Source organism: Polypterus senegalus, chromosome 2 (assembly GCF_016835505.1).
Source record: "Polypterus senegalus isolate Bchr_013 chromosome 2, ASM1683550v1, whole genome shotgun sequence".
Taxonomy (NCBI): domain Eukaryota; kingdom Metazoa; phylum Chordata; class Cladistia; order Polypteriformes; family Polypteridae; genus Polypterus; species Polypterus senegalus.
The window spans coordinates 279,256,405-279,328,493 of record NC_053155.1 but is presented as its reverse complement, the minus strand read 5'-3'; the positions used below and the strand labels follow the sequence as shown (position 1 = coordinate 279,328,493).

The window sequence follows — 72,089 nt, the reverse complement described above, 5'->3', positions numbered from 1 at the left end:
CCTTTTATCAAAGACATAGCCATGAGTGTGCAAGAATATAGTTGTGATTGGAAAGTCTCTTGGCCTTACTGCTGACTATCACCCTCCACCTCTTGACACTGATTAGCAATTTGATTTTAATTTATTATTGTCTCGATTAATGTATGCTAGTGGAAAGAAAAACAATGTACTCCAAGCAGACTGAAAATAAAATGTAATGAGTTTGCTTTACTTCTATTTAAGGCATATTCAATGTGTGATATAATGAAAATGAATTAAATTTCAATACACCTTTGTACCAAATTTCATATTGGCATAGATATTGCATGACATATCAAAAAGCAGTGAATCATTTGATTAATTTCTTTTCAATGACGGCAAAAATATCAAGCCACAATTAAACGCATAACAAAAAATGCATTTTGTTTAAATGTATTTTACATATTTTAATTAATTATTATTTATTTTTTTGATTTTATTGAATTTATTGTAATCATTCCATATGAATAGATCAATTTTTTATAAAAAATAGGATTGAAAACAAATCAACCCCCAACCCTGAGAAAGAGAGCATGGCCAACGGAGTAAAACTTAAAGCTAGTAAAAACAAATAAACTGATGAGTTTAATTGGCGGATAAAGATGAATGGAGAAGAAAAAGAAATGGGAAGAGAATCTGCTTCCTCAGTGCTTTAAGAGCTTATTCTTATTGATTAGATCCTGCCGGGTTTTGAAAAAGTGAGAATTTAACTTTTTCCAATTTCACATAATATAAAACATCAGTTATCCACTGACTTAAAAGAGGAGAGTTAAAGTAAGTCTGCGTGCCAACAGTGTAGTGAAGGCAATCACAGTTTGTTTGTCCTTCTCCACTTTAAGCCCATCAGATAGAACACCAAACACAGCTGGTAATAGGGAATCCATTTTAGGGAGCCTGGGATTCCCGGACATTTTTCATTCCCGCATTCCCTAGAATGAAACTGCTGTAATTTCCAGGAAACCGGGAATGGCCAAGCTCACATATATAGCATGTAAAAGTGTAAAAATTGATCAAGAAATAACAGTTATAGTTGAAAATAATTAAGTGGCACGGTTTTTTGGCCCACGGTGTAGTGTGTTGCCGATTAATTCAGTCAACAAAAGACCAGCAGCAGTCAGTCCCCTGGCTCCGACTAAGACTGAGCACAGTGGACTGGGAGGAGTCTGCACTCGGCAGCTCCCAAATGCCGAGATGGGGCAGACTTCATTGACGTCTGTCAGACAACAGCTTTGAACAGCAACTTGAAATTGCAATGCGTCAGTCTGTTGCATCCACATTATCTGTGCCAAGAATCTTGCCATCACAGAATGATGACAAGAAACTGGATGCATCAGTAAAAGCTGAAATGGCGGTGTTTCAGAGCAACGGCAAGCGCGGGCATTGTTTAGAACAAGTGTGTATCAGTATCTGATGACTGTGCCGCCTATTTCAGTGGAGGCAGAGCATGCTTTCTCAGCGGCTGGCGTACTCTGCACGATGGTGCACTCTTACCTGGACGACCGCACGCTGGACACGTTGTGCTTTCTATGCTCTTATTACCACAACTAAATAGATCAGGGGTGCCCACGCTTTTTCACCTTGTGAGCTACTTTTAAAATGACCAGGTCGAAATGATCTACCTACATTAAAAATGATGTATACAGTATATATATATATCCATCCATTTTCTAACCCGCTGAATCCGAATAGGGTCACGGGGGTCTGCTGGAGCCAATCCCAGCCAACACAGGGCACAAGGCAGGAACCAATCCTGGGCAGGGTGCCAACCTACCACAGGACACACACAAACACACCAAGGCCAATTTTAGAATCGCCAATCCACCTAACCTGCATGTCTTTGGATTGCGGGAGGAAACCGGCGCCCGGAGGAAACCCACGCAGACACGGGGAGAACATGCAAACTCCACGCAGGGAGGACCCGGGAAGCTACCACTGCGCCACCGTGCCGCCATATATATATATATATATATATATATATATATATATATAATGAGTATACTTTATACATAAAATATATGTTCTCGTACCTTGCATAACTGAATAACCCTTATGGCACAATAACAATTCAATACATTTATGGTCACTACAGTATTTGGATTTAATAATCTTCATGTGGGAAAAGGCTGACTTGCATAAATAAGTAGAGCCAAATAATGCAGTCAAGGAGGTATCACATTTCCTCATATTTGGGTACTTTTCCTCTGTGAGCAAGTTCCAAAACGGTCCATGATCCCCATACTTCAGCTGAGTGTCATCCTGTAATATCAAAATCTTATCCTCCACTGTAGACAAGTTTTAGGTGAAACAGTGTTGCAATTTCTGATGCAAATTAATCACCCTCAACATGTTCCCTAAATGGATAGCACTTAAATGTAGCGATTGGCTCAAGTAAAGCTGAGTCTTGAAACCATCTGTCAAAGTCTGACTGGCAATTTTCAATCTGCTCTTTGTAGCGTATGCTGTCAAATTGCGCACACACCTTCCATTGCGTCTCCAATTCTGGCGCGAGGTTTTGGATATTCCCCAAATCAAGGTGCTGAAAAATGACGGCTGTCCGATTAACTGCGATTTTAGTTCCCTCTCCATTCTCTTTCTCAGATTGCTTTTCGGAAGGAAGTCAGTATCGCATTTTTTATGAACAGTTCGAAAGTGCCTTTCCACATTTTCCTTCTTTCGAATAGCAATGATAGATTGACAGATCAGACAAACGCACTTCGACTGTGACATTGTGAGAAAAAAAATCCTCTTCCAATTCCACATCCAGCCCATACCCTCCCCAAACAATTTTTTTTTAAAATCCCTTCTTTAGTCAATATAAATTGGAAGGCTAACTAGATCATAGCCAGAGTTTAGCAGTAGCACGTGTGTTTGATCGTGCGTGCGGGATGACCAGTGTGTTAGAAGAAATGAGATCTCAGACTGGCCGTCCTGTATGTCAATCAAGTGGCAAATGCCATAGGGAGGATATATGATAGACTAACGTTTTGAATGCAATGCGATCTACCTGCACTACCTTTGCGATCTACCAGTCGATCGCGATCGACGCATTGGGCACCCCTGAACTAGATACATGTACTTATATGACAGCATGAACTGCTTGTAGATAAGGTTAGTCTTTTATTAGTGTCAATATATTCCAGTAGTTTTATTAAAAATAGGTGTTGGTCGTTCTAAAACCATTCACATGTGAGATGCCTGTGCACTGTGTCATCCCCGGGAGCCCAGGATTCCCTGGAATGACATGCGGGATTCCCAAATTCCAAGGAATGGATAAATCCATCTGGGAATTGATTCCCTAGCTGTTAATGGGTTAGGAGGGATTGTGACTCCGAGGCTGTCTGAAAGGCACTTAAAAATTTTTTGTCCAAAATTATGTTAATTTGGTGCAGGCCCAAAACATGTGACCCAGTGAGGCTGGAACTTGATTGCACCGTTCACAGGTTGGATCTTGCCCAACAAACATTTTGGACAGTTTTAAGCGAGACAGATGTGCCTGATATATAATTTTGAGTTAAATAATTGGATGCTTTGCGCATATGGAGCTCGAATGAATTATCTGCATTGCTACCTTCCACTTCTTTTCTGATATGTTGAATGAGAGATCCTTTTCCCTTTTGGATCTTTGAAAGGGAGGGACAGTACAATAATTATATATATTGCAGAAATGCTGTCTGAGTCCTCGAAAGTGAACAATATTTTTTCTAGCATAGAGGAAGGTGAGAGATGAGGAAAAATGGGCAGGTTCTGTTTAACAAAGTTTCTAATTTGAAGATAGAGAAAGAAATGCATTGATGGAAAGTTAAATTTGAAATGTAATTGTTCATAGGATGCAAATATGTCTATGTACAGATCTCCAAGTGATTTAATCCCAAATATTTTCCAGATATTAAAAACTGCATATGTTTGCGAGGGTTGAAAAAGATGGTCCCCATGCAGAGGTGATTCTCCATCTACATTGGTTCCATATTCTGAGTGAGTGAAGCACAATTGGGTTATTAGTATATCAGCAAAAACTTGTATTAATAGGGGCACAAAGCAGGGAATACAAAGAAGTACTGCAGGATTTTATTTCTATTGCGCACCAAGCCTGTGTATGTTCATCTATTTGTGTCCAGGTTTTTATAGCTCGTATGTTTGCTGCCCAGTAATAAAACTGAAAGTTGGGTAGAGCCACGCCACCTTCTGCCTTAGGTCTTTGTAGGGTCGCTCTTTGAATACGTGGATGTTTTAAGTTCCAAATAAATGAGGTTATGGTTGAATTTAATTGCTTAAAAATTATTTATTGATGTATATTAGAATGTTTTGAAATAAAAAGAGAAGCTTAGGAAGGATATTCATCTTAACAACGTCAGTTCTTTCAGCTAGAGTGAAGGGTTGACCATCTAAGCAAGTCTTGCTTAATTTTTTCCATACAGAAATTTTGATTTTGTTGATATAGAGCTTTTTGTTTACTTGTGATGTTTACCCCTAGGCATTTAAACTGATCTTCAATTAATTAAAATTTTCCACAGATAATCCTTTATAATAAGGTACAATCTCCAAAGGTTACTTAGTATATTCATAAGAGAAAAGTAAAAAAAAATCCACTGGGAATATCAACTTTTATAAATAACTGTTTTTACAATGTACTTAGCTGTTGTGCATCACACTCTTTACTGGTAAGGCAAGAATACAATTTGTTTAATAAGAACAGTTTCCATTTCAGGTTTATTGCAGCGAAAAGAATCAACAAATTTGTTAGTTGATAGCAAATAACAATACTGTGGTAAATTTCAACATGCTGCAACTGAGAATTTAAAATAAACAGAAAATGTAATATTTTAGAATATAAATGACACATTCTTATTGGTATTATGAAGCAAAGATGTGCATGATTTTTTTTTATCTTGCATTGCTGTGTTCACCATTAATCCATAATTATTGTTTTTATTTAGACAGAAAAACAACCAGCATGTCTGCTCTGAATACCTCTTATTTACGTCCAAAAGAATTTATTCTGAGTGGATTCACAGGAATGGAAAGCTACCAGGCGTGGATTTCTATTCCATTTTGTGCCATGTATGTTTTAGCTCTTGTAGCTAATTTCTTGATCATTTATACGGTAAAGGTTAATCACAGCCTACATACTCCTATGTATATTTTACTTGCAACTTTGTCAATTGTGGATCTTGCTATGAGCAGTTTAACCATACAGATTTTAAAGATATTTTGGTTTAATCAGAGAGCTATTGCTTTTGAAGCTTGCTTGTTTCAGTTATTCTGTGTTCACTTTTTTTCATCACTTGAGTCATCAATTCTTGCTGTTATGGCTTATGACAGATATGTTGCTATTTACAACCCCTTGCGCTATATGTCAATTTTGACACACAGATTTTTAGCTCAAGTGCTTTTATCTCATTTTCTGAGAGATATTATCTTGATATGTTTGCTACCAATCTTAACCTCCAGATTGCCATTCTGTTCGTCTAATGTCATACCACATTGTTACTGTGATCATATTGGTGTTGCAAAATTAGCATGTACTGATATATCTATGAATAGTTACCTAGGCCTTTTTGCAATATCTTCTATTTTTGGCTTGGATATCATATTCATTACATTTAGTTATGTACTGATTCTGAGATCTGTTCTAAAGGTTGGCTCCAAGGAGGCATTTCGTAAAGCATTGAACACGTGTGGTTCTCATTTCTTTGTAATGTTGTATTTTTATACAACTTTACTATTTAGTGGTTTAGTGTATCGGACTGGCCAGAAGGTTCTCCCTGAAATTCACATTATGTTTGCTGCTTTATACCTTCTTGTACCACCAGTCTTGAATCCTCTTGTTTATGCCATCAGAACCAAGGAAATCCGTCATGCATTTTTAAAAAGTGTTTTGAATAAAAGTAGTAACTCCATAAAGCAGTAATCAAGGTGGTGAAATATGTATTAGTAACGCAAACTTTTAAATCTCTCTCACCCTGTGACTATTACATCTCAGGTAGTCATAGATTACCCGTATTCAGTAGTGGAAATGACAGTTAATGAATGAATCAACCTATAAATTTAACTTATATTCTTTATTTTTGATTGCTTATCTTGCTTAAAAATGTTTATCCAACAGTAATTATGGTTGGTTCCACCATAACTACACCAATCCACACTTATATTTTTAATTGTTTAAGTGTGATTACTATCAGAACCAGTGAATGCCATTCTGCCACTCTAGAGTTAACAATTGACAATTAGCAACTTCAGAATCAACAGACAATAACATATAAAGAGGAAATATTGTGGTACTTTAAACACTACTAAAGTGTGCTCTAGGACAGCTTAAGTCTGACAATCTCCAGGATTAATAAGAGTTGTAACTGACATTCTGCACTGACCAATGCTGTCTCTCAATAATGCATGGTCTCTCTCTCTGTCTCTGCAATCAACAGCCACAAACTGGCTGTCCATGGGGAAATATTTACACAAAAACCACCTGGCAGAATACCTAAGTTAAAAAATATAAATAAATTAATGATATTATTACATTTATTAATATTTCATTTCAGAAGTGTGTGCTCTGTATGGTGGCAAAGGTTGTAGCTACAGCCTCTGTTTAAATTTTCTGCTGCAGTTTATAACCTATGGAAATTACAGCCAGTCCAAGAAAACAGGTTTATGTCACTGTACTGAGATATTTTTTATTTGTCTTGGCCATGAGCATTTACATTTTCCCAAGCCAGTAAGATGAGAATGCTTAGAAACCCTCTTAATATTATTGTCTGATATAATATATTTGAAGATTATTCAAATGTTTCTGGAGTGACAGCTGTTTTAAATCTCTCCGTGTTATTCAGATGTGCATCCAGATTCCACCATTTTAATATGCTATATTTCACTGTTGATTGGCAACCTCTGTCCAAACTGATCAGAATTGGCACCACAGCCATACAGTCGGGGCAGGGCAGCTTGATTTGGGATTGGCACAAGATTTAGCCATTCAGCCTGAAAGGAGAGAGCTTAGTAGGATGACAGGCTCTGCTATCAAGTTTATAATAGGCTGCATAATTATTAAAGGACTATTTTGTCAGTGCCACCTTTTCTTTTTTTCAAGTTTGTTTAGAGCTGATAGAGAAAATGTGGTCACTTTTAAAGATCTCTCCATCCATCCTAGGCAGAAACAATCACAGGAAAGGAGGCCAGCCTATCACAGACTCCATACAAACACACACACACACATGCATATCAGATGTCATTTTAGCATCACCAGTCCTCCTAACCTGAAAGTCTTTGGATTGTAGGAGGAAGTAGAGCACCCAGAGGAAACCTATGGGACACAGGGGGGAACATGCACCCAGGACTTAAATGCTAGTCTCCTTATTGCAGGCAGCAGCACCGCTATGTCATATGTAAAAAAATCATATGCTGCATTGTAAAATTAGTATGGGAGTAAAGAGAAACCTTTCATTAACTATTCTCTTAACTAAAGAATGAAGAATGTGTATTATTGTAAATAAGTTCTTTATAGTCCATGTGAATATGGATACAACATTTTTAACCCAAAATAAAGATATGTGTAAAAAGCATGTTTCTTCTATTTACTACTTATCTATACTAATAAAAGGCAAAGCCCTCACTGACTCACTCACTGACTGACTGACTGACTGACTCATCACTAATTCTCCAACTTCCCGTGTGGGTGGAAGGCTGAAATTTGGCAGGCTCATTCCTTACAGCTTCCTTACAAAAGTTGGGCAGGTTTCATTTCAAAATTCTACGCGTAATGGTCATAACTGGAAGGTATTTTTCTCCATTTACTGTAATGGAGTTCAGCCAGTTCCATGGGGGGCGGAGTTTCGTGTGACATCATCACGCCTCTCACATAATCACGTGAACTGACTGTCAACGCACTACGTAGAAAACCAGGAAGAGCTCCAAAACGCGCTGAAGAAAACATGCATTATATAATTGAGAAGGCAGCGAAACAATAAGAAGCGAGCGAGTGACATATACTACCATATTAATGAGTGCTGCTACTTCGGAAAGAAAGGTGTAAACCTAAACTTTAAATTAAGTTAATAGACAGGGTGCCGCTGGTGTTTCTCATGCCCACGGGTAATGCGGGATACAAGTTTAATGAGAGGACGCAGGATATAAACAAGAGTTTTGATCACTTTGTAACTAAGTTAAAATTGTAGGTGAAGGGGTGTGCTTATGCAAATTCCGAGAGACTGTGTTTGTGGGGGATTGACAGTTAACGCGGTTGGGGGAGTCACGTCATCATATCCCCTCACATTTACATCATTTCGCTCTGAGCTGAGCTCCGTGGCTAACGGCGTCTTCCGAAGCAACTTCATCACACTCCCACCAAATACTCACAGAAAAATCCACAAGTTAATACACACGCTGTCTCTAGAGTTTCTCCACACTCAATGTATTCCTCGCGCCCCCTTTATACCCTCTAATCTCCCATTTCAATTCAGATACCTCCAATTTCCAGTAAAGCTCAGCTGCGCGATGACAATTAATAAGTCTCAAAGACAGACCCTACAAAACGATGCCATTGATTTCAGGCAAGATTGCTTTTCTCCTGGACAACTATACTTGCATTCTCAAAAGTGAGCTCGCGCAGCTTCGTCATATTACAACCGGAGTGCAGCCAGAAACTTTTAAGTACCGGGTCTTAGATAACATTAAATTAAGCCGTAGACATCACAACATCACACAAGATAGCAGCTTACGAGAACTTACTGAACGCAGTATGCAGTGATCACTTCCATGCATCAAACCTGTTCAAAAACGCATTACACAATTTACAAGGTGATGGCTTTCTATGGCGTTCGTTTATAAAGCAGCAGAGAGGCTGTGTGAAGGCAGCTACACAGAAAAAGCAGAGCGCCACACTTTGAATGTATTGCTTGCATCACCGTTATACCCTCTGATCTCCCATTTGAATTGAAATGCCTCATATTTCCAGTAAGGCTCTGCTTCGCGATGACAATTAATAAGTCTCAGGGACACACCCTACAAAAGGTTGCCATTGATTTGAGGCAACATTGCTTTCCTCCTGGATAAAACTATACGTTGCATTCTGAAAAGTTATATATATATATATATATATATATATATATATATATATATATATATATATATACCCGATCTACAATACTGTCAAATAAGCGACCCACACACCATAGCGCAACATGAGAGGCTTCACCTTTAGCGCTGGCGTCTTAGGTTCGATTCGAGAGTGGGTGCAGTGCGTGTGGACTGCCTGATGAGCCCAGAATTAGGGCAAGCGCGTGCAGCGTACTGTTTGCATTATTTGATAGTAAAACTATTTCAATATATTCAATATATATATATCAGCGCTTAATGATTCATTTTACTCTCGCAACCCCTGTTTGGGAAGAAGTATGAAAAATATGAGGTTAGCAGAAAACCAGATCACCAATTTAAGCTTTAGGAATCATAGATACTTTATTCGACATCAATGATTGTTTTGGTAAAGCCATACTCGGTGTAATCCTCCTTCCATGTTATAATATTTCGCGACTAGCCAAGATTAAATGAGCGGAAAAAAGTAAGAGCGAAGCGAGGTGACGAGGCAGGCAGGCGACAGCTCAATAGCTCAATTTGGATATACTACAGTAGGTTCTATTTAGTCGCCAGAAATATCTTTGGTAGGAATGGAAGTTGGATTTAGTCTTTAAATTTCTATGGTGAAGAAAAATTTATGCAATGATGATTAAATTTAACTTTCATTCCTACTAAACATATTTCTGTCGACCAAATAAAAATTACTTATATTTAAAATTTAAATAGAACTTGAACAAATACGATAGTTCATAATACCCACGTAACACTAAGTGCACGTAAGATTACGAGTCATCCGTTTTAACAAGCAGCATATTGCACTGATACGAAATAGCCTGCCCATTTAATTATTTAGGAATGGATAGATAAATTAAGATTTTGTACAAATAATGTTTTAAATTTTTCTTCCTCAGTGGATTCTGGCACCCCCAGCAACAGCTCCTCGCACCCCAAAGGAGATATGTGTGTATATATATATATATAGATATAGATAGATATAGAAGATATAGATATACATATATAGATAGATAGATATAGATATATAGATTATATAGATAGATGGATATATACATGTAGATAGATATATAAGATAGATATAGGTGTATGTAAATGTGTGTCTGTATATATGTAGATATGTGTGTATATATATATATATATATATATATATATATATATATATATATATATATATGCCAGCAACACTCATGACAATGACAAAACAATTACATTGTCAATCATGTTACATTATTATTAAAATGTTTCCTTTTCTTTTTCATTACTTCTTTAACACACTACTTCTCTGCTGCAAAGCGCGGGTATTTTGCTATATATGCATATGTATATATGTGTATATGTATATATATATGTATATGTATATATATGCATATATATTTATATGTATATATACTGTATATATATGTATGTGTGTGTGTCTGTGTATGTGTGTGTGTCTGTGTCTATATATATATATATGACAGCAACACTCATATCAGTGACAAAACAGTTACATTAACAATCATCTTACGTTATTTTTAAAATGTTTCCTTTTCTTTTTTCATAACTTCTTTAACACACTACTTCTCCGCTGCGAAGCGCGGGTATTCTGCTCTAAGTAAAAAACAGACATGAAAATAATTAACTTTAAATACAAAATGCATCTGAAAAACGCAGATCCTATTACACTATAAATTGAATCAAAAATGCACTGAAATGGGTAAATCAGAAAGACCAAATAAGTGCAGATCCATCATGTTGATCCATCATATTGCCAATGGCTTTTGTAAAATTAACCTGTTTAATGAATGAAAAAAATTGAAACCTTTTCGGTATTTGTAAAAAAATGGTGCAGGAGTTAAAAATACTAGCATTTCTTAAAGTGCTGGAAAAAAGGATAGTCGCTTTTCTCTTTTGCCAGAAAAGTTCTGTACAGTGGAACCTCGGTTCACGACCATAATTTGTTCCAAAACTCTGGTCCTGAACCGATTTGTTCGTGAACCAAAGCAATTTCCCAATAGGATTGTATGTAAATACAATTAATTCATTCCAGACCGTACAAACTGTATCTATACTAATAAAAGGCAAAGCCCTCACTGACTGACTGACTGACTGACTCACTCACTCACTCACTCACTGACTGACTCATCACTAATTCTCCAACTTCCCATGTAGGTAGAAAGCTGAAATTTGGCAGGCTTATTCCTTACAGCTTACTTACAAAAGTTAAGCAGGTTTCATTTCGAAATTCTACACGTAATGGTCATAACGGTCGATAACGGTCGACAATGTCTGCCATGTTGAACTTTCTTATTTATGGCCCCATCTTCACGAAATTTGGTAGGCGGCTTCCCTGCGCTAACCGAAACCGATGTACTAACTTATTTCGATGGTATGACGCCACTGTCGGCCGCCATGTTGAACTTTTAACGGAAACCGATGTACGTACTTATTTTGTTGGTATGAAACCACTGTCGGCCGCCATATTGAACTTTCCAACATCACTAATTCTCCAACTTCCCGTGTAGGTAGAAGGCTGAAATTTGGCAGGCTCATTCCTTTCAGCTTACTTACAAAAGTTTAGCAGGTTTCATTTCGAAATTTTACGCATAACGGTCATAACGGTCAACAACGTCCGCCATGTTGAACTTTCTTATTTACGGCCCCATCTTCACGAAATTTGGTAGGTGGCTTCCCTGAGCTAACCGAAACCAATGTACGTACTTATTTCAGTGGTATGACGCCACTGTCAGCCGCCATATTGAACTTTCCAACGTCACTAATTCTCCAACTTCCCGTGTAGGTAGAAGGCTGAAATTTGGCAGGCTCATTCCTTACAGCTTACTTACAAAAGTTAAGCAGGTTTCATTTCCAAATTCTACGCGTAACGGTCATAACGGTCAACAACGTCCGCCATGTTGAACTTTCTTATTTATGGCCCCATCTTCGAAATTAGGTAGGCGGCTTCCTGCACTAACCGAAACCAATGTACGTACTTATTTCGGTGGTATGATGCCACTGTTGGCCGCCATATTGAACTTTTCAACAGACTTTGTTACTTATGGGCCCATCTTCAAGAAATTTAGTACACGGGTTCCCAACGCTAACTGAATCCTACTTACGTACATATACTCATCCATAGCCTGCAGCTCGGCCACCGTGTGAGGTGACGTTGGGTCCCCCATCCCAACGCCTCCCACGTTGTTGGCTGCCTACCTATATAAGACCGTCCATCGCTCCAGTCTCTACATTCCCTTCCTTGCTTCGCCACGGGATTCACGTCTCCCTACTGATAACTACAGCCTTTTTGTTTAATCCACGGCTTCTCCGCTGTTTTATTTTTTTTATTACAATTATAGTTATTGTATAGGTATTTTAGACTTACTTTACATTTCTCAGGTACCCATTTTCCTTTATCATTCCAACCCCCATTGACATGTCTATCAAGGTGATCACTATCGATCAAAGAACTGTCACTTACCGAGTGGTTTCCATGCCCGGAGATGGCACCTACCTTTTCCATTCTCTTTGTTACATATTGCACGGCCATATCAGGCTCACTCTTGATATCCGGAGGAACATTGTGTCTTATGTATTGAATGACTGGGACAGGTTCAAGGTGTGGACTGATGATGGTACAGGAGATAATTATACTACACAGGAGCACTAGAAGAGTGAAATGCTTAAGCCTTTCACCTATGGTTCTGCATGTGAGTTGATGGCTGCCGCTGAATTGTTCAGTTGTCGCTTTCAAGTGTACCGAAATGGCCAAATATTTTACACCTTTCGACAAGCGCCAATGCCTCTTGAACATCTTAGATTCACAGGTGACGATTTCAGTAGTGGACACTTTGATGTTTATGAATGTTTAAACTCTCAAAAGCTGGATGTGATTTTATCGATGAAACCGGTTGTGTGCTTACAATGCTTGACAGATGCCGAATGTCACTTCAACACAACAAATCCTGCAAATACCGTCGTAATTGAAACAAACCATGAAACTGAAGCTGATTAAAGAGTAGGCTCAGCGCACACCTTGGTCATGTTACAACCGGAGGGCCGAACTGACAACATGGTATACAAAGATATCCTTAACAAATAATTATTGGCATATTTTCCCTCAATTTAAAAAGGTTTAATTTTCTTCCTAATAAAAATTTTAATGCAGTACTTCGCTGCTGCGAAGCGCGGGTATTTTGATAGTGTAAATATATTTTTTTAAACATTTTTAAGCACAAATATAGTTAATAACACCATAGAATGCACATCATAATATTAAACTAAATGTAAAAACATTGAATAACACTGAGAAAACCTTGAACAACAGAGAAAGCTAACATTGCAAGAGTTCGTGCTATAGCCTTACGACCCGATCACTGTAAACACTATCTTTAAATGAGTTTTAAGCACAGGTGGAAAAAAAGGAACATTTGAACAAATCCGAACTTTATTTAAAAACCAACCATAAGCAACCAAGAAAGTAACATTGCAGGAGTTCATGTTAATAGCCTTACAACCCGATCGCTGTAAACACTTTTTTTAAAATGAGTTTTAAGCACAGGGAAAAAAAATTAACATTTGAAAAATCTGTAATACAACCACCAAGAAAACTAACCTTGCATGATTCGAGTTCTGGCATGAAGTGAGGAGGAACTGGGTGGAGAGGAGGTTACAGTGCTTAGAAGCCATGGTTAACTGCAAAAGCACACAAAATACTGTAGAGCACAAAGAGTTCACAGGTAAAGCATGCACGTCTGAACAGGGAGAGGCTGAACACATTCTTAAATACAGTAATCGGCACGTACAAACCGATAAGGAAATGAAATAGAGCACAAAGAGTTCACAGCGAAAGCACGCACGCATGTGCAAGCAGGCACATCTGACCGAGAACAATGCAACACATGCGGAAATCATTGGCACACACAAACTGAAAGGGAAACTGGCTTGTTCTTATACCGAGTGTGTGGTCGTGAACCGAGGCAAAAGTTTGGCAAACTTTTTGGTCGTAAACTGAGTTGTACGTGTACCGAGACGTTCGTGAACTGAGGTTCCACTGTATTTATTTAAATATGTTTCCTTTCACAAATCTAAAATTGGAGATGGATTAGAGTTAATCACCTATGTAATAATTACTGTTTACATGGCACATTTGTAAATGTTGCAACACTAAACGATTAAAATAAAATAATGTTGAAAAATTTCCTATTGTTCTGCTTTTTCTTACAATGCTGACATTCTAATATGTCACTGGCCAATAAAATGCACTTATTGGCCACAATGGTCTGAATTAATGCAGCTTGAATAACGTCCATGCACATGAGGTAGTAGGCATAAAATAACATAATTAAAATTATATTATAGCACACATGTATTTAAACTGTGGCTAGTAGTATTTGTGAAATATCCATCTCTTTTCACAGATATTTTGTCCCTTGTTCTCTAGGCTCACCTATTGATGCCCCTATTTTACTTTGACTTTCTTTAACCAGAAGAAGACTCCAACTTTAAATTCTTTCTTAATACTGTGGTCATTATGGACTTTTGTGTGACTACTTGCATGGGTAGACAGAACTGAATGAGCTCTTATTGTGTTAAAATAACATTTAAAAGTGCACAAATGGGCGAACTGTAAGTTTAGCTTGGCAGATTTTGCCATATCCTTTTCTAAGCTTGCTTAATCCTGAGCATGGTGGCTGGAGCAAGCAGAGTACAAGGCAGGAATGATCTTCAAGACAGGGCAGAAGTCCATCGCAGTGGAACAGACACACACACACAAGCAATCGCCACACAGGGAGGACCCAGGCATGCCAACCCTGCTCTCCTTAATGCAAGGCTGCAGTGCTACCACTCCCTGTTTAAGAGATTTTGGTTTTACAAAAAGGCAGCTGATCCACCTGGGGTCTCTGTAATTAGTTACACTGATTAATTATATATTGTTTTGTTTTGCAAGTATGTAAATTTATTTACATGATTATATATATATAGTGGACTATGTCCCGGACACAGACAGGCAGACACGTTTGAATCATCCCACAAACATTTATTATACATTCTATTTACACTTCAGTGCTCACAAACCTCTAGAGTCCCCAAAGTCCTGGCCAACACCACACAATGCCTTCACTCTTCAGGCCGCCTCCACATCTCCTTCCAGACCTTGTCCTTCCTTCTCTCCCGACTCCAGCCATCGAATGAAGGGAGGCGGCCCCTTTTATCCACACCCGGATGTGCTCCAGGTGCTTCCTGGCAATCTCCCGCCGACATGCCCCCGTGTGGCGGAAGTGCCGGCTGTATCCCCGGAAGCACTCTGGGTGTATCTGCTCCTCATCCCCCCGGCACTTCCTGGTGTGGCGGAACTGCTGAGGTCCAGGGCTCTCCAAGGCATCCCGGCCGGGTCGCCCCCTCCAGCTATCTGCGACAATATATATATAATTATGTGAATATATAATTCACATTGGAAATTAGAATGTATAATATGATAATACACTTATTTTAATTAAGCTCTTGGTTTACTATATGATTCTGTACCGTATAAGATGTCATTATTTTTAAAGTATATTGTAATCTCACCAATATGGTTTAAGTACTGTTATGTGCTGAATTGCACTGAGCCTTAAATAGTTAAAACACTGGAATGCACTGATAAGCACCAAGTCTAACATGCAACCACTCCACTAATGTAAAATGACGCCCTGAAAGCTGATACCAAAGATTTGGTGGAAAATTATCGATAAGAAGTTGTAATCAAAAAGGATACTGAAGAAAGACATCACAATGCAAAACAGATGTCGACTATTAGCATAATGAATAATGGATTATGAATGGGCATAACCTAATAAAATGGGTATGACTGAAAGGCAGTTACACAAAGGGAAAAATACCATTAGATAGATAGATAGATACTTTATTAATCCCAAGGGGAAATTCACATAATCCAGCAGCAGTATACTGATACAAAAAAAATATTAAATTAAATAGTAATAAAAATGCATGTAAAATCAGACAATAATTTTGAGTAATGTTAACATTTACTCCCCCGGATGGAATTGAAGAGTTGCATAGTGTGGGGGAAGAACGATCTCCTCAGTCTGTCAGTGGAGCAAGACAGAGACAAAAGTCTGTCACTGAAGCTACTCCTCTGCCTGGAAATGACACTGTTCAGTGGATGCAGTGGATTCTCAATGATTGACAGGAGTTTGCTTAATGCCCGTTGTTGTTAAACTGTCCAACTTTATTCCTACAACAGAGCCTGCCTTTTTAACAAGTTTGTCCAAGCGTGAGGCATCTTTCATCTTTATGCTGCCTCCCCAGCACACCACCGCGTAGAAGAGGGCGCTCGCCACAACCATCTGGTAGAACATCTGCACCATCTTATTGCAGATGTTGAAGGACACCACGCTTCTAAGAAAGTATAGTCAGCTCTGACTTTTCTTACATAGAGCATCAGTATTGGCAGTCCAGTCCAATTTGTCATCCAGCTGCACTCCCAGGTATTTAAAGGTCTGCACCCTCTGCACACAGTCACCTCTGATGATCACAGGGTCCATGAGGGGCCTGGGCCTCCTAAAATCCACCACCAGCTCCTTGGTCTTGCTGGTGTTAAGGTGTAAGTGGTTTGAGTTGCACCATTTAACAAAGTCTTTGATTAGCTTCCTGTACTCCTCCTCCTGCCCACTCCTGATGCAGCCCACAATAGCAGTGTCATCAGCGAACTTTTGCACATGGCAGGACTCCGAGTCATATTGGAAGTCTGATGTATATAGATTGAACAGGACCGGAGAAAGTACAGTCCCCTGCGGTGCCCCTGTGTTGCTGACCACAATGTCAGACCTGCAGTTCCCAAGACGCACATATTGAGGTCTGTCTGTAAGATAGTCCACGATCCATGCCACCAGGTGTCTACTCCCATCTCAGTCAGCTTGTCTCTAACGAGCAGAGGTTGGATGGTGTTGAAGGCGCTAGAGAAGTCCAAAAACATAATTCTTACAGCACCAATGCCTCTGTCCAAGTGGGAGAGGGATCGGTGTAGCATATAGATGATAGAATCCTCTGCTCCCACCTTCTCCTGGTATGTGAACTGCAGAGGGTCGAGGGGGTGGTGGACCTGTGGCCTTAGGTGGTGAAGCAGCAGCCGCTCCATGGTCTTCATCAGATGTGACGTCAGAGCAGCAGGCCGGAAGTCATTCAGCTCACTAGGATGTGATACCTTTGGGACTGGGGTGATACAAGATGTTTTCCAAAGCCTTGGGACTCTCCCCTTTCCAGCTCAGATTGAAGATGCGCTGTAGAGGACTCCCCAGTTCCAACGCACAGGCCTTCAGCAGTCATGGCGATACTCCATCTGGACCTGCTGCTTTGCTGGCACGAAGTCTTCTCAGCTCTCTGCTCACATGGGCTGCTGTAATTGTGGGTGGGGATGTCTCACCTATGCTGGTATCAGCAGAAGGATGGTTGGAGGATGCAGTACTCCGAGGTGAGAGTGGGTTACTGTGATCAAACCTATTAAAGAAGTTGTTCATTTGGTTTGCTCTCTCCACGTCTGTCTTGATGGTGGCACCCTGCTTCGAGCTCCAGCCAGTGATAATCTTCATCCCATTCCACAGTTCCTTCATGCTGTTGTTCTGCAACTTCTGCTCCAGCTTTCTCCTGTACTGCTCTTTCGCCGCCCTGAGCTGGATTCGGAGTTCCTTCTGCACGTGCTTGAGCTCATGCTGATCATCATCTTTAAAAGCCCTTTTCTTCTGGTTCAAAAGGCCTTTGATGTCACTTGTAATCCATGGCTTGTTGTTAGCATAGGAGCGTACTGTTCTTACTGGAACTACAATGTCCATACAGAAGTTGATGTAATCAGTTGTGCATTCAACAGCTTCTTCAATGTTTTCACTATGTGACCCCAGCAGTATATCCCAGTCTGTAGTTCCAAAGCAGTCTCTCAGAGCCTGCTCTGTCTCAGGGGACCACTTCCTGAATGATCGTGTGGTTGTAGGTAGCGCCTTCACTCTTTATTTGTAGTGAGGCTGAAGCAGAACCAGGTTATGATCTGCTTTCCCAAGCGCAGGCAGCGGGGTGGCGCTGTATGAGTCTTTAATGTTTGCATACAGTAGAGATTAGCACAAGTGCCTCAGGGTGCTGCGTTTGTAACTTAGCAACTGTGGAATGGATGATGTCATTCGCTATCTCCTCGTTCACTTGAGGGGGGATGTAAACAATAACAAAAATCACATGTCCAAACTCTCTGGGCAAGTAATAGGGATGCAGACTTACGGCCAACAGTTCGATGTCCCTGCAGCAATTGTAGATTTTAACGTTTACATGTCCTGAGTTGAACCACTTTGTATTGACATAGACAGCGAGTCCTCCTCCTTTCTTCTCTCTGTCCGCTCTAACTGTGCTAAACCCGGGTAGCTCCACGTTAGCATCTGGGATGGTAGTTGTTAGCCACGTTTCACTAAAACACAGCAAGCTGCATTCTTTGTAGGTTCTGACATTTTTCACAAGCACAGCCAGTTCATCGATCTTATTTGGTAGTGAGTTTACATTTCCCAGGATCACAGAAGGCACCGACGGTTTATAACACCTTTTTCTCTAAAGTTGACACCTTTTTCTCTCAAGTTGCCTGGCTTTTATCTTATCTTTTATCTTTGCACCGGCTCGGGCTGCCCCGATATTGTCTTCTTACCTAGTCAGGTAAATAAGGAACCACACCAGCATGAGCATTTCTTCTCAGTGCTTTAAGCTGACTACTTGAATAGGCGAGTCTCGGAGTGTAAAAATCCATGTCAAGTAGTAAAAACAGTAAAAAGTGTCCAGGGAGCGATTCTACATAAAAGAAAGTGGTAGAAGTGATCAGTGAATAGAGAAAAAAAAATAGAAAAAAAAGTAAAAAGATAAAGTCATACACGGAGCTGCTGGAAAGGCTGCCACTCGGATGCGGCGCCAAAAATAAGGCCATTAGGTGTTGCCCATTAGAATAGCAGGAGTGTCAAAGTTTCTTATCTATGTTAAGCTATTTATAAAGGTGTCTTAGTACTCAGGAACAGCAGCTTTCTCAATGGAAAGAGCACATTATAATCCTCTTTAATAAAACCGCTGTGTGCGTCCAGGTGTCCGTGTGTGTGTGTCTTCTGGTGAAGTGCACATGTGCGGGGCTCGGTGCGATGCGCACGGCACCGTGGACGCACACACACTGGAACAATATACAGAACAGATTGATTGAAGAAAAAGAAAATGAGCGTCAGAATATTCCCTGTATTGATTTGGCTCTATCCTCTACTAATTTACCCTTTACCTTAAGAAGGTGACAATTCCCAGTTACATTAGCCTTTGCCATAACAATCAATAAAGCTCAAAGGCAAACCTTAGAAAAAGTTGGCATTTACTTGCCAGAAACAGTATTCAGCCACGGTTAGTTATATGTTGCATTATCAAGAGTTAGAAGTTTTACAGATGTTGTTGTCAACGTTGTAGATGGTCCTGAACAAGGCAAACTGTTGCCAAACTCAGACATTTAAAAAAAATGTTGTCTATAATGAAATTTTATTGAAAAATTTCATGAGGTAAAAAAATAAAAACTTTTTCCTAAATATCTTCTTCAGATATTGTGTATTACAGATTGTTACAAAGTTTTACACTAAGGCACTATTAATTATACTTACTGTATTGTCATATATGTTTCTATTTTATTTTTAATATTATTTTACTTTAGGCTTCTTGCAAAAATATTTTTAACAAAAAAAATTAAGACAACAAACAGAATGAGGTCAAGGTCCTTGCCATTTAATATAGACTGTTCCTACTAATGTTTATGCAACACTGTTCTAGCGCCCGTTGTTGTAACGGGTTTAATGTCTAGTATATTTAATAAACACCTAAATTGAAATCAGAACGTTTTTGGACCCTGCATAATATCCTGGCTTTGGATATTATTGTCTCGGGATTTAAATCTGCAACACAAGATATTTAAATTATTCTGAAAATATATAGAAAGGGATTATAAATCCACATAGAGTACATATCAAAACTGAAACAGAATTATTTGACCACAACTGCTAAAATAATGAAAGACCAAGACTTTCATCAAGATGCTACAGATTTGTACAAAATGACAGAAAGTGCAATGTACTTAAGTAAGTATTCTGCATAAATTACTTCAATGACCCTATAAACCTGTAAATCCCAAAATTGTTATTAAGTGGTTCTATGCAGTTCTATGCAGAATCAGCATTTTTTTTTCTCTGGAAGTCATACTCCTTATAAAAAGTAATATTTATTAAAAGAATATGCAAGTTGACACTGCTCCTACCTGACAACATAAGTTTAAATATAAACTACATATGAGGTCATATAAAAGTGTTACTCAGGTAAACTGCTCATTCATTTTATAGAGATCAATAGTTCAGTTATGACAAATACCAATATATGCATTGAGCTATAGGGATCTGACTTCTTCACTTCACAGATTCTGCAGATGTGTCCAAAAAACACAGAATAAGTTTTTCTATTTTGTTGCTAGAAACTAGTATTTCATCAAGGGGAGGTTTCTGTTTAGCATTCATTACATCTGAGATACAGTCTGCCTCCCCCCTACATGTTTCATGGTGATCAGTCCCAAGATATGGGCTTTTTGGAAAAAGAGAAGTACCACTAACAAGGCAAATAAGGATCAGGAGTAATGGGAGGTCCATGGTAAATCACCTGAATAGCAGAGTGTCATGCTCTCTTACTTTGCCTCAAGTCACAGAAGAGAAATTATCAATACTGTGGGGTCTTCTGAAAACAGGTGGTATTTCAATATGTGGTCTTTGGTCTAAATGCCTAAATCTTGAGATAGAATTCTCACTCTGAGGGTGAGGGGATATTGAAGGAGACCTAGACATACTTTCCAAGTACATAAGTCACAGCTGGATGCACCGAGAGTAGCTAAGAAACCTCACTGCATGCTGGTAAGGACAATCAGTCATGTTTAACCATGGGCTGAGAAACCAATGTCTTCAACACAACACTATAACACTGGTCCCACAACTAGCTTTAAAGAGGGATGTCCCTAAGCCTGTAGGATACTCTGACAAGGCTCCAGAAATGAACCCCAGATAGGATTTATAATAGCTACTAGTCCTAGAGAGGGAACCAACAGTGATCTGGCATGAATAATTGGCATTCAGACATTAAAATCAAAACCATTCAAAAAGTAAGAAGATTGGAAACATAAAGGACAAGCATAATAGGTGCTACTTTACTCAGTTGGATATTTAGCACATGTTTAGACAGCTTGGTTGCACATTACCCTATGTAAAAGTTAAAGGAATGCATTGAATGCTTACATATGTCTTGATCTTTTTGTCCATGTCAGATTCAAATTACATTTGATATGAGCCAATTGGTGGAGGCTTGGATATATGGGAGGGTTTCTTAAAAATTGCTGAAATAATATTCTTAATTTAAGAAACAATTTTCTTAAACATTATATATACTACCAATACTATTGCTCTGTGCAAGAGAGGACAGAGCCGACTATACTTCCTTAGAAGGCTGGTGTCCTTCAACATCTGCAATAAGATGCTGCAGATGTTCTATCAGACGGTTGTGGTGATTGCCCTCTTCTTCGCGGTGGTGTGCTGGGGAGGCAGCATAAAGAAGAGGGATGCCTCACGCCTGAACAAACTGGTGAGGAAGGCAAGCTCTATTGTAGGCACAGAGCTGGACAGTTTGACATCTGTGGCAGAGCGACGGGCACTGAGCAGTCTCCTGTGAATCATGAAGAATTCACTGCATCCACTGAACAGTATCATCTTCAGACAGAGGAGCAGCTTCAGCGATAGATTACTGTCACTGTCCTGCTCCACTGACAGACTGAGGAGATCATTCCTCCCCTACACTATTCTACTCTTCAATTCCACCTGGGGGGGTAAACATTAACACTATACAAGATTATAGACTGTTATACCTGCCTCGCACACTCCACCTTGCATTTTTTAACTTGTACTGTGCTTTTATTGCTTCTTAATTAATATTGTTTTTATCAGTATGCTGCTGCTGGAGTATGTGGATTTCCCCTTGGGGATTAATAAAGTATCTATCTATCTATCTATCTATCTATCTATCTATCTATCTATCTATCTATCTATCTATCTATCTATCTATCTATCTATCTATCTATCTATCTATCTACAAGATTAAGATAAAATAATAGGGTGAATAACAGATTTTCTCAGATTGGCAATAATTTTTTGTCCAATCAAGTCAAAAGTCCTCCATCATTTAACATCAAGAAAATATTTCTACTCTTAGGAGCACACCACATTTTATTTCTAATTGAAATCAATGCAATAAACATTGAAGACTTACTGTTTTGCCGGCACGGTGGTGCAGTGGTAGCGCTGCTGACTCGTAGTAAGGAGACCTGGGTTGGCTTCCCAGGTCCTCCTTGGGTGGAGTTTCCGTGTTCTCCCCATGTCTGCACAGGTTTCCTCTCACAGTCCAAAGACATTGGGAGGTGCATTGGTGTTTCTAAATTGTTCCTCAGTGTGAGCTTGGTGTGTCTGTGTGTGTGCCCTGTGGTGGGCTGACGCCCTGCCTAGGATTTGTTTCTGCCTTGTGCCCTGTGTTGGCTGAGATTGGCTCCAACAGACCCCTGTGTTAGGATATAGTGGGTTGGAAAATGACTGACTGACTTACTGTTCATCTCAAGCATACAGAGAAGATCCAGTGACTGACAATGAGATTGCATGCTTTTAAAACAGTCATACAAATGATTTAAGAAGAGAAGATACATAAAATCTGCTTCTGTTTCACGGTAATGCACACATAAACATCCTTAGCTGTTGAAATGTCTAAGTAGTAGTAAATAGTAAGGTCTCATCCTTTTAATATAATTCTTCAGCCACTGTAGAAGAGTTTCATAGTCAATAAAATAACTTCAATTTCATTGTAATGAATGTAAACATTCATGTATCTACTCATTTTATGAACTTTCTTATTCAACTGAGTTACAATCAATGAAAATGTTAGATGAAGAAAAAATTGAGATTAACGATGTATCTCGCTACCATGAAGGATGAAAAAAAAAAGAATATAAAGAACTCAAGATCTGTGATAATAATTACAAATGCTTACATATTCTCAGTATTTAAAAAGTTAACACAAAAAATTATCCACACTTTGAAAATGTACTACCTGTATAAGTAAGCTTTTTTCAACAAGACTTCAATTACACCGTTCATTGTTTTAGAAAGTCAAACATTATGTTGAAGAGATGGCCATGAGTATGCAATACCATAGTTGGGACTGGAATCTCTCTTACCCGTACTTTTGCCAGTAGAAAGAATGTGCTTCAAGAAGATTGACAATTAAATTGAATGAGTTTGCTTTGCTGTTAGATAAGATATCCTCATTGTAAACTCTAATGGCAATGAATTAAAATACAATAAACCTTTGTACTGAATTTCAAAATTGACATAGGTATTGTATGACATACCAAACTGCAATTACAGTAATCATTTGATTTATTTATTTTCAATGATGACAAAAAAAAATAATAATAATCATGCCAAAATTAAACGGACAACACAAATATGTTTAAATGTATTTAACACCTTGGATTACAATTAATTTTTCCTCAGATAATCCTCTATAAGAAAGTGCAATCTCCAAGGGTTACTTAGTACATTCATAAGAGAATACCAACTCTTATAAATAACACTGTTTTTACAATCCAAATGTTATGACTTAGCTGTTGTACATCCCATTGTATACTGGTAAGGCAAGAATACAGTTGGTTAAAAAAGAATAGTTTTCATTTTTTGAACATAGGAGATTAAATTTATTGCAGTGGTAGAATTTTCCTTATTTAATAGCAAATAATGACAGTGAAGTAAACTTCCACATGCTGCAATTTAGAATTATGCTAAATAGAAATGAAAATGTTAAATTCGTAATGGTAGTATGAAACAAAAAATGTTCATGTTTTATGTTATCTTGCATTGTTGTGTTCACCATTAACCCATACCTATTGTTTATAGAAAAACCACCAGCATGTCTTCTCTGAACACCTCTAATTTACGTCCAAAAGAATTTATTCTGATTGGATTTCCAGGAATGGAGACCTACCAGACTTGGATTTCAATTCCATTTTGTGCCATGTATGTTTTAGCTCTTGTAGCTAATGTGTTGATCATTTATATTATCAAGGTTAATAACAATCTGCATAATCCTATGTATGTTTTACTTGCAACCCTGTCAATTGTGGATCTTGCTTTGTGCAGTTTAGCTTTACAGATTTTAAAGATATTTTGGTTTAATCAGAGAGCTATTGCGTTTGAAGCCTGCTTGTTTCAGATGTTCTGTGTTCACTTTTTTTCATCACTAGAATCTTCAATTCTTGCTATTATGGCTTATGACAGATATGTTGCTATTTACAATCCCTTGCGCTATATGTCAATATTATCATACAAATTTTTAGCTCGAGTGTTCCTATGTCTTCTTCTGCGAGATCTTATCTTAATAGGTTTGCTACCAATCTTCGCATCCAGATTGCCTTTCTGTTCATCAAATGTCATACAACATTGTTACTGTGATCATATGGGTATTGCAAAATTAGCATGCACTGATATATCACTGAATAGTTCTCTAGGCCTTTTAGCAATATCTTGTATATTTGGATTGGATGTGATGTTCATTATATTTAGTTATGTATTGATTCTGAGATCTGTTCTAAAAGTTGGCTCAAACAATGCATTACGTAAAGCACTGAACACATGCGGTTCTCATTTGTTTGTAATTTTGTATTTTTATACAACTTTACTGTTTAGTCTTTTAGTTTATCGAACTGGCATGAAGGTTCTCCCTGAAATTCACATTATGCTTGCTGTTTTATACCTTCTTGTGCCACCAGTCTTGAATCCTCTTGTTTATGCCGTCAGAACCAAGGAAATCCGTCATGCATTTTTGAAAATTGTTTTCAATACAAAAATAACTCAAGGAAATAGTCAGCAAGGTGTTAAAATATTTATTTGTTAAATAATCCTATGTTTTAAATCTTTCTCTGGCCCTATGACCATTACAGCTTGGATAGTCATAGCTTGCATGTGCCCTGTAGTGGAAAAGAAGACCCAGCAAAGCAATGAATGAATGAACTTGCTTTTTGCCATTCATTTATGTTCTTTTTTCTTGTTTGCTCATCTTAGTTAAATTTGCTGTAAGTTCATCCTACAGTAAATATGGTTTGCTTCAAGCAGGAAGTTAAACCAAGGAAGAACATCAGTCCAACCTTTAAAAATTATTAACTGTGGTTACTATCAGGGCCAGGGCATGCCATTCTGCCAGTCTAGGCAAAGCACAATTATACTGCCCCCTTTGAATTAGCAGCATCAGAACCAATAGGCAAGACTACATAAAGATTACTTATTATGGAGCATTGGAACTTCCACTTGAAATACTAGTAATGTGTGATTTAGGACAAATACAGGCCAACAAGATTTCTGCAGCTTTAATAACAGCTGAGTACTGCCATTCCACCCTGGCCGATACAAATCTCTCTGAAATTCATGGTCTCTCTCCCTGGCATCAAAAGGCACAAACTGGCACTCTATATATGAAAAAATATGCACAGAGCAGACTGACAGCTTACTCAAATAAAGAAAACATGAATAAACCAATATAATTATTACATTACTGAACCTTTCCTTACATAAATGTGTGCACTGGCTGCAGATATTCTTACTTCATTTTCTAACTTGGATGTTCTGCTGCAGTTTATACTCTATGGAAATGACAGCAATTCCATGAACACTATCTTGTGTCACTACACTGCACAGTTGTTTTTTATTGTTTTGTTTCATTTTAATTTTGAGAAATTGCCTTTTCCAATAGCACCGAGATGAGAAGTCAGACAGACACTCTTAACTGTCTGAGACAGCGTACTTAAAGAATGAGCCTCAGTGTTTTTGGAGTGCCTGCAGTTTTAATTCTCTCCTTCTTCTAATATTTCCAGCCAGGCAGTTTAGGTTGTTTTAACACTCTGCATTTCACGAATGATCACTGATCTTTTACCCCACAGACCAGAATTGGTATCTCTGTTATAAAGTCAGTGTGGGCAGCCCGAGCTGGGATTAACACGTCTTAGCTATTTGACATGACAGGAGAGAGCTTGATAGAATCAGATGCTTTGCTATTGTTTCTAAAAGGATGAATAGTAGTTCAAACTAAAGGGATACATATGGTCACTCTAATCAATCGCCTGCTGTGCCAATTTAGATGTTGCAGCTACAGATATTATGAAAAAACATTTTTAAGATTGATAAAAGAAAATGTTTTCATATTGGTGTTATGCATTGATATTTTGGGTGTATACTTTCTGTTATTGTCTAAAACAGAATTATAGCCAATGAGTTACAATAAGGTACATGAATGTATGCAACTACAAAATTCTTAGTAATTTAAGAAATGCTTTTAATTTTCTTTATATATATGTAGAGTGGTTTTAACAATCATTAAAAAAAGACATAATTATTATTTCTAGACTGTCATGCCTGGTTGGCTCCTGTCTTCTGTTCAGTACTGTAGGATTATCTTCACTCTCCATGCTGCAATGAAAAGAAAAACTCTCCTTAATGGAAAGAAGGATGAAAAATCCTTCGAAGTGCTGAATCTAAACAACATTTTGTGATTTTGATAGAATAGTATTGAAAAGCAAAAGGGGAATAGGTTATACATTTGCTCAATATTTGATGAACAATGGAAAATAAAAAGAGTCATGAATAAAAATATACATTGAAAAGGCTAGATCTGTGTAAATGTAAAATATTGAGAGGTATTTTTCAGCAGGTGTTGTTAAAAATAAATTTACAAGGGTGGATAAAAGTGTAATTTACTTAATCTAATTGTGTATAATTTTTATTTTATATAAATTCATTTACTTTGTAATTTTCAAGTAAAATATGATTTTAAGCTAAATCATATGTTCCACTGTAAAAGGGGAGAAGCAAAAAACTTCTCATTGGCTATTCACTTAACTAAACCATACAAAATGACCATAAATATGGGTTATGTATTCCATATGAATACATAAACAGCATGTTGAATCCACATCATGTTATTTCTGTTTATTTTATTTAAGTCATAAGTAATATATGAAAAAAATGTAGCTTTTATGTTTTACTTCTCTAGACAATAATCACCCTTTTCAACCCTCTCAACTAAACCATGAGTAATGTGTATTATTGTAAATAAGTGTTTTGCATTGTGAATATGTATAAAACATTTTGAATCCAAAATAAAGATATGTGTGCAAAACATGTTTCCTTTATTTACTTCTTATAAGTAATAAACACACATGAAAGTAATTAGCTTTATATACAATATGTATCTGAAAAACGCAGAGCCTGTTGCAAAATACAGTACGATCACAATAATCTAATAGGCTACCTGATCCATCATATTGTCTTTTGTAAAATGGGTGCATTTTGGAGAATATATACAGCATTACAAAAGATGAACCTATGTTTAAAAAATGAAAAAAAAGTAAAAATTTTAGGTATTTGTAAAAACATGGGACAGGAGTCGATACTACTAACATTTTTTACAGATCAGGAAAATAAAATAGCCACGCTTTCTGTTTTGCCAGAAAAGTCCTATATTTAAATATGTTGCCTTTTACAAACCTATAATTTAAGATAGATTAGAATTAGTTAATTAAGTAATAATAGTGTTTACATTGCACATTTGTAAATGATGTAATGTTAAAAAAGTAAAATAAAATATCATTGCAAAGTTTCCTATTGCGCTGCTTGTACTTAAATACGGACATTAAAATATTTCACTGGTCAGTAAAACACACTCAATGGCCAGAATTAATTTGCTGGTATGTGGTCACAATGTGTACTCACACAAATAATATCACTGACTAGAGGTTTGGAAAAAAATATCACTTTCCTGAAGACATAAAAAGCAAAGAACAAAGACTGACCAAAGAGGAATGTGAGATGAATAGACAGAATCAAAACATCATGAATAAGGTTACAGTGAATAAACTGTTTTGACATGCAGAATAAAAGAATCAGTTATTATACATGAGTATGGAAATGTCAATCATCCACCGCACTGAATTGTCAGATGAGAGTATCTTTATAGTTTCTATTAATGGGAAACTGTCTTTCCTTTAGGAGGCAAGTAGAGGTAGTCAGCATAACTAAAATTACAATATATTATGGCGCAAATGTATGTAAAATGTGATTAGTAGTGTTCATGGAATCTCCATCTTCTTTCACAGACTTCTCTGGAGGTCACCTATTGATATCCCAATTTTGGTTTGACTTTCTTTAACCAGAAGAAGACTCCATTTTTAAATTCTTCCTGTATGGTGTGGTCATTAGGGACTTTTGTTTGACTACTTGAATGAGAACATAAAATTAAATTAGCTGTTACTGTATTCAATTAACATTTAAAACTGCATATATTGGGAGACTTTTAGTCGGTTAAACTTTGAGATTTTACCATACTCTATTCTAAGCCCACTTCATCCTAGCAAGCATGGGGTACAAGCCAATTTAGCATCGCTAATCCCCCTAACTTGTCTAGTACTCTCATATCTTTGGACTGTGGGAGGAAACTGAACCACCTGGAGGAAACTTATGCAGACATGGGGAGAACAAGCAAACTCCACACAAGGAGTACACAGGGTGAAAACCCTGCTCTCCTTACTGTGAGCAGCACAGCTACCCTGTGCCTCCATGCTGCCCTGTTTGGGAGATTCTGGTTTTGTAAAACAGCAGCTGATCCACCTGAACTCACTTTTGTCTCTGTAACTAGTCAGACTAATTAATTAAATATTGTTTTGTTTTGCAAGGTACTTAAATTATTATGAAAATGGAGAGAAGAGGATTATAAATCTACCTATTGCAGAGATCAAAACTTCAACAGAAATATTTGATCACTTACTCTAAGATAATGAAAGACCAAGATTTTATTCATGATACTTAAGATTTGTACAAAATGACAGAACTAAAGTGTAAAGTTACATATCAGAAATTAAAAATGAAATGCAGGCCATTGTCCAATTACATTAAAGACATAAGGAGCTTGCTATTGACTGTGCCTTGTTATTTTCATTATATAAAAGGTTACACTAACTTTATAACCTGCAGTGGGCTGGTGCCCTGCCTGGGGTTTGTTTCCTGCCTTGTGCCCTGTGTTGGCTGGGATTGGCTCCAACAGACTCCCGTGACCCTGTAGTTAGGAGATAGTGGGTTGGATAATGGATGGATGGATGGATGATTTTATAACACCATTATTAAAGCTTACTCATGATACATAGTGTGATGGATACCCGGGCATCAGCTAGCCCAAACCCCGACACGAACACAGAATCACAGTCCCAGGTTCAAATAAAGGTTGTTAATTTATTTATTAGCAACAAATACGTCTAACATGGTACAAAAGCACAAACCACAGGTTTTCTCTCTTCCCAATAACTCTCTCTCTCTCTCACCACCGCACTGCCCTCCTCCATTCAAGTGATGCCTCTCTACCTCCCAGCACCGACCCGCTTGGATAAGGGTGTGCGGTCCCTTTTATTATAGACTCAGGAGTACTTCCTGTGTCAGGCGATTGCCCGATCGAAGTACTTTCCGCTCACATGAAAGTCCCTCATCAAAGTAGAGAGCTTGCTTCCCTGCAGCACCCACTTGTGGCACCCTGTGACCCTAGAAGGGCTGCCTTGCCGGACTACATTTCCGGGAATGCCCTGCTGACATCCCACAAGGCACAGATAACCAGGGCTGCTGCCATCTAGTGTGCTGGGGGAATAAAAAAAAACAGCAATATCTTCTCTTTTTAATGGGATGCCCGTCCAGCCCACGTGGCACCTACAATAGGTAGGTAGGCAAGCTGCATATGAAGACCAATCTGTGTCGGTCATTGTGGCATCTACCACATTGAAAACAGCACTAAGGCTGAATACTGAGTCAAATATCAGAATGAACAATGTTGTTAATAAAGCTGAAATTGAACAATGCTGTTATTTCACAACTTACATAAGGTGGTATTCTGGACATATAACATCAATAACCTTATATAAATGCCAAAATGTTTCTCAAGTGATTCTATGCAAAATCAGCAGAGTCTTTTCTTCCCCTCTGTAGGACATATTCCTAATAAAAAAGCAATAAAGATCTTTTAGCATTTATTACAGTTATATGCAAGCTAACATTACTCCTTCCTATGTTGTTGAAAAAAACCTTCCTCTATTTTCAAAGAAGTCATTCACAGAGACCAGTTAAGAATGCAGAACAAATTTTTATTAGAACATAAATATACACAAACTTTGCTGTCTATGGAGTGAACAGTTAATTTAATACTTTGTATGCTTTTATACTTTTCTGTTACATTACCTCATCTAATACATCACATCATCAGACTGTTAGTATGAATAATATGCAGAAGTTTATTATCTCATCCAATCAACAAGTGCCAGGAGTATTTCCAGACTCCTGCAGACTCTCATTAAAAGGGGAGTCCTGAAGACTTTTCTATTGACTTAGTGTCGCTTCACAGGAGGGTTCTTTGGACCTTCCCATTAGTTTATGTTCGCTTTCTACAGGGGTGTTCATTAGTCATTCTTCTTCTTCTCCTGGCTGCTCCCGCTAGGGGTTGCCACAGCAGATCATCTAAATAACTTTGTCCGCATATTGATTTGGCAAAATTTTACACCGGATGCCCTTCCTGACTTAACCCCCACCCCCATTTATCCGGGCTTGGGACCGGCATGAAGAAACACACTGGTTTGTGCATCCCCTGTGGCCTTGGGAAATCAAGCTGGTGGTTTCTCTAAGATGAGGAAGACCACACATGCTCAAGCTTTAAGTCACGTTAATTAACTCTTTAGTTAACTTCAGTATTTTTCCTTATATTTTAATAATTCATTGTTACAATTTCATTTCAGTATAATAGTTGTAAAAATTATAAATTAACTAAGAATTCCATACTGTCAATGAGAGTTTAAATATAGATTACTGTATATGTGAAGTCACATAAAACTAAGTAAAGTGTTACTCTGAAAAACTGCTGATTTATATTATAAAGGTCAATAGTTACAACAAACACCAATATGCACATTGAGCTATAGCACAGATTTTGCACATGTACTACAAAACCCAAAAGTATTTCCGTTCTACTGAAAGAATCTATTATTTCATGAATGGTAAGTTTCTGCTTAGCATTCATCACATTTAGAATATAGTCTGTCTTCCAACTACCTATGTCATGGTGATAAGACCCAAGATGTGGGCTTCTGGAAAAACAGAGATACCCATCACCAAGGTGGAGAAGGACCAGGAGAGCAATGGGAAGTAAATACCCTGAGTAGTAGAGTGCCATACTCCCTTACTGTGCCTGAGGTCAAAGAACAACAGGTGAAGGGACACTGGTGCATACATGGTTGCTGCTCTTCCTTGTTAACAACACTTTTCATTAGATTTCGCATTAATCTGCACTTTTTACAGTCCTTTCATTTTATTTTATTGTATGTATAGTTCATGGATGCAATTGACTCGAATAGCATTGATTTTCAATTTATTTTTATGGACTTTACCTTGACTGGGTTATCAGCCTCGGGGACAACTGAATCTTTCTTTTGATTGCCTGCTCCTGCCTAATGTTCCTGCCTCATGTTTGATCTACAAACATTTTTTCTCTGCAACCTAGAGATCTAGGAGCTGGGGATACTCTGTCTCCTTGATTATAATGGATATGCTGGATTGCTGTTGATTTCTTTGGTATGTGCTTTGAGTGGGGATGACTGAGAAGTGATCTAACGTTCGCAGCCACCTGGCTTACGGCTTTGGGGCAATCACACCTGTAATACCCAGCACTATATGTATGTGGTAGTTTGCTGGTAGCTATCTTTCATGTGCATCTTGTAATATCTCCTAGTATAGTTTCTTCTGGATTTTTTGCTGCTTTGCTATCATCGCTCATTTGCACTCTGTACTATGCTGAAACATTCTTGTGACAAACTTCTTCATATTAAACACCCTCCACCTTAAGACAAGGTGGAGGGTTTGTGGTCGCAGTAATTGCTAGATCAGAGTTAAACATCAAAAGAATCACAATTGACTGTCCATTGTCTTTCGAGAGTCTAGCTCTTAAACTAATAACAAAATCTGGTGCTGTCTTACTTATTGTTGTCTATTGTCCCCCAAAATACAATGGGTCTTTCTTATATGACCTGTCTCATCTTTTAATCCACTTCAGTTCCTTCTTCCAAAGAATCATTTTTCTTGTCGATTTCAACATCCATATTGACACTCCGACATGTAAACTAAGGAATGAATTCCTGTCCTTCCTTGATTGATCTGACTTGGTGCAACATGTTAATTTTCCTACCCACTCTGGTGGTCATATATTGGACCTTATCTGCACATCTGTCTGCGACACTTGCAGTGATTTTGGACTTTATAATCATAAAGCAGTACTTTTACCTGTCTCGTTACCTCTCCCACCTCTTACCTGTAAACGGCAAATTTCTTTTAGAAACCTTAAATATATCTGTCCGTCTGTCCTTGCTGAATCCATTTCTGATCTTTTTATGTCTTCCCCTAATCCATCAATGCTAGATGGTCTTATTGACTTCTATAACTCAGTCCTTCATTCAGCACTAGATAAAACAGCTCAGTTAAAACATAAGGAAGTTTCCTTTAAGCGTTTAGCTCCATGGTATAATTCATAATTACAAGTCTATGAAAGCAGCTGGCTGATGCCTTGAGAGAATGACACGTAAGACTGGCCTCACTGTGCATATCTAAGCTTTCTCTGACTATCAAAGGGCTTAAAGGGCTGCACTAACTGCAGCCAAGAACACATATTATGACAGAATAATAGAACAGTGGTCATGATAACATGAGGGTTTTGTTCTCTGCATTTAAAACACTACTAGCCTTATTATCTTCTCTACTGAAGCCTGTGAAAAATTCCTCCACTTTATTTATAATAAAACCAAAGATCTAAATAATTCAACTCAATCTAAATCCATTATACATTTATGTCTTTCCCTGGTTTCCCATCCCATCTAGCTCATTTTCTAAATTTTTACCAGTCATATCTGCATTTGTTAATGACCTGCTTTGTAAAATCAGGCCGACTACCTGTGTACTGGACTCCATCCCCACCACACATCTTAAATCCTGCCTTCGTGCCAATCCTGACTGTTACAACAATACTAAACACATCCCTTGACATCAGCTTTGTGGCAGTCACTTTTAAAATTGCTTCTGCAACTCCAATGTTAAAAAACTCTGCTCTTGATGTGGACAATCTTAACAATATCTCTCACTAACCCTTTCTGTCAAAAGTTCTTGAGGGTGTTGTAGCCTCCCAACTCACCAATTACTTAACTTCTAATGATTTGATGGAATCCTTTCAGTCTGGTTCAGTCTTGGCCATATTATTTGTTGCTTTGGTACTGTGCTCTCATTTTTATGTAGATGATGGTCAGTTTATTTAATTGTTTAAAGCAAAATGTCATCAGAGCTTTCTCAGCTAACAACTACAGTGGTGTGAAAAACTATTTGCCCCCTTCCTGATTTCTTATTCTTTTGCATGTTTGTCACACAAAATGTTTCTGATCATCAAGCACATTTAACCATTAGTCAAATATAACACAAGTAAACACAAAATGCAGTTTTTAAATGATGGATTTTATTATTTAGGGAGAAAAAAAATCCAAACCTACATGGCCCAGTGTGAAAAAGTAATTGCCCCCTGAACCTAATAACTGCTTGGGCCACCCTTAGCAGCAATAACTGCAATCAAGCGTTTGCGATAACTTGCAATGAGTCTTTTACAACGCTCTGGAGGAATTTTGGCTCACTCATCTTTGCAGAATTGTTGTAATTCAGCTTTATTTGAGGGTTTTCTAGCATGAACCGCCTTTTTAAGGTCATGCCATAACATCTCAATTGGATTCAGGTCAGGACTTTGACTAGGCCACTCCAAAGTCTTCATTTTGTTTTTCTTCAGCCATTCAGAGGTGGATTTGCTGGTGTGTCTTTGGTCATTGTCCTGTTGCAGCACCCAAGATCGCTTCAGGTTGAGTTGACGAACAGATGGCCGGACATTCTCCTTCAGGATTTTTTGGTAGACAGTAGAATTCATGGTTCCATCTATCACAGCAAGCCTTCCAGGTCCTGAAGCAGCAAAACAACCTCAGACCATCACACTACCACCACCATATTTTACTGTTGGTATGATGTTCTTTTTCTGAAATGCTGTGTTCCTTTTACGCCAGATGTAGCGGGACATTTGCCTTCCAAAACGTTCAACTTTTGTCTCATCAGTCCACAAGGTATTTTCCCAAAAGTCTTGGCAATCATTGAGATGTTTCTTAGCAAAATTGAGACGAGCCCTAATGTTCTTTTGCTTACGGTGGTTTTGCGTCTTGGAAATCTGCCATGCAGGCCGTTTTTGTCCAGTCTCTTTCTTATGGTGGAGTCGTGAACACTGACCTTAATTGAGGCAAGTGAGGCCTGCAATTCTTCAGACGTTGTCCTGGGGTCTTTTGTGACCTCTCGGATGAGTCGTCTCTGCGCTCTTGGGGTAATTTTGGTCGGCCGGCCACTCCTGGGAAGGTTCATCACTGTTCCATGTTTTGCCATTTGTGGATAATGGCTCTCACTGTGGTTCACTGGAGTCCCAAAGCTTTAGAAATGGCTTTATAACCTTTACCAGACTGATAGATCTCAATTACTTCTGTTCTCATTTGTTCCTGAATTTCTTTGGATCTTGGCATGATGTCTAGCTTTTGAGGTGCTTTAGGTCTACTTCTCTGTGTCAGGCAGCTCCAATTTAAGTGATTTGTTGATTGAAACAGGTGTGGCAGTAATCAGGCCTGGGGGTGGCTACTGAAATTGAACTCAGGTGTGATACACCACAGTTAGGTCATTTTTTAACAAGGGGGCAATTACTTTTTCACATAGGGCCATGTAGGTTTGGATTTTTTCTCCATAAATAATAAAAACCATCATTTAAAAACTGCATTTTGTGTTTACTTGTGTTATATTTGACTAATGGTTAAATGTGTTTGATGATCAGAAACATTTTGTGTGACAAACATGCAAAAGAATAAGAAATCAGGAAGGGGGCAAATAGTTTTTCACACCACTGTAGTCTCTGTGAAATTAAAGCCTGGACAGAGCAAAACTCTTTAAAATTAAATTGCAACAAAACTGAACTGCAAATTTGCACTAAAGCAGAACTTAAGAAAATGAGCTACTTTTCAGTCACTCTTGATGGTGATCTCATTAGACCTTCTAATGCAAGGAATCTTATTGTCATTTATAGATAGATAGATAGATAGATAGATAGATAGATAGATAGATAGATAGACACTTTATTAATCCCCAAAGGGAAATTCACATACTCCAGCAGCAGTATACTGATAATAAACAATATTAAATTAAAGAGTGATAAAAATGCAGGAATGAAAGACAGTGACTTTGTATAATGTTAACGTTTACCCCCCAGGGTGGAACTGAAGAGTTGCATAGTGTGGGGGAGGAATGATCTCCTCAGTCTGTCAGTAAAGCAGGATAGTGACAGCAGTCTGTCGCTGAAGCTGCTCCTGTGTCTTTATTATTATTAGTAGTATTATTATTAAAGAAGGGAAATTCTCAGTATCACTCCTGAGGGGTATTCTGCTAACAGGTAGTATTTCAAAATGTGGTCTGTGGTCTTAATGCTTAGAACTTGAGGATGAGAGGATATTGAAGGAGACTTTCTAAGAAGATAAGTTGCAGCTGAATGATTTTAGAATTTCTAAGCACCCCTAACACATGCAGGAAAGGGCCATCAGTCAAGTTTAGGCCTGGACCCAACGATGTCCTCAACTGAACACTGTGATACACTGGTCCCACGACTAGTTTTAAAGAGCTATGCCCAGCCTGTAGGTTATTCTGAAAAGGCTCAAGACGTAAACCCCAGATAGGATTTATTATAGTTACCACTGTTAGAGAGGGTAGGAAGGGACCAATAGTGATCTGACAAGGAGAATCGACAGCCAGACATTGAAGGCAAAACCATTCAAAAATTGAGAAGATTGGAAACATAAGCTACCTTTTACAGCTGGGTATTTAGCCCATGTTTAGAAAGTTTGATATAAGGCTGTTTTTGCACCTTCCCTTTGGAACAGTTAAAGGAATTGAACTGAATTGAATTCTCACATTTGTCCAAGCCTTTTAATAGATTGTTAGATTCAAATGATAGTTGATATGAGCCAGTTTGACAGAGGCTTGTGGATATTTGAGAGTTTTTTTAATTACTGAAATAATAATCCTAATTTAACAAGCAATAGTCTCAAAAATTAAATATATAAGATTAAGTATAAAATAATCGGGCAAACATCAGAATTTCTGTTTTACTTTAATTTTTTGGTCCAATAAAGTTAGGAGTCCTGCCATTTCTTAACATCTTGGAAATATTTCTGTTTTTAGGACTATACCACATTTTATTTCTAGCTGAAATCAATACAATAACCATTGCAGATTTACTGTACATTTAAAGCATACAGACAAATTCCAGTGACTGACAATAAGACTGCATGTTTTTAAAACTGTCATGAATGATTGGAGAAGAGAAGATATATAAAACGTGCTTCTGCTTTAAAGTAAAGCACCCATAAACAACCTTAGATCTAGAAACATGTAGCAAGGTCTTGTCTTTTTGACACAATTCTTCCACTACTGAATTTTGAAGTCAGTTCAATAACTTAAATTTCATTGTAATGAATGTAAATAAAAAAAATCACAGACATGTTATTTCTTTATTTGTCCCAAGCAAGGAATTCTTTATTTGACAAAGACCCTGGCTGCAAGGTTCATGCATGTGTGTTGCTTAATTCCAGACCCTTTTAATAATCATTTTCTGACCTTTAATAATTCACACCTTGTTAACATGTATCCACAATTAATAATTCTCAGAACAAACAACTAAGACCAATTATTGGAATAATCATTCTGCCTTTCAGACAACCTAACTTCTATGCCAGATTGTACTGGTCAATTATGCTAACATCACAGAAGATGACCTAAGTCTTTCTTGGTTCCTTTTAATACTGTACAATGAATAAATAAATACATAAATAAAAAATAAGAATAAGTATAAAGATTATATATAAAGATACACTAAGTAAGTTTTCCATTAGTTTGAATATGTATCCATTTTCTGAACTTTCTTAATCAGTTCTGAGTTACAATCAAGAAGTGTAGCTGTCTGAATATATATTGCATCTCAATAGGGAGATCGGAAAAGTGCAGTTATCAAATGTTTGCCAGAGTGTAGATGAACAAGATGGAGAAGAAAAAAATGAAATAATGATATATCTTGCTATTATAAAGGATGAAAAAATATATGAAGAATTCAAGATCAATAAACACAGTCACAAAATTTTGCATATCCTATTAATTTATAAGATTGACAAACAAAATTATCCATGCGTTGAAAATGTAACATTACTCATAAATAGCAATAAAAACATTAGAGTATTAAATCTGTGACTAAACTTTTTCAGTAAGACCTCAATTACATTGTTCATTGTTTCAGTAAACCATGCCTTTTATTGAACACATAGCCAAGAGTGTGCAAGAGCATAGTTAGGATTGGAATCTCTCTTCCTCATACTGTTCACTGTCGTGCTTCACATCTTGATACTGAATTAGTCATTTTATTTATTTATTTATCCATCCATCCATTTTCTAACCCGCTGAATCCGAATACAGGGTCACAGGGGTCTGCTTTAGCCAATCCCAGCCAACACAGGGCACAAGGCAGGAACCAATCCTGGGCAGGGTGCCAACCCACCACAGGACACACACAAACACACCCACACACCAAACACACACTAGGGCCAATTTAGAATCACTAATCCACCTAACCTGCATGTCTTTGGATTGTGGGAGGAAACCGGAGCGCCCGGAGGAAACCCACACAGACACGGGAGAACATGCAAACTCCACACAGGGAGGACCCGGGAAGCGAACCCGGGTCTCCTAACTGCGAGGCAGCAGCGATACCACTGCGCCACCGTACCGCCCTTATTTATTTATTATATCATTTCATTTTTTTTAGTAGAAAGGAATTCAATGTGTTTTAAGCACACTGTGGTCATAAAAGATTTCTGGGCATCCTTCATAAAGAGCTGGATGTATCCTGATGTCCAGTTTAAATTACCCTCCATGGCCTAATAATTCTGGACCCCTAATCATCCCCTGTCTCCAATTGGCTATTTATCTCACCACTTCACCTAATAGCTAATGTGTGGTGAGAGTATTGGCAAAACAATGGCCGTCACATCATCCAGATGGATGCTTCAAATTAGTGGTGAAGTTTGCAAGAAGGAAACCATTCCTTAAGAAGGTTCACATAAAAGGACGTCTGGCATTTGCTACAAAGCATGAGAAAGACCCAATTAAGTTGTGGGAGACGATTTTATGGTCATATGAGATCAAAACAGAACTTTTTGATCAGACTTCAAATAGTTAAGTGTGGCGTAAAACAAACACTGCCCATGCCTCAAGAAACACCATTCATATATTGAAATATGTTAGTGGCAGCATCATGCTATGGGGATTGCTCTTCATGCTCTGGGTAAGGCAATCATTTCAGAGTTGGATGGACAGAAATACCGCACAGTATTGCAGGAGAACTTGTTCCAGTCTGCTATAACATATGGCTTGAGATCAGATTCAGCTATCAACATGACACTGACACTAAGCATAAGACCAAAGCGATACAGGAATGGCTCAGAAACAGAAGGCTGAATGTTTTGGAATGACCAAGTCCTGATGTTATTACTGATCCTGTTGAGAATCTGTGGCACTGTAGTAAAATGGGACCACGGCTAGATAACAAGTAGTCATTAGGATAAATAAATAAATAAATAAATAAGTGGCTGGGTTGATTGCCATGAGTGTGCATGCTTGTGCTCAATTGTACGGAGTTCGTGTGGTGAACGAGATAGGGTGTACCCACATGTGGGTGGAGGTGTGTGGTCTGTCTTGATTGCTTCATTGGCTTCATGCAGTCTGCAATAGAGTCGTTGCTCCCACAGAGGTATATAAGGGAGAGTAGGACAAGAAAAGGGTGAGAAAACCAAAAAAACTGTAAGAGAGAGAGAGAAATGTGAAGTTAATACTTGGTCAGCACATATAGTGGAGTAGAGGCAAGGATTCAGATGATGGATCAGTGTTTTTGGGACAGATCTGTTCCTGCTGAACAGTATTGGAGGTCTCTCTAGAGATCTGACAAGTACCAGTTTTTGTGAGAGGAAGATGGGAAAAGACGACTTGTGCAGTCATGGCAGATGCACCGATGGAGGCAGTCAGGGCTAAGCTGTGTTTGAAAGGGACCGCGTTTGCTAACTGCTCTGTTGACTGCAAGACCTGGAAAGGTGAGTTGGCAAGATCATAAAGAGATGTTCTGGGCTGAAGGAGGCAAGAAAGGAGAGGATGGAGGTAAAGCTGGGCAAGAGACGCAAGATGGTGATAGGCCATTTTGTCTTTGAATTATTCTTAAAAGAACTCATGAATTAAAAACTTCCACTTTAGCACCCATCCATTACAGTCATCGTGTGTGTGTCCTCACTTGCCATGGCCCAATACTCGGTTATGACTATCAAAGAGCTAACCCACACTGTCATAGGCACTATCTGAAAACTGCTCTCCTTAGACTTCATTTCACCAACCTAGAGAATGTCTATCAATTCTGCCAAGAAGAATGGGGAAGAATCTCTCCTACACATTGTGCAAAATGGGGACATACTCACCCCAAAAGAATTAAGGCTGTTATTGCAGCTAAGGACTTCTCGACAAAGAATTAATGTGTAGGTCTTGAATGCTTATGCAAACAATAACTTTTCAAATTTTCTTCTTTAGTTAAACAGCTACAGAAAGGTTTATTTTGACTTTGGAAATGTATTGCTACAGCATAAAAGTTTACATTAAAAACACTGAACAGATAAATATGTGTGCAAATCTTTTGTAATACAGAAAATTATAACTTTCAAGGGGAAAACAATACTTTTGTATGCCACTGTAGTTTACACCTTGGAGTGCAATTAATTTTGCCACAGATAATTCTCTATAAGAAACTAAAATCTCCAAGGGTTACTTAGTATGTTCATAAGAGAATATCGACTATTATAAATAACACTGTTTTTACAATTTAAATGTTATAACTTAGTTGTTATGCATCACACTCTACTGGTAAGGCAAGAATAAAGTGTGTTAGAAATGAACAACATTAATTTTTGAATATAGGTGTGTAATTTTGTTGCAGTGACACAATTTTCTTTATTTAATAGCAATTAATGGCAGTTAAGTAAATTTCCACACGCTAATGTTACAGGTTTATGATATAAGGTATAATTAGGTATTTTATATTACAATTTAAATGTCAAATTGTTCATGGTTGATGTTATCTTGCCTTGTTGTGCTCACCACTAATTCATAAGTGTCGTTTTTATTTAAGGTAGAAAAACAACCAGCATGTCTGCTGAGAACATGACTTATTTACGTCCAAAAGAATTTATTCTTATTGGATTTCCAGGAATGGAGAACTACCAGACTTGGATTTCAATTCCATTTTGTGCCATGTATGTTTTAGCTCTTGTAGCTAATGTCTTGATCATCTATATTGTAAAGGTTAACCACAATCTGCATAATCCTATGTATGTTTTACTTGCAACCCTGTCACTTGTGGATCTTGCTTTGTGTAGTTTAACCATACAGATTTTAAAGATATTTTGGTTTAATGACAGAGCTATTGCATTTGAAGCCTGCTTGTTTCAGATGTTCTGTGTTCACTTTTTGTCATCATTAGAATCGTCAATACTTGCTATTATGGCTTATGACAGATATGTTGCTATATACAATCCCTTGCGCTATATGTCAATATTATCATACAAATTTTTAGCTCAAGTGTTTCTGTCTCTTGTTATGAGAGATGTTATCTTAATAGGCTTGCCAACAATCTTTGCATCGAGATTGCCTTTCTGTTCATCAAATGTCATACAACATTGTTACTGTGATCATATGGGTATTGCAAAATTAGCATGTACTGATATATCTATGAATAGTTCTCTAGGCCTTGTAGCAATATCTTGTATATTTGGATTGGATGTGATATTCATTATATTTAGTTATGCATTGATTCTGAGATCTGTTCTAAAGGTTGGCTCAAAGGATGCATTACGTAAAGCACTGAACACGTGCGGTTCTCATTTGTTTGTAATTTTGTATTTTTATACAACTTTACTATTTAGTCTTTTAGTTTATCGGACTGGCATGAAGGTTCTCCCTCAAATTCATGTTATGTTTGCCGTTTTATACCTTCTTGTACCACCAGTCTTGAATCCTCTTGTTTATGCCGTCAGAACCAAGGAAATCCGTCATGCATTTTTGAAAATTGTTTTCAATAAAAAAATAGCTCAAGCAAATGTCCAGTAGCATGTTAAAATATGTATTTGCTAAAGAATGCTAAGTTTTAAATCTTTCTCTGGCCCTGTGACTATTTTAGCTCAGATAGTCATAGTTTACCCATATCCTGTATTGGAAAACAAGTTTCATCAAAGTGATGAGTAATTCAGCTTTTAAATTTGTTATCTTCTTTTTTTTGCCATTCATTTATGTTCTTTTTTCTTGCTCATGTATTTTAGTTAAATTTGCTGTAAATTCAGTCCTACAGTAAATACAGTTGACTTCAAGCAGGTAGCCAATCCAAAGAAGAACACCAATCCACCCTTATAGCTTATATTATTGAAGTGTGGTTACTATCAGCGCCAGTGCATGCCATTTTGCTAGTCTAGGCAAAACACAATTGTGCTGCCCCCTTTGAATTAACATCATCAGAACCAATAGACAAAACTGCATAAAGATTACATATTGAAGAGCAATTGAACTTCTAAATACTAATAATGTGTGATTTAGGGCAAGTACAGGCCAACAAGATTTCTACAGCTCTAATAACAGTTCAGTACTTACATTCTACACTGGCCGATGCAAATCTCTCTGTAGGTCATTGTCTCTCTCTCTCTGACATCAGCAGGCACAAACTGGCACTCTATATATGGAAAAACCATGCACAAACCAGTCTGGCAGCCTACTTAAACAAATAAGAAATCAGGAGTAAATTAATGATATTATTATATTCATTAACCTTTCTTTTAAAAAATCTGTGCACTGTGCCTTCATGCCTGCATGTTCTATTTTGTATGTTCTGTTGGAGTTTATCCTGTATAGAAAATGCTGCCAGTCCATGAACAGTGTCTTATGTTACTGTAGTGTGCAGTACATTTAGGTTTATTTTTTATTTTATCTATTTATTTATTTTAGCTCTGAGATGTTGCCTTTTCCAAAGGTACTCAGTTGACAGACTCTCTTAACTGTCACAGACCTTGAAGAATAATAGTGTTTTTATTCTGCCCTCCTTTTAATATTTTCAGTGAAGCAGTTTAGGTTGTTTAAACCTTCTACAGTTGGTCAACAACCCCACTGATCACTGCCATAAAGTCAGGGGTGGGCAGCCCAAACTCAAATTGACATGTCTGAGCCATTTGATGTAGCAACATCATGTTAAAGTTTTGAATTGATTTTTTCTGTTATGGTGTAAAACAGATCTGTAGAAAATATGTTGCAATAATATACATGTATGCAATTACAAAATTCTTAGCAATTTCAGAAATGCTTTAATATTCAAAATCTCCTATATATATTTCACAAAAAAATCAGTCAAAGATCACCTTGCAAAACTTTTTTTGGTTTTATTTTTTGTCTCCATATTATTATTACAACAGAAAATAGTACTGTGAGGCCTTTTGAATCAAACTGAAGGTTGCATGGACAACAGCCTGGAGAGGATGTCAGGTCATTGTAGGGTCCACTCACACTTCTACAGAAGATAATTTGGAAACATCTAATTTACATGCCTTTGGCGAGGTGAGCAGAAGAATGTAAAACTGTTGGTAATGGAATGGTGGATGGAAAGGCCTTCGTAAAAGTATTTGAAATCAAATAATAGGTTACTTATTTGGTCAATAATTGTTAATTAATTTTAAAAAGCAGTCATGAATAAAAATACAGGGAAAAGGCTGGATATGAGTAAATGTAAAATATTGAGAGATATTTTTTAATATGCATTGTTAAAAATAAGTTTATAAATTGCACTTTACTTCATCTGTGTATAACTTTTATTTTATATAAATGTATTTGCTTTTTCATTTTTTAATTAAAATGGAATGATTTCATGCTTAATTTATATGTTACATTACTAAATGTAAGAAACCAAAAACTTCGTATCGGCTATTCACTTCACCAAACCATAAAAAATAAAAAAAATATAAAAAACACTGTAAATAAGTGTGATGCATTCTGTGTGAATACATAATACATATAAAACGTTGAATTCATAAAGTATATTTCTTCTATTCATTTAATCTATACTAATAAAAGGCAAAGCCCTCACTCACTCACTCACTCACTGACTCATCACTAATTCTCCAACTTCCCGTGTGGGTGGAAGGCTGAAATTTGGCAGGTTCATTCCTTACAGCTTCCTTACAAAAGTTGGGCAGGTTTTATATCGAAATTCTATGCGTAATGGTCATAACTGGAAGCAGTTTTTCTCCATTTACTGTAATGGAGATGAGCTTCAACGCCGTGGGGGCGGAGTTTCGTGTGACATCATCACGCCTCCCACGTAATCACGCAGTACATAGAAAACCAGGAAGACCTCAAAAAATCGCTCAAGAAAACATGCCTTATATAATTGAGAAGGCAGCGAAACAATAAGAAGCGAGCGAGTGACATATACAACCATATTCATGAGTTCTGCTACTTGGAAACAAAGCGATGTAAACCCTACACTTTAAATTAAGTTCATAGACAGGCTGCCGCTGGCGTTTGTAATTTAGTGCCTGCCCATATAAGGCCGTCCGTCAGCGGCAATCCAATAGCAAACTGCCACGGGTAAATATTCACGGGTGAAGGACTGTGCTTATGGAGAGGAAGATGAGATGGTCAGGGTGGTGTTTGACACAAACTCAGCGAAACTGCGAGAGAAAGTTTTAAGTGCCAGGACTAAGGTAACATTAAATAAAGCTATGGACATAGCACGAGATGGCACCAGCACAGCTGGGAACCTTCAATGCAAGTACACCGAGTGGCTCACGTGAACTGACGCAGTGCACAGATAAAAGCAACAGTTCCAAAGAGCTGAACAAAACCGAATTACACAATTGAAAAGGCAGCAAAAATATGAAGCGTCTGATAAGCATATTCATAAATGCAGCTACTGTGGAAACAAAGCACACGGTGGAAAAAGTCAATGTCCTGCTAAAGGAAGACAGTGTAAAAAAAACCCGTGCATGCAGTGTGTCAGGTCTCAGATAAAGAAGAAGACGAGCTGTTTATTGATGCAGTAAGAAACGAATCGATGAATGAAACCTGTTATCTTTACAACGATTGACAAACACGGAATGTAACTTGAACACAACACATCCTACAAATACGAACCTGATTGAAAGAAATAATGATAATCAAATCCTTGATGACAGCAACACTCAGTAACACTCACAAAACAAATACTGTATATTGACAGTCATGTTACGTTATTTTTAAAATGTTCCCTTTTCTTTTTCTAGCTTTTTTAACACACTTCTTCTCCGCTGCGATACGCGGGTATATATATACAGTATGTATATATATATATCCCGCTGTACATACTCGAATAATGGATACTTTATTCGCCATCAATGATTGTTTTGGTAAAGCCATACTCAGTGTATTCATTAGATGAGCGGTAAAAAAGTAAGAGCGAGGGGAGGATGACTCATTGAGGCATGCAGGCTGTAGTGTGCATCAACTCTATCTGAATTGCGCGATCACATTTGAAAAAATATATCTTTTCAAGTTCTATTTAGTCCATATGTGTCAAACTCAAGGGCAGGGCCACATCCGTCCGCGTGTAATTATATCCGCCCGAGATCATTTTATATACTGTATTATTGTTATTAATGGCCCGGGTATATGAAGCTCTGGTAACACAATAAACTACAGATCCCATAATGCAGCGCTTCAGCTGCCTTGCCGAACACTTACAGCGTTAATCAAGTCTACCTTATGATGCTGCAAGTTATTGCGAAGCTAGAGTTATTGCGCACTGAGTTTGCACGGCGCTTTGGTGACTTTGAAGAACAAAAAAAGTCCGTCTACATGCGGCTCGAACCTTGTGCATGTTTGGTAGCACATACTGTATCTGTGTGAGAAGCTCTTCTCAGTGATAAAGACTAACAAAACAGCACACAGGAGTCGCCTCACTGATGAGCACCTGCAATCCATCCTGAGAATCTCCACAACACAGAACCTCACACCAAACAGAAACGAACCTGTGGCCAAAAAAGATGCCAGGCGTCCAGCTCTAAAATGACATATGAGCAAAGACAACTGAATGATTTGATTTGTTATTGCACGTAAGAGCGGAGTCAACCGTTTTAACAAACAGCGTATTGCACTGATACGAAATAGCTGTGTGTGTATATATGTAGATATGTATGTATATGTATATATATGTTTATATGTGTGTGTGTGTGTATATATGTAGATATATATGTATGTATATATGTGTATATGTATAGATATGTATATATATATATATGTTTATGTGTGTGTGTGTAAATATATATATATATATATATATATATATATATATATATATATGACAACAACACTCATCACTCACAACAGTGACAAAACAATTACATTGACAATCAGGTTACGTTATTTTCAAACTGTTTCCTTTTCTTTTCATTGCTTCTTTAACACACTACTTCTCCGCTGCGAAGCGCGGGTATTTTGCTAGTACTTTCTTTACACCTTTTATCCCAAACCAAAGCCTTTCTCTCTTAACAGTGCAGAGGACACAAAACTCATTTTCTTTAAATGCCGGTAAGGCACATTACCAGAGGCACAAATTTGAACGTTCACATAGAAAATGTAATTTCTATACCACAGCCGTCGTGTAGCGCCTTTCAAAAGGGACCTACTACCGAGAGATGATCCATATATATTTTAGCTGCTGTTAGTTACTTACCTGTTGTGTTACACAGTCTTTAAAATGTAGTTTACCCGCAACCACTCCAGTAGGGCTCAATGTACCTGTACTTCTTAAAACGTTAATGTTTTACTGTTTAATAACTTATAGACTATATTTTATTATTTTTCCCTTGCACTCAGTGACCAAAGCTATACACACACATATAGACACATACAAACATACACACAAGTATATATATGTGTATATATATGTATGTATGTGTATATATATATATACACACACACACCCCTATCTACATTATATATATATATATATATATATATACACACACACACACACACACACATACATACATACATACATACATACATACACACATATATATAATTTGTGTGTGTGTATGTATGTATGTATGTGTGTGTATATATGATGTAGATAGGTATGTATGTATATATATATATGTATATGTAGATATGTATATAGATATGTAGATATGAAGATATGTATGTGTATATATATGTGTATATATATATATATATATGTATGTGTGTGTGTGTGTGTGTGTGTGTGTGTGTGTATATATGACAGCAGCAATCCAAGCTTTGAGAAAACAGTAAAAAGGAGGCGTGTCAGACGTGGTGGTACATTTTCTGATGCAGCTACCGAAAACAACTTCGTGGCGCTGCCGCCAAATACACAAAACCATTACTTTGACAATCATGTTACATTATTTTTAAAATGTTTCCTTTTCTTTTTCATAACTTCTTAAACACATGACATCGCTGCGAAGCACGGGTATTTTGCTATATATATATATATATATCACAGCGACACTCATAACAGTGACAAAACAATTAAATTGACAATCATGTTACGTTATTTTCAAAATGTTTCCTTTTCTTTCTCTTTCCTTCTTTAACACACTACTTCTCCGCTGCCAAGCGCGAGTATATATATATATATATAGATAGATAGATAGATAGATAGATATATATATATATAGATAGATATGAGAACAACATATATATATATATAGATACTGTAGATAGATAGATATATATATATATATAGATAGATATGAGAACAACACTCATATCAATGACAAAACAATTACATTAACAATCATGTTACGTTATTTTTAAAATTTTTCCTTTTCTTTTTCGTACCTTCTTTAATACACTACTTCTCCGCTGCGAAGCGCGGGTATTCTGCTAGTTTAACTTATAAACAAGACATGAAAGAAATGTAGCTTTTATCTCTTGCTCCTCTACATGATAATCATTTTTTTCAACCCCCTCAAACCTACAGTGTTTAATCTTTGGAAAATTTCCAGGAATAAAACACTTACAGAATTGTATGTAGATGATGTTTTTGCATCTTATGAACAATTATGCTTCAAATTCAATTTCCCAGCAACGCACTTTTCCCACTACTGTTAAATCAGAAATTTTGCTAAAAGAATTTTCCTCACCTCCCAACCATTTCTATTCCAGATCAAATCCTGATCAATCTTGAAGATTCAGACAGCATCTCAGCAATACATAAAAAACATTCCAAAGTCTCTTCCTTTCAAATATCCTAGGGTATGTTGGAAAATGGATCTTTCAATTAAAATCTCAGAAAATGAGTGGAAGGCAGCCATACATAGAATATACTCTAGCTCCATATGTGCAACACATTCAATAATTCAACATAAAATATTTCATCAGTTACATTTTGTAATCAGAATATAAGTTTAATATGCCACTGTGCTCTGTACAAAAAATATTTTATTAATCCACTCACATGTACAGCTAACACAAGGCCAGATTTAGCACACAGGAGTTCACCATATAATAACTGCTAGGTAAGCTTTGTAAGACAAGACAAGTTAAGGACAAACTGTGAAATGTGCATTGTACTATTTCTGTCTGTCAGAGTCAGGATGACATTGGATCTTTTTTTAAAGTCTCAGTGCTTATGTGCGACATCAAAACACAGCAAAAGAGAAAGGAATAGGAAGTTAAACCTATCTACCTAAAAATGAACACATTACAACATTGCTTAAATAGAGGCAAGACAACCTGACTACAGGTCTGCATTGTAAAGAAGCACGGGCATGAGTTTTGTAATCATAGTAAAGTGTTACCACAAACAACAGTCTATGTATTTCACCATATATTATTTAATATGCAATCCAAATAGTTTCAAGTTGCAAAATAAAATTTCAAGACACTACTTGACATTGACTTCCTAATGTTTCATTAGGAAACATAATGTGAATTTTCACTTATATGCAGATGACACCCAGTTATACATTTCATTTAGATTAAATGAAGTTTCTCCAATGTTGTCTTTAATTAGTTGTGTTAGTGAATTAAAGGAGTGGATGGATGAGAACTACCTGTCTGTAAACACCAATAAAACAGAGATGTTAATTGTTGGAGGAAATGACGTTGATCACAACAATATTTTGTCATCATTTAACTCACTTGGAATCACCATTAATTATACTGAATCAGCCCGCAACCTCAGAGTTATCTTTGTCTCTAGCATGTCATTTAAAGCGCATATTACAAAGTTGTCCAAATCATGTTTCTTCCATCTTAAAAATGTTGGGTTTCTAAATAAACAGGATTCTAAAAAATTAATTCATGCATTTATTTCTAGTAGGATTGACTACTGCAATGCGGTGTTCACTGGATGTTCTAACTGTTCTTTATACAGACTCTAGTTAATCCAAAATGCTGCTGCAAGAATTATTACAAGAACAAGAAAATATGAACACATCACTCCAGTTCTTAAATCCTTACACTGGCTCCCGGTTAAGCTTAGGGCAGATTTCAAAATCCTCCATTTAACATATAATGCCTCAAATGGCCAAGGTCCGGCTTACTTATCTGAACTTATCATGACTTACAAACCAGAGTGCACATTAAGATCTCAAGATGCAGGTCTGCTTATGATTCCAAGGATTAATAAAATAACAGTGGGAGGTCCAGCTTTTAGTTACAGGGCCCCTAAATTGTGGAATGGTCTGCCTGCTACTATAAGACATGCCCCTTCGGTCTCAGCTTTTAAATCCTGGCTGAAGACTCATTACTTCAGTTTAGTATATTCTGACTAGAGCTGCTGATTAACTGTACAGACTGCATCTCTGTTGTTAGTCATTAGCACTAAAACATAAGTAACATGATTGTTATAATTTGTTACTAACCCTCACCTATTCTGTTTCTCTTCTCGGTACTCAAATGTGGCACTTGGTGCCACGGCCCACCTGCCAAGTTGTTTTGACTGCCTAAGGTAAAGTCATCCCTGATGGAGGATCGCAGAAATAGTGGGGTAGAGGGGTCCTTTCATCGGATTGGCTGGCCCAGCGCTGTTTCAGCTGTGGAATGGCCAAATGGGAGAGGCAGCTTGATGGCTGAGGTCTCCAGGGGCCTCATGTATAAACGGTGCGTACGCACAAAAATGTTGCGGAAATACGTTTCCACATTCAAATCGCGATGTATAAAACCTAAACTTGGCGTAAAGCCATGCACATTTCCATGGTAGCTCATACCCTGTTGTACGCAAGTTCTGCGCTTTGATTTGCAGACTGGTGGTACCCAGCGTCAAAGCAGTGCTACTGTTCCTGTGTGGTTACCCTTTCTTTTTTAGATCCACATCCCTGACATTAACCGCATATTGTTTATTAGTATAATGCATCTGATTGTAATTAATCAGTAACAATATAATGGTTCACAGAATGGTCAAACTATTCCAAATATCATAACTGCATTGTTACTCTCACTGCACCTTCTTCTTCTTTCAGCTGCTCCCGTTAGGGGTTGCCACATCGGATCATCTTTTTCCATATTACTCTCACTACACCATTTATATCACCGTATCTGAGTGTGAATCATAGCTGTACAGCAGCTGATCAGAAAGAGAATTATCGGTATACAGCATCAAGCACCTGCTGTCTATTGAACTGCTCTGATACAGCAAATGCTTCAGAGCCTTTCCTCGTGGTTCAGAAACAGTTTCATCCCAAGAACTCTAAACACACTCAATCAGTCCATCAAGTGCTCCTTGTAGAACTGTTTGTATTGATAAGTACAATTACCTCACTGTAAAATGTGATACAGTTATAATATTGCACAACCTTAGCCACTTTATAAAGCACATCATTTACATATGATGACAATATCATTTTTAAGATGAAATGTAGCAAAATATGTTTATTATATTATACAGATTAAACTTTAACTTCATTTAATTAATCTATATTGTTTATAATTAAACATGTGAGGACACGGTGCCGCAGCACTAGTGAGCCGCTGGCACTCCGTTCACAGATTGTTCCTGCCTCGTGCTGGTGCTGACGCGACACTGGAAGGATAGATGGATAGAATAATTAAACATGTACTACAAAGATATTTCAATGTTCTTTAAAAGTTTTGAAGGATCAGCGATCTAAGCTTACAGATGGCTTAATGTCTGTATGGTAGCTGGGTATTTGAAGAAAGAAAAGTAAGGACAGGACTTGGAGGTTAGTACGTTTGAAAGAGACAGTACTGATACAATAAAGTATTTCATCGAAGGTCGCGCATGGCACAGCAAGCATCTTGCATGAGACATAAACAATCACTGCGCCACCGTGTTCCCATGTTTAATAACATGCTTTAACTCCTATCATCATGAAAATTATATCATGTATACATCTCAGTATTTTAATTATTCAGAGAGCTGTAATATCACGAATGTAATGGATTCTGTGTCCTGTCAGAGGAAGAGAAAGCCCGGAAGCACGTAGTGATTCTCACACATAGAACACATAGAAAATCAATTAGAAAACAAAGCATTTAATATGCTACTTTAGTTACGATGGGATTTGAGAAACTAGTAAATTAAGCAATTTTAAGAGGAAGTTTATGATGTTCTGCTTTAATGGTAAAATAAACTATGTGATTAAAGTGGAAATTTTCACATTGAAGTTGACATTTCATGCTTTTTTCCCACTGTGTGCTTTTTTTTTTTTCTCTGTACCCTAAGAAGCTTTCATATGACACTCATACAGTGGGCTACAACTCGCCTTTTCACGGTGACTTTGATATCTGACAACTTCATTTTTATTTCAGGCACTGTGCAACTTTGTGAACTTGAGCTTTCAAGTTTCTCTGACATGCTATGTCACTCGATCAACTTCCTTTTGTTGTTTATACCACTGTTAAAACCAACAAATAGTAAGTTTTTCCTTGTCTCCACTTGGTATTCTCTGAAATTCTGTTTTCCCTTGTGCTTTTGCCATTGCCTTTTCACAGAATGCTGAGCTTAAGGGCTATTTATATTGATTTGCATATTCAAAGAGGCATAATTCTGGGAGGAGTTGGGGTGCGGCAGCAGGTGCCTGCACATTAATTTTCATGCTGACCGGGATTTATGTAGCGGAAGAACGTGGAAGTTGGCATTTGCACAGATTTATGCATCTGGATTTTTTTGTGCATAAGCACATTTCCGCTTTTCTGCTTACGTCATGTTATAGTGCAAATTCTACACACGACGTCATGCATGAGGCCGCAGGACTCTAAACAAATCCAAATCATATTATGTGATATCATCTACAGTTAAATTTCGCTCCGTACTTGCAAAATTTTTTTTTTTATACTGTGTTGAAGATTTGCTCTGTTCTGTGTATTGTACTGTATTAACCCCCTTCTTTTTGACAACCTCTGCACGTCCAGCCTACCTGGAAATGGGTCTCCTTTTGAACTGCCTTTCCCAAGGTTTCTTCCATTTTCTCCCAAAAAAGGTTTTTTTTGGGAGTTTGTCCTTGTCTTCTTAGAGAGTCAAGGCTGGGGGGATGTCAAGAGGCAGGGCCTGTTAAAGCCCATTGCGGCACTTCTTGTGTGATTTTAGGCTATACAAAAATAAATTGTATTGTATTATATTGTAAAATCTAAACTCATTGTATGCCTTTGCTGATATTACTTGTGAGACTACTGCCAATTTTTTTTCTCAGGTTAAAAATCTGAGAAACGTGAGACCAAAGAAAAATTATCTCATAGTTTTCTAGGAGAAACCACAAAGTTATTAAGGAGCTCACTTTTTTGATTCTTTATTGCTATGGGAAAGCCAGGGCACTGCTTAGTACAAGTAAGGGTATAAAGTCCTTGCTACTGACTATGCTTTGTCATTTTCATTATCAATTGGCTTTAGCTAATTTTATAACATTCTGAGTTATAGCCAAGTGACTATTTCCAGAAAAAGCTGCCTATAAAGACAAATCTGGTTCAATCATTGTGGCATCTACTACATAGAAAGCAACATGATGGCTGAAAACATTATTCAGAAGTGAGATTGGTCTGTGTAATGCACATTGTAAAAAGTCCTTAAAACGGTAATTAATGTTTGGTGAAAAGTTTGAGGTAGAATTTTATCATCTCTGGCTTCTATAAAAGTTGCTAATAAAACTTGATTGATTTTTTTTAATAAAATTCAGCAGGGTAGCCATCAGGGCCTGGGACCTCATGTACAAACAGTGCGTACGCACAAAAATGTTGCATACGTCCATTTCCACGCGCACATCGTGATGATTAAAAACTAAATTTGGCATAAAACCATGCATATTTTCATGGCAGCTTAATCCCTGGCATACACAAGTTCTCTGCTCGGTTTTACAAACTGGTGGCACCCAGCGTCAAAGCAATGCTACTGTTAGAGTGTGGTTTCCCTTTCTTTTTTAGATCCACATCCCTGATGCGGCTTTATCAAATAAACTCAAAATTAACTGCATATCGTTTATTAGTTTAAGGCATCTGATTGTAATTAGCCTGTAACCATATAATGGTGCACAGAATGGCCAAACTATTCCAAATACCATAGCCGCTTTAGCGTTGTCACTCTCAGTTGACAACTCAGAGTGTTAATCCCATTGTATCTGAGTTTGGAATCACAGCTGTACAGCAGCTGATCGGATTATTGGTGTACATCAGTCATGCACACAGTCTGTTTAAACTGCTACCACATCTTACACAACATTTCTGTGCATATGCACTGTTTATGCATGAGGCCCCAGGCATGTTCTTGGTCTATTCTGATAATTTCACTGATTAACTCTAAAGCCTTCTTGGTTTCCAGTTTATTTTTTGGGGAGAGATATGAGATAATCTGTCCTCTTAAAAATGCCTTCAGAATTTCCCAGAGTATTTCTGCAGAAAACCTCTGAGGATGTGTTTGTCTAAAAAAATCAATTTGCTTGGATATAAATTCTGTACAGGTCTTGTCAGCTAATAACTGGGAGTGAGACACCAGATGTGAGATGAGTATGTGGGGCATAATGATGTGAGCTCCATGATCAGAGGAGCATGGCTGGAGATAACAATAGCAGGTAAGAAATTGTTATTTATAAATGTAATAATCAATTCTTGAGTAACAATGATGTACTGGTGAGAAGAAGGAATCTGCTCTTAAGTATGGATTTAGAAATCTCCATGGGTCTTGTAGATTATGATCAATTAAAAACTGTGCAATTATTTTTGTAGTGTTATATGTTGTACCTTTGCATCTGAAGACTGATCCAGGCCTGGATTTAAAACACAATTAAAGTTTCCAGCTATTATAATTTTATGAGTATTCACATTAGGAATGGATGTAAATATCATCCACATTAGGTACATAGATATTTATCAAAATTACTTTACAATAAAATAAGTTACCCATCACCATCACATATTGTCCTTCAGGATCAGATACTACATCTGATACTGCAAATGAAATTGTTCTATGAATTATGATTCCCACGCCTCTAGTTTTCTTTGTTTAGCTGGAGTGGAATATCCAGTCAAGTCCAGTCTCATTGAAACAGAAACTGATCCTAGCTGATTAGATAGATAGATAGATAGATAGATAGATAGATAGATAGATAGATAGATAGATACTTTATTAATCCCAAGGGGAAATTCACATAATCCAGCAGCAGTATACTGATACAAAGAAACAATATTAAATTAAATAGTAATAAAAATGAAAAAAAATGAAAAAAATTAAAATAAAATTAATGTTAGCATTTACTCCCCCGGGTGGAATTGAAGAGTCACATAGTGTGGGGGAGGAACGATCTCCTCAGTCTGTCAGTGGAGCAGGACAGTGACAAAAGTCTGCCACTGAAGCTACTCCTCTGTCTGGAGATGACACTGTTAAGTGGATGCAGTGGATTATTCATGATTGACAGGAGTTTGCTTAGTGCCCATCGCTCTGCCACAGATGTTAACCTGTTTGTCCAGGCTTGAGGCATCTTTCATCTTTATGCTGCCACCCCAGCACACCACCGCGTAGAAGAGGGCACTCGCCACAACCGTCTGGTAGAACATCTGCAGCATCTTACTGCAGATGTTGAAGGATGCCAACCTTCTCAGAAAGTATAGTCTGCTCTGACCTTTCTTACATAGAGCATCAGTATTGGCAGTCCAGTCCAATTTGTCATCCAGCTGCACTCCCAGATATTTAAAGGTCTGCACCCTCTGCACACAGTCACCTCTGATGATCACAGGGTCCATGAGGGGCCTAGGCCTCCTAAAATCCACCACCAGCTCCTTGGTCTTGCTGGTGTTAAGGTGTAAGTGGTTTGAGTCGCACCATTTAACAAAGTCTGATTAACTTTCTGTACTCCTCCTCCTGCCCACTCCTGATGCAGCCCACAATAGCAGTGTCATCAGCGAACTTTTGCACGTGGCAGGACTCGAGTCATATTGGAAGTCTGATGTATATAGATTGAACAGGACCGGAGAAAGTACAGTCCCCTCGGCGCCCTGTATTGCTGAACACAATGTCAGACCTGCAGTTCCCAAGATGCACATATTCAGGTCTGTCTGTAAGATAGTCCACAATCCATGCCACCAGGTGTGAGTCTACTCCCATCTCAGTCAGCTTGTCTCTAAGGAGCAGAGGTTGGATGGTGTTGAAGGCGCTAGAGAAGTCCAAAACATAATTCTTACAGCACCACTGCCTCTGTCCAGGTGGGAGAGGGATCGTGTAGCATATAGATGATGGCATCCTCCGCTCCCACCTTCTCCTGGTATGCGAACTGCAGAGGGTCGAGGGCGGCGGACCTGTGGCCTCAGGTGGTGAAGCAGCAGCCGCTCCATGGTCTTCATCAGATGTGACGTCTGAGCAACATGCCGGAAGTCATTCAGCTCACTAGGACGTGATACCTTTGGGACAGGGGTGATACAAGATGTTTTCCAAAGCCTTGGGACTCTCCCCTGTTCCAGGCTCAGGTTGAAGATGTGCTGTAGAGGACTCCCCAGTTCCAACTGCCTTCAGCAGTCGTGGCGATACACCATCTGGACCCGCTACTTTGCTGGCACGAAGTCTTTTCAGCTCTCTGCTCACATGGGCTGCTGTAATTGTGGGTGGGGATGTCTCACCTATGCTGGTATCAGCAGAAGGATGGTTGGAGGATGCAGTACTCGAGGTGAGAGTGGGTTAGTGATCAAACCTATTAAAGAAGTTGTTCATTTGGTTTGCTCTCTCCACGTCTGTCTCGATGGCGGCACCCCGCTTCGAGCTGCAGCCAGTGATAATCTTCATCCCATCCCACACTTCCTTCATGCTGTTGTTCTGCAACTTCTGCTCCAGCTTTCTCCTGTACTGCTCTTTCGCCCCTGAGCTGGACTCGGAGTTCCTTCTGCACGCACTTGAGCTCATGCTGATCACCACCTTTAAAAGCCCTTTTCTTCTGGTTCAAAAGGCCCTTGATGTCACTTGTAACCCATGGCTTGTTGTTAGCATAGCAGCATACTGTTCTTACTGGAACTACAATGTCCATACAGAAGTTGATGTAATCAGTTGTGCATTCAACAGCCTCTTCAATGTTCTCACTATGTGACCCAAGCAATATATCCCAGTCTGTAGTTCCAAAGCAGTCTCTCAGAGCCACTTCCTGAATGAGCATGTAGTTGTAGGTAGCTCCCTCACTCTTGGTTTGTATTGAGGCTGAAGCAGAACCAGGTTATGATCTGCTTTCCCAAGCGCAGGCAGCAGGGTGGCGCTGTATGCGTCTTTAACGTTTGCATACAGTAGGTCGATAGTCCTGTTTCCCCGAGTGTTACAATCCACATACTGGGAGAAGGCAGGTAATGTTTTGTCCAGCGTTACATGGTTAAAGTCTCCAGCGATTAGCACAAGTGCCTCAGGGTGCTGCGTTTGTAACTTGGAATGGATGATGTCACTCGTCATCTCCACGTTCGCTTGAGGGGGGATGTAAACAATAACAGCAATCACGTGTCCAAACTCACTGGGCAAGTAATAGGGGTGCAGACTTACGGTCAACAGTTCGATGTCCCTGCAGCAATTGGAGATTTTAACGTTTACATGTCCTGAGTTGCACCACTTTGTATTGACATAGAGAGCGAGTCCTCCTCCTTTCTTCTTTCCGCAGGTACTTGCGTCTCTGTCCGCTCTAACTGTGCTAAACCCGGTAGCTCCACGTTAGCATCTGGGATGGTAGACGTTAGCCACGTTTCACTAAAACACAGCAAGCTGCATTCTCTGTAGGTTCTGACATTTTTCACCAGCACAGCCAGTTCGTCGATCTTATTTGGTAGTGAGTTTACATTTCCCAGGATCACAGAAGGCACCAACGGTTTATAACGCCATTTTCTCTCAAGTTGTCTCGATTTAATCTTATCTTTTATCTTTGCGCCGGCTCGGCTGCCCCAATATCGTCTTCTTACCTCGTCAGGTAAATAAGGAACCACACCGGCATAAGCATTTCTTCTCAGTGCTTTAAGCTGACTACTTGAATAGGTGATTCTCGGAGTGTAAAAATCCATGTCAAATAGTAAAATAGTAAAAAGTGTCCAGGGAGCAATTCCACATAAAAGAAAGTGGTAGAAGTGATCAGTGAAATAGAGAAAATAGAGATAAAAAGGTAAAAAGATAAAGTCATATACGGAGCTGCTGGAAAGGCTGCCACTCGGATGCGGCGCCGGAAAAAAAACACTGTAAAAATACTATCTTGGCATTTAGACCTGTTATGTGAGAGAATAGTTTCTTCCTCTTTAATTCGTGATTAAGACCTTTGCCATTCCAATTCTCAAAGTTCACTGCTTGGTAATAGAAACATTGTTTCTGAACTTTTGTTGTCATTTTATAATTAAATTAAGATTGTACATTATTGCATCTGATAACTTTAACCTTAGTTTCCAATATTGTCAGAAGTTATAGCTATGAAGCCTATTGTTGTGCTGGCACTTAAAATTGTAGGGATGAAAAGGATAAATCAGAAATAGCTTGCTCTCTTTCTCTCCTCCTCTAGACTCCCTGCCCCCCCATTTTACCTCCCCAAGTGAAGCTAGACCACACTTCAAGAAGTCTCAGTCCAGAACAAAACAAGTTCCCAAGCAGTGGTGTAGAAGGAATAGAGTCCATATATCTATTGGCAATACAGTCCAAATACTACAAAGCTAAAATATAACCTTGAACAGACTCGAAAGAATAAATCCATGGTATGATGTTAAACAGTAACCATGGAGATGCATATAACGTATGATAGTACAATCCTAATACAATAAACCAGGGTGTGATATTAAATAGTCCCGTTTGGAAAAAAAAAATGTATACATATATATAAAGTATGCATGTACACACACATACACACACACACATATATGTAAGTATATATATGTAAACATGTACATGCACACACGTAAATATGTATATACATATACACATACACATACATACACACACAAATCTATACAAATAGAATTATATTTGTAATTAAGATGTTAAAGTAGCAGGGAAGGAAATAAAATGTATAATTATGGCAAAAGTAAATAGGTTAAATTGCAGATTCAGTGTTCTTTGCCTTGCCAGGACACAATGTGACTGACAATCATATTTAAAAGAGTCAGGATCCCCTACCTTTTATCATTGCAGAACAGTTTAAATACCTAGGGGTAAACATCACAAGTAAACATAAAGCTCTATATCAGCAAAATTTCGCCGTCTGCATGGAAAAAATTAAACAAGACTTGCATAGATGGTCAACTCTTCATCTCACTCTAGCTGGAAGAATTAACACTTTTAAGATGAATATTCTTCCTAAGCTCCTTTTTTTATTTCAAAACATCCCAATAAACATTAATAAATCATTCTTTAAGCAATTAGATTCAACAATAACCTCATTTATTTGGAATTCAAAACATCCACGCATCAAAAGAGCGACCCTACAAAGACAAAAGGCAGAAGGCGGCATGGCTCTACCTAACTTCCAGTTTTATTACTGGGCGGCAAATATACAGGCGATAAGAACCTGCACACAAATAGAAGAACATACACAGGCTTGGACCGCAATAGAAGTAAAATCCTGCAGTACTTCTTTGTATTCCTTGCTCTGTGCTCCAATAAACACACGTTATCGGCAATACACTAATAACCCAATTGTGCTCCACTCACTTAAAATCTGGAATCAATGTAGAAAGCATTTTAAGACGGAGAAGCTTCTATCTGTGGCATCCCTGCAAGAGAACCACCTCTTTCAACCTTCACAAACATATGCAGTTTTAATATCTGGAAAAAATTAGGAATTAACTTGCTTATAGATCTTTTTATAGACAACGTCTTTGCTTCCTATGAACAATTACATTCCAAATTTAACATTCCAGCTACACATTTCTTTCACTATCTTCAAATCAGAAACTTTGTTAAACAGAACCTTCCAGATTTTCCTCATCTTGCACCCTCATCCATGCTGGAAAAATATTGCTCAATCTCAAGGAATTAGACTCCATCTCTACAATATATAAAATCATTTTACAATCCCTTCCTTTCAAAGATCCAAGAGGACACTGGGAAAAAGATCTCTCAATGAATATATCAGAAAAGGAGTAGAAAGTAGCAATGCAGAGAATTCACTCGAGCTCCATATGCGCAAAGCATACAATTATACAACTCAAAATTATATATCGAGCACATCTGTCTCGACTAAAACTCTCCAAAATGTTTCCAGGGCATGATCCAACCTGTGAACGTTGCAACCAAGTCCCAGCCTCACTGGGTCACATGTTCTGGGCATGCACCAAATTAACATTATTCTGGACAAAAATTTTTAATTACCTCTCAGACAGCCTTGGACTCACAATCCCTCCTAACCCATTAACAGCTGTGTTTGGGGTTCTTCCAGAGTGGCTTAAAGTGGAGAAGGAAAAAACAAATTGTGATTGCATTCACTACACTGTTGGCACGCAGACTTATTCTGATAAACTGGAAGAACCCAAACTCTCCTCTTTTAAGTCAGTGGGAAACCGATGTGTTATATTATTTGAAATTGGAAAAATCAAATACTCAGTTAGAGGATCCGTACAGACTTTTTTCAAAACATGGCAGGATCTAATCAGTAATATTTTAAAATAAGTTCATAAAGCACAGATAATTTATTAATTTGGGTATGTTTACAAGCCTTAAATTTTACGCCGTTTGGCTTGCTCTCTCTCTCAGGGGGGTGGGGGGAATCGATCTGTTCTTAACTCAATTTTTCTTTTTGTAAAAACTTGATTGCTTTGTATGGATTGTAATAAAATTAATAAAAAATAAAAATAAAAAAAAATAAAATAAGAGTCAGGATCAGTTTTTTTAGCTCTTTTTCTGCTTCATCTGGAAAATTAAAAATGTAGAACTTGCCTTGAATATCCACTCTCAATTGAGCAGGATACAAGAGGCTATATCTAAATTTGGCTTTGCATAAGCGCTGTTTAATGCTGTAAAATGTGGCATGTTTAGCAGCAGTTGAAGGTAAAAAATAAGGGAAAATACCAATGCGGTTATTTTCAAATATAATCTCTTTTTTCATCCTGAGAAGTTACATGAGATTCATTTTAGATTGTAATTCATTGAAATTTAAATTAAGGCCTCTAGGGTTTGAGGCGTTTGATCCACATATGCGGTAAGCTGCTGATATCCCGGTGTCTGTGACTGCTCTGCAGTTATTTGAGAGAAAAGTTCAGTGATGAATTTCACTGGGTTTGGACTTTTAACAGTTTTCAGAAACACCTTCAATTCTGATATTAGTTCTTCTATATCCATCTTACAGCACAGTTAGCCTGTCTCCAAGCACTTTGCATTCAGTTTTAGTAGCCGTTGCTTTTTCGTTTGCGGCAGAAGCCAATTGTTCAACTATTTCAATACGAGTCGTGAACATTTGCTTAATGTCTTCAAACTGAGCTTGAACTGCTCTAAATTTATTTTCAAAACTACTCGCATTTTTCTGTACTTTTTCCTCATTTTTTTCTAGCATACCTTTAAAGGTTGCCTCAAAGTGATTACTTAAACGTTTCTCCAAGTTTTTAATATCCTGAAACAGATTCATATCTGTCATGTTTATGTCCTTTATATCTTTCCTTATATCTTTCCTTATATCATTTGTGATCTTCTTTGTATTACACTTTATCTCCTTTATGTCTTCCCCAAGTGAGGTAGTTATTACAGTAGTTATTACAGTGATCATTGTGGCAATTGTTACCTTCGGCTCAGACTGCTTGTTTTAGTCTTCTCCGAGCTCAGCAGGTGGAGTAGCAAGCCTAGTTGGAGTCAGTGGCACTGGCTCGTGGTGGTTGGCAGCACGGAAAATAAGGTCATTTTCAGTTTCAATGAACCTTCTGGAATCAACAAGGTTTCCTGGCCCGACTGACTTGCTCTTTCGTTCCCACTTTTGCTTTCATCTGGAGCCGATAATGCGGCGTCAGGTCCTAGGAAATCCATTCTTTTGCCTATCTGCTCCAGGTCAGTTTCTTCCAGGCCGTATCTTGAACTTGAGGCCTGTTTAGATTTAGTTGAAGCTTTAGCTGTCTTTTCCGTTTCTTTCTGAGCCTTTTTTCTGCCAGTCATACTTGCAAATGTTGTAATAAAAGTCCCTCTGGTTGAGTAAATACAGGATACCTCGGTATGATATAAAAAAAAGTAAAATAACACCACTGCTAATGGATGAGTTATGACTTTACCAATTCACTTTCAAATTGAACAAGAACAGTTCAACATTTACTGTAGATTGTAACTCTACATCAAAATTTGTAAATATTTCAAGAAACTCGGGCATAATTTTGGAAAACAATGTGAATAAGCTAAGATCAAATGATAATGTGACTTTGAAAGAACCTTTGGGTACACTAGCTCCCTTAAAACAAAAGTGATTGAAGTACATTGAAACTCATTCTGGTTTAATGTGAGTGGATTATGTGAATTTCCCCTTGGGATTAATAAAGTATCTATCTATCTATCTATCTATCTATCTATCTATCTATCTATCTATCTATCTATCTATCTATCTATCTATCTATCTTATCATATAGTAACTTTTATATCTATCTATCTATCTATCTATCTACTCACTTTCACATTAGCGTTTATAAAACTTGAGCGTAGATGGAGAGAAACAAAGCTGCAGGTCTCCTGAATTGTTGGACAGAGTGTTAAAATGCAAATGAAGCTCTCTTTATGGCCTGTTTGGACTACTATTTTAGATTAATAGATAACTATAGGAATAAACCTTGTGTATTATTTATAATAGCTGCTAATCTAACACATACGAATTCTGAACTACAAAATACCTCCAAATATAAGCAGTGCAGACTTTTTGAACTTTGTTAAAGAGAAAATTGATAATATAAGTTCCCAGATTTCAGCATCACATCACAAAGTAAATACTACAATGGCAAACCCTTTCTTGCCTTGCACACCCCACTTTATTAACTTTAATTTGATAACAGAACGGCAAGTCATAACTTTAATGTCTAAAATGAGATCTACTACTTCTTGTTAGACTCAGTCCCAACAAAACTAATGAAAAGCTCAATGGATATTCTGGCAATACCAACATTATCAATATTTCACTATGGAATGATGCAGTTTCTCATGCACTGAAAGTATGAAAGTGTCAGATATCAGACCGTTACTTAAAAAGGCAAAGCTAGACCCACATACACTTAATAATTATAGACCCAGTTCAAATTTACTCTTTCTTTCTAAAATCCACTTTCATAAATGGATAAGTGTCTTTGTGTCTGTGTATCAGTCTGGGTCTTGCTTTCTGTTATATGTCATTTGGTATAGGATTCATAAAAGTGGTGGTAATTTTTGTAAAAGCCATCTGTTGGAATGAAACATCAAAATCGTTTTATCATTGAAAAATGTTTGTGATATGCCAACATCTTGCATCACCCCAGTCCCAAAGGTATCACGTCCTAGTGAACTGAATGACTTCCGGCCTACTTCTCAGACGTCACATGTGATGAAGACCATGGAGCGACTGTTTCTTCACCACCTGAGGGCACAGGTCTGCCACGCCCTTGACCCTCTGCAGTTCGCATACCAGGAGAAGGTGGGAGTGGAGGATGCCATCATCTACATGCCACACGATCCCTCTCCCACTTGGACAGAGACAGTGGTGCTGTAAGAATTATGTTTCTGGACTTCTCTAGCGTCTTCAACACCATCCAACCTCTGCTCCTTAAGGATAAGCTGACAGAGATGGGAGTAGATTCATACCTAGTGGCATGGATTGTGAACTATCTTACAGACAGACCACATTTTGTGCGTCTCGGGAACTGCAGGTCTGACATTGTGGTCAGCAGCACAGAAGCGCCACAGAGGACTGTGCTTTCTCCGGTCCTGTTCAGCCTATATAGATCGAACTTCCAATACAACTCGGAGTCCTGCCACATGCAAAAGTTCGCTGATGACACTGCTATCGTGGGCTGCATCAGGAGTGGGCAGGATGAGGAGTATAGGAACCTAATCAAGGACATTGTTAAATGGTGCGACTCAAACCACCTACAACTGAACACCAGCAAAACCAAGGAGCTGGTGGTGGATTTTAGGAGGCCCAGGTCCCTCATGACTGTGTGCAGAAAGTGCAGACCTATAAATACCTGGGAGTTCAGCTGGATGATAAATTGGACTGGACTGCTAATACTGATACTCTGTGAGATGACAGAGCCGACTATACTTCCTTAGAAGGCTGGCGTCCTTCAACATCTGCAATAAGATGCTGCAGATGTTCTGTCAGACTGTTGTGGCGACCGTCCTCTTCTACATGGTGGTGTGCTGGGGAGGCAGCATAAAGAAGAGGGACACCTCACACCTGGACAAACTTGCGAGGAAGACAGGCTCCATTGTAGGCACGGATTTGCACAGTTTGACATCTGTGGCAGAGCGACGGGCTCTGAGCAGGCTCCTGTCAATCAAGGAGAATCCACTGCATCCACTGAACCGGATCATCTCCAGGCAGAGGAGCAACTTCAGCAACAGACTGCTGCCATTGCCCTGCTCCACTGACAGACTGAGGAGATTGTTCCTCCCCCACACTATGCGACTCTTCATTTCCACCCGGGGGGGTAACATTATACAAGATTATAAACTGTTATACATGCCTTGCACTCTCCACCTTGCATTTTTTAACTTGCACTCCATTTTTATCACTGTTTAATTAATATTGTTCTTATCAGTATGCTGATGCTGGAGTATGTGAATTTCCCCTTAGGGATTAATAAAGTATCTATCTATCTATCTATCTATCTATCTATCTATCTATCTATCTATCTATCTATCTATCTATTAGTTGGAATAAAAAATGCAATGCATTTTATTACTACATGCATTACAAAATACATTCCAATGGATGGTGAACCACAAACTTTAATACTGAAGATGCAGAGTCTATGTTGATTACTTAGATTTCAACCCATCTTAGATGGGTAACAGAGCTAGTACCTTGAAACAGTAGTTGACATTCAGATTCGGTCTCACCATCACAATTTAAATGAAAAATTCTGGCTTGGCTTCCACAGTGGTCATAGTACATAAATGGCACAAACTGTTGTTGTAAAGGACATTCTCATATCCTCTGATGAAGGAATGACACAGTAATTATGTTGTTAGATTTGAACATAGTATTTCATATAATTTACCATTTTTTATGTTCAGAAATATGCTGATAGTAGTCTATCATTATACACAGAAGTTAAATAGGGCGTCCCACAGGGCTCGATAGTCAGGCATTAATTGTTTTTACTTTACACACTTCCATTGGGAAGTATTATTAGAAAATATAACATTTTCACTCCTATACTGATGACACCCAACTTTACCTTTCTTTTACACCAAATTACATTTCTTTAGTATTGTCCTTAATTACTTATATCAGTGATTAAAAGGAGTGGATGGGAAAGAACTACTTTTCTCTGAATATAGAAAAAAACAGAAACGGCAATATTTGGAGGGAATGATGCCGACTGCAACCATTTTCTACGTTTTAGCTCTGTTGGTATCACCATGAATTCTACTGAATCAGTACTCAATTTAGGTGTTATTTGACATGCCATCTAAAACACAGATTACAAAGCTATGCAAAAATACAAAACACATTGTTTAAATCTTAAAAATGTTGAAAAATGTCTAAAAATGCAAGATACAGAAATGTGTGCATTTATTTCTAGTTGGACTGACTACAGCAATGTGTTATTCACTGGCTCTTCAAATAATTCTTTATGCAGCTTTCAGTTATATACATAACTCCATTTCTCAAGTCCTTACACTAGCTCTCAGTTAAGCTTAGTGCTGATTTCAAAATCGACCTTTTAACATATAAAGCCTTAAATGTACAATGCCCTGCTTACTTATTCTTAAGTTATCATTAATTACAAACCACAATGCACATTAAAATCTCAAGATACTGCCCTATTTAAGAGTCTAAGGATTAATAAAATAACAGAGCTTTTAGTTGCAGTGCTGTAGAATGATTTGCCTGTTTATATTGTGAGGTTTCTGAACTCTTTTAGAACAATACCCCCCCACACACACACACACACACCCAAATAGGACAACATGCCGCGTGTGCAACTGCCACGTCTGTGGAGGACTGCTTGTCTGTTGCCAAGGCAACCACAGGTTCGCAGCATAGCACTGTGGAAATAACTATGAGCCGATCAAGACCACGCTATATGTGCCTGCCCGCAATGGGTGATGCAAGGAACATTATAAATGCAGGAAACAGTATAATTTGGCCACTGATCTTGCCCCAACTATGGCCAGTTGCTGTGTCTGTGAATAGGAGAGTGGTAGCTCCCGCTGTAATAAATAACCCAGCTGTTCCTGTTTCAAGTTGAATAAAGCTGGTTTTGCTAAAGTACTGAGATACAGCCTTGTGTTTTGGGGTGCAAGACAGTGACTCACGCATCACAATATAATGATGCCCCTTCAATCTGAACTTTTAAATCTAGACTGACAACTCACTACTTTAGCCTAGCATGCCCTCATTAGAGCTGCAGATTAGCTGTGCATAATGCATCTTTATTTGATAATCATTTATACAAAAATATAAGTAAATATTTAAAAACATTTACTAACCCTCCTCTATTCTGTTTGTGTTTTTTGCATCTTGTTTTAGCACCTGGTGCCACTGCTCTACTGCCAAGTTGCTCTCCTTCCCATGGAAAGAGATAGTGTGAGCCTTAGGAGTCATCAGATGGAAAGGTTATTTCATCAGTTTGGATGGCCAAAATGTAATGTATTTATCTTTCCATAGAACCTCTGAACTTTCTTTTTCAGCTCAGAGTTACAATCAATGAATTTAGTTGCTTAAATATCTATTACATCTCAATAGGGAGATCTGAACCGAGCACAACTGTCAAATGTTTACCAGAGTGCAAATTAAGAAGTATAAAAATAGAGCCATTTAATGTTTTGGTAAATCATGCCTTATGTTGAAGAAATAGCCTTGAGTGAACAAAAGCATAGTTTGATTAGAATGTTTCTAACCCTTTCTGTTGACTATCTTGCTCAGCCATCTTGATACTGATTGATAATTTAATTTAATTTACTTTTGACATGATAAATATGTGCTAAAGCAGAAGAAGAGCTTAATTTTAAGGTAATGCATATTCAGTGCACAATCTAATGAATATGAATTAAACTACAATACATCTTTGCATTGAATTTCAAATTTGCCTGGATATTCTGTGACAATCCAAAAAGCAATGAATCATTAATTTTTTTGTTTGTTTTTTAATGGCAAAATTAAATGCACAACACAAATATGCATGGTGTTTAACTGTAATTTACACCTTGGATTGCATTTCATTCTGGCACAGATAACACTCCATAAGAAAGTGCAATCTCCAGGGGTTAATTAGTATATTCATGAGAGAGAAGAGAAAATCCTCTGAAAATCCCAACTCTAATAAATAACACTGATTTTACAATGTAAATGTTAAAACATAGCTGTTGTGCATCACACTCTATATTGGTAAGGCAAGAACATAGTTTGATAAATACGAATAGCCTTCATTTTTAAATAAATGAGCCTAACTTGTAGTGAAAGGAAACTACAAGTTTGTTATTTGCTAGCAAATAATGATACTGAGTTAAATTTCTACATGCTGCAATTAAGACTTTATGATAAATAGAATATTTTGTATAACAAAATTTGCATGCTTTATGTTATCTTGCGTTGCTGTGTTCATCACTTATCCATAATCATTGTTCTTATTTAAGACAGAAAAACAACCAGCATGTCTGCTCTGAATACCTCTTATTTACATCCAAAAGAATTTATCCTGATTGGATTAACAGGAATGGAGAGCTACCAGTCCTGGATTTCTGTTCCATTTTGTGCCATGTATGTTTTAGCTCTTGCAGCTAACGTGTTGATCATCTATACTGTAAAGGTTAATCACAGTCTGCATAATCCTATGTATATTTTACTTGCAATCCTGTCACTTGTGGATCTTGCTATGAGCAGTTTAACCATACAGATTTTAAAAATATTTTGGTTTAATCAGAGAGCTATTGCTTTTGAAGCTTGCTTGTTTCAGATGTTCTGTGTCCACTTTTTTTCATCACTAGAATCTTCAATACTTGCTATTATGGCTTATGACAGATATGTTGCTATTTACAATCCCTTGCGATATATGTCAATTTTATCATACAGATTTTTAGCTAAACTTTTTATATCTCATTTTCTGAGAGATCTTATCCTAATAGGTTTGCTACCAATCTTAGCTACCAGATTGCCTTTCTGTTCATCTAATGTCATAACACACTGTTACTGTGATCATATTGGTGTTGTAAAATTAGCATGTACAGATATTTCTATTAATAATTCCTTAGGCCTTTTTGCTATGTCTTCTATATTTGGATTGGATGCAGTTTTCATTATATTTAGTTATATATTGATTTTGAGATCTGTTCTAAAGGTTGGCTCTAAGGAGGCATTACATAAAGCACTGAACACATGTGGTTCTCATTTGTTTGTAATATTGTACTTTTATGCAACTTACCTATTTAGTGTTTTGGTTTATCGGACTGGCATGAAGGTTCTCCCTGAAATTCATATTATGTTTGCTCTTTTATATCTTCTTGTACCACCAGTCTTGAATCCACTTGTTTATGCCATCCGAACCAAGGAAATCCGTCATGTATTTTTAAAAATGGTTTTGAATTCAAACAATAACACCAGCACAAAGTCAACAAGGTGTTAAAATATTTATTTGCTAAATAATGCTACATTTTTAATCCTTATCGCCGTACAACTATTACAACTTGAACTGTCATAGTTATAATATATATTTGCTAAATAATGGTAAGTTTCAAATCTCTCTCGCCCTGCATCTATTACAGATTGGTTAGTTACAATTTACATATACTGTGTAGTGGCAAAGACAATTCAGCAAAGTAATGAATGAATAAACTTTTAAAATTAAGTTAGCTGCTTCTTTTGCCATTTATTTACATTCTTTTTTTTTTCTTGCTTATCCTACTTAAGGATGTTGAAAATTTATCCTACAGTAATTATGGTGAGCTCCAGGCAGGAAAGGGCTCAAAAGAGAACACTGATTGACTCTTATATTTTATATTATTAAGTGTGGTTACTTTTAGAGGCAACACCTTTTCTATTGCAATTTTCTGCTGCAGTTCATACTCTGTGGAAATTACAACCAGTTCATGAAGACTGTTTGATGTACTGCATAGGATTTATTTTCTGTTTTAACATTGAGAAGTTTCCTTTTCCCAAAGCCAATGACATAAAGAGGCTCACAGAGTCTCCTAATGCTGATGTCTAAGACAATGTAGTTGAAGAATGAGTCTTAATGATTTTGGTGTGCCTTCTCTTTTAATTCTCTCCTTTTTCATATTTGTAGCTGGTTTTGGTAATTTTAATATGCTGCATGTCACTGTTTCTTGGCAATCTCTCGGTCCACTGATCAGAATTTGCATTAGTGCAATATAGTTGGTGCTGGGCAGCCCTAGAAGGGATCGACACATGTCTTAACCATTTGACATAATAGGAGAGTGCTTGGTTGGATAATGGGCTTCGTATCAAGGTTCTACATTTGGCTACCATCGCCTTTACTCAAGTACAGCTCTAGTTAATCACCTAATTCATCAGCTTGGATGTGCCAGCCCTGGTTAAATTGAAAAAAAATATTATCATGATTGATATATATTGTGTTGTAAAATATAGGAGAAGCATTTCATTAACTATTAATGTAACTAAACCATATGAATTTGTATTATTGTATTCCATGCGAATGCATAAAAACATTTTGAATCCTGAATAAAGGTATCTGTAGAAAGAATGTTTTTTTTCTATTTATTTTATATGAGTAATAATCAAGTATTAAAAAAAATGTACTTTATGCATTTCAAAACCATAAAGCCTATTGCAGTGTACAGTGAATGAAAAACTGCATTGAAATGATTGACTCAGAGAGTGCAAAGAAGAAAAGATCACAAGAATCTAAAAGGCTGCTTGATCCATCATATTGTAAATGGATGCATTTTTGAGAATATTTACACTATTACAAAAAATGAACCTATGTTTAAAAAACGAAAAAACAGTAAAAATTTACTGATGTTCCATAAAGAACAGAGAAACAAGATGGTCAGCTTTCTGTTTTGCCACAGAAATCAGGCATTTAAATATACTAGCTTCAACATGACTAAAACTGAAGAAGGACTGGGGTTAGTTAATCAGATAGTAATCTGACTTTTTATGGCACATTGTAAATATCTTAATGTTAAAAGAATAAAATAAAAATGCGCAATTTCTTATTACTTTGCCCATGGTTACAATGCTGATATTATACAGTAGTATGTTACTGGTCTGTAAAATTCACTGATCTGTCAAAATGAATTTGCTGGTATGTGTATCCAATGTGTACTTTTCAAATATAATGTCATCTACTGGAGTATTACAATAAAATGTAATTTGCTTGAACGCATTGAATGCTAAAACCAAAGGCTACTTGAACATTGACAAAAGAGGAATGTGACATGCATGGACAGATTCAAATAAGGTAAAGGTGAAAAAACAGTTTTTCATAGCAACTAGAAAATATTAATCATTTAGTTAACTTTGAATAGTCAGCTGAAAGTAGCTTTATACTCTTGATTAATGGCAAAATATCTTGCCTGGGTTCTAAATGGCATACAGGAAATGGCGAAAAGTTAGAATAAAGAAAACGTAATTAAAATTATATTAAAACAGAAATGTATTTAAAATGCTTTCTTTCACAGATCTTTTGTCCCTAATTCTCTAGGGTCACCTATTGATGCCCTTACTTTACTTTGACTCTCTTTAACCACCAGACGACTCCATCCTTCATTATAAAGTTAGTCATTAGGGACTTTTGTTTAATTGCTTGCATGTGAACATCACATTAAATTAACTTTGAAATTTGAATTTGAAACTGTATGTGTGAGGTTTGTCAGTTTAACTTGGGGAGTATTGCTGTATATATAGATAGATTATCCCTTTGAACACACTTTCTGTCATAATTAGATATATGTAATACCTGCAAGTAGCAATTAGGCTAAATAATTTAGTTTTGTCTTGTTTAGCAATGTATATTTAAGTATATAAGGCCCTTCATACTGATGGTGCCTTCTGATTTTCATTATAAATAAGCATCAACTGATTTTATAGTATCCTTAATTATTATTATTATTTTTTTTATTTATTAATTTTATTACAATCAATACATAGCAATCAAGTTTTTACAAAAAAGAATTATGTTAAGAACAGATCGATCCCCACCCCTGACAGAGAGAGCAAGCCAAACGGTGTAAAATTTAAGGCTTGTAAAAATACCTAAATTAATAAATTCTCTGTGCTTTATAAACTTATTTTAAAATATTACTGATTAGATCCTGCCATGTTTTGAAAAAGTCTGTACAGATCCTCTAACTGAGTATTTGATTTTTCCAATTTTAAATAGTATAACACATCAGTTTCCCACTGACTTAAAGAGGAGAGTTTGGGTTCTTCCAGTTTATCAGAATAAGTCTGCGTGCCAACAGTGTAGTGAATGCAATCACAATTTGTTTGTCCTTCTCCACTTTAAGCCCTCTGGAAGAACCCCAAACACAGCTGTTAATGGGTTAGGAGGGATTGTGAGTCCAAGGCTGTCTGAGAGGTAATTAAAAATTTTTGTCCAGAATAATGTTAATTTGGTGCAGGCCCAGAACATGTGACCCAGTGAGGCTGGGGCTTGGTTGCAACGTTCGCAGGTTGGATCATGCCCTGGAAACATTTTGGAGTTTTAGTCGAGACAGATGTGCTCGATATATAATTTTAAGTTGTATAATTGTATGCTTTGCGCATATGGAGCTCGAGTGAATTCTCTGCATTGCTACTTTCCACTCCTTTTCTGATATATTAATTGAGAGGTCATTTTCCCAGTGTCCTCTTGGATCTTTGAAAGGAAGGGATTGTAAAATGATTTTATATATTGTAGAGATGGAGTCTAATTCCTCAAAATTGAGCAATATTTTTTCCAGCGTGGATGAGGGTGCAAGATGGGGAAAATCTGGAAGGTTCTGTTTAACAAAGTTCCTGATTTGAAGATAGTGAAAGAAATTTGTAGCTGGAATGTTAAATTTGGAATGTAATTGTTCATAGGATGCAAAGACGTTGTCTATATAAAGATCTCTAAGCAAGTTAATTCCAAATTTTTTCCAGATATTAAAAACTGCATATGTTTGTGAAGGTTGAAAGAGGTGGTTCTCTTGCAGGGGTGCCACAGAAAGAAGCTTCTCCATCTTAAAATGCTTTCTACATTGGTTCCAGATTCTAAGTGAGTGGAGCACAATTGGGTTATTAGTGTATTGCCGATAACGTGTGTTTATTGGAGCACAGAGCAAGGAATACAAAGAAGTACTGCAGGATTTTACTTCTATTGCGGTCCAAGCCTGTGTATGTTCTTCTATTTGTGTCCAGGTTCTTATCGACTGTATATTTGCCGCCCAGTAATAAAACTGGAAGTTAGGTAGAGCCATGCCGCCTTCTGCCTTTTGTCTTTGTAGGGTCGCTCTTTTGATGCGTTGATGTTTAGAATTCCAAATAAATGAGGTTATTGTTGAATCTAATTGCTTAAAGAACAATTTATTAATGTATATTGGTATGTTTTGAAATAAAAAAAGGAGCTTAGGAAGAATATTCATCTTAACAGTGTTAATTCTTCCAGCTAGTGTGAGATGAAGGGTTGACCATCTATGCAAGTCTTGTTTAATTTTTTCCATGCAGACGACGAAATTTTGTTGATATAGAGCTTTATGTTTACTTGTGATGTTTACCCCTAGATATTTAAACTGTATACTAGTATCCTTAATTATAATGGTGTGCAAGTAGCACAAGCTTCAAAGGAACACAAATCTGCTTCAGTCAGTGTAGAATCTATCACATACTGTACAAAATAACATGAAGGCTGAAAACTGTGTCAAACATTGGAGTAGGCAGTCGTTAATACTAAATTTGAAGATTATCTCTTATTACACAACACACTTAAATTAGAATTCTATGCACGTGGTATCAGTGGCCATATACTTATAAATACCAGTATTGTCCTTAAGTGGTTCTATACAGAATTGACATAGTTTTGTTTTTTTATGTTTTTTTTTTGTCT

General features: G+C 37.5%; 4 protein-coding genes across 4 annotated transcripts; all 4 read left to right on the top strand.

The window, feature by feature from the left end:
* Window positions 1-4,969: 4,969 nt before the first annotated feature.
* On the top strand, window positions 4,970-5,926 carry LOC120524543 (olfactory receptor 52E4-like). Its single transcript, XM_039746379.1, has one exon. The coding sequence runs from the start codon at window positions 4,970-4,972 to the stop codon at window positions 5,924-5,926; it is 957 nt and encodes a 318-aa protein (XP_039602313.1).
* An 18,182-nt stretch (window positions 5,927-24,108) lies between these two features.
* LOC120524542 (olfactory receptor 52E4-like) lies at window positions 24,109-25,092 on the top strand. Its single transcript, XM_039746378.1, has one exon. It carries the CDS (start codon window positions 24,109-24,111, stop codon window positions 25,090-25,092), a length of 984 nt encoding a protein of 327 aa, XP_039602312.1.
* Window positions 25,093-40,604: 15,512 nt separating this feature from the next.
* On the top strand, window positions 40,605-41,564 carry LOC120524541 (olfactory receptor 52E4-like). Its single transcript, XM_039746377.1, has one exon. It carries the CDS (start codon window positions 40,605-40,607, stop codon window positions 41,562-41,564), a length of 960 nt encoding a protein of 319 aa, XP_039602311.1.
* A 25,131-nt stretch (window positions 41,565-66,695) lies between these two features.
* On the top strand, window positions 66,696-67,664 carry LOC120524540 (olfactory receptor 51I2-like). The gene has a single exon (XM_039746376.1). It carries the CDS (start codon window positions 66,696-66,698, stop codon window positions 67,662-67,664), a length of 969 nt encoding a protein of 322 aa, XP_039602310.1.
* The last annotated feature ends 4,425 nt before the right edge of the window (window positions 67,665-72,089 follow it).

Excerpts from the sequence above, each read along its gene's own strand:
- LOC120524543 (XM_039746379.1), top strand. The coding sequence starts at position 4,970 with ATGTCTGCTCTGAATACCTCTTATTTACGTCCAAAAGAATTTATTCTG.
- LOC120524542 (XM_039746378.1), top strand. The coding sequence starts at position 24,109 with ATGTCTTCTCTGAACACCTCTAATTTACGTCCAAAAGAATTTATTCTG.
- LOC120524541 (XM_039746377.1), top strand. The coding sequence starts at position 40,605 with ATGTCTGCTGAGAACATGACTTATTTACGTCCAAAAGAATTTATTCTT.
- LOC120524540 (XM_039746376.1), top strand. The coding sequence starts at position 66,696 with ATGTCTGCTCTGAATACCTCTTATTTACATCCAAAAGAATTTATCCTG.